At 38.1% G+C, this 72,089-nt stretch overlaps 2 protein-coding genes and 1 pseudogene across 2 annotated transcripts; 1 reads left to right on the top strand and 2 right to left on the bottom strand.

The window, feature by feature from the left end:
• The first annotated feature begins 35,256 nt into the window (after positions 1-35,256).
• LOC134750579 (uncharacterized) lies at positions 35,257-43,495 on the top strand. Its single transcript, XM_063685788.1, has 7 exons — positions 35,257-35,397; positions 36,001-36,241; positions 37,125-37,249; positions 38,263-38,360; positions 39,012-39,244; positions 41,352-41,568; positions 43,125-43,495. The coding sequence occupies exons 1-7, from the start codon at positions 35,262-35,264 to the stop codon at positions 43,317-43,319; spliced, it is 1,245 nt and encodes a 414-aa protein (XP_063541858.1). The 5' UTR covers positions 35,257-35,261; the 3' UTR covers positions 43,320-43,495.
• Positions 43,496-49,664: 6,169 nt separating this feature from the next.
• On the bottom strand, positions 49,665-61,678 carry LOC134750543 (tetraspanin-33-like). Its single transcript, XM_063685742.1, has 7 exons — positions 61,448-61,678; positions 59,933-60,007; positions 59,185-59,313; positions 58,789-58,962; positions 54,056-54,235; positions 52,579-52,754; positions 49,665-51,655 (listed from the first exon to the last, which is right to left on the bottom strand). Exons 1-7 carry the CDS (start codon positions 61,544-61,546, stop codon positions 51,643-51,645), a joined length of 846 nt encoding a protein of 281 aa, XP_063541812.1. The 5' UTR covers positions 61,547-61,678; the 3' UTR covers positions 49,665-51,642.
• Positions 61,679-64,021: 2,343 nt separating this feature from the next.
• LOC134750576 (myrosinase 1-like) lies at positions 64,022-71,325 on the bottom strand (annotated as a pseudogene).
• Between the last annotated feature and the right edge of the window lie 764 nt (positions 71,326-72,089).

Here is a 72,089-nt window from a genome sequence, read left to right as displayed (position 1 = left end):
ACGCAACTGTCACTGTCACACTCATATAGAAGAGTGATAGAGAGACACAAAGTGATTCGATAGCGAAAAGCAAGCGATTGTCACCTTGGCTAGGCCGCCTGTCTATCAATGTGTGGCGAAAATTAAGCAAAATTAAGCCTTTGTATTGGGGAATCAATCTTCCTTTGTGAACAAGAAAACCCTCTTACGTTCGTCCACCTGTTTGTCTCTCTGGTTGTACGTACAATCTACTATTTTATTATTTATTTTCTTCATATTTTAGGTAGGTATATTTTACCCCATCTCCGAAGGTACTAATCCGACCTTAAGCATAAGAGCCCTGCGCGGCTCGGCTTATAAGCTCAATGTAAAAAAAAAGATTGAAATAAATATTAAATAGTTCATTGTAACAGTGAAACTACCAGAGTTCGGAAGCTCGAAATAAATTGACTTAGCGCGCGAAGCCCCGCAAGTGCCGGCGTTCATTACTATTGAGCCATTGCCATTGCGTCACCACCTACCTGATTTATAGGTATTTCAGGTATTTGTATCCAAATCGTCGATATAACGATCCACGACTAAGGGGACCTACCGCGAACCCCAAAATTAATATTGTCTATAGGTATTGGGTATAGGTATAGGTAAGTATAGGTAGGTAGGTATAGGTAGGTAGGTATAGGTAGGTAGGTATAGGTAGGTAGGTATAGGTAGGTAGGTATAGGTAGGTAGGTATAGGTAGGTAGGTTGGTTATATCCAATTGTCTTTGTTTATGTTACTGTACTTACCAGGAGACCGTTACCAGGAGACTGAAAATTTACTTCTAAAAGTCTATTTAAATTTGTGTCCATTAGGAAAATAGTTTCTGTAAAACTGTACTGTAATAACATTTCACTAACAAAACTATGTACTTTTAGTTCATAATTTTCTCCCCTATCATTCCGACTGTCCCACATGACGTAGAAATGCAAACCTGGTGGTCTCCCGCGGTACAGGCCTAGCCTAGTGCGGGGACCCCTGGAAATTCTGTACTATGTAACCCATGCTATGCACCCACCCGATGTCACACCAATTTCTGTATTGTATAACTGTCCTGTTTTATGTGCAATAAACTTATTTTTATCAAATATATTGATAACGGGTCACTCACGTGTTTTAAGTCGAAAACGCTCGACATGTTTCACTCCGTACCGAGGAGCGCCGTCACCAAGCTCCTGATGACGCTCCTCGGTACGGAGTGAAACATGTCGAGCGTTTTCGACTTAAAACACGTGAGTGACCCGTTATTAATATATTTAATATGTCTGTGTCTCACGGAAGTTTTCTTATTTTTATCTTTTATCTTTTTCTGTACATTTATTGTAAACTATGTGAGGTGTGCAAAGAGTATTGAATTGTATTGTATTGTATTGTACCTAATATCATCCATTACCACAATCAGGTAAAACTCGGCAGCATTAACATTTCTAATATAAAAATATCAGGTGATTATTGTCCACGCACGGAAACGCACGAAGTTGCACGACGGCTTCCGACGGAGCCGATAATGTCCGGCAAAATGCGCGAATAGTCGCAAAACTGTGGCGGCAAAGTTGTGAACGCGGAAATACTAGAAGGGACTGCGAAAATTTTCCTATTTACACACATTTTTGAGGCTACAGGATAGGAATCTATTATTACACATTTTCGATACTCACCTGATAAAGCCGAAAATGGCTGACAAAATGCGCGAATAGTCGCGAAACTGTGGCAGGAAAGTTGTGGACACGGAAAACTAGGAGACCGCGAAAATTTTGCTATTTACACACATTTTTGAGACTACAGGCTATTAGGAACTCGCAATTTTCACCCTTTCACGAGTCACCTGATAAAGCCGAAAAAGGCTGACAAAATGCGCGAATAGTCGCGAAACTGTGTCAGTAAAGTTGTGGACACGGAAAAACTAGGAGACCGCGAAAATTTTGCTATTTACACACATTTTTGAGACTACAGGCTATTAGGAACTCGCAATTTTCACCCTTTCACGAGTCACCTGATAAAGCCGAAAATGGCTGACAAAATGCGCGAATAGTCGCGAAACTGTGGCAGGAATGTTGTGGACACGGAAAAACTAGAAGAGACTGCGAAAATTTAGCTACAGGATAGGAATTCGCAATTTTCACCCTTTCACGAGTCACCTGATAAAGCCGAAAATGGCCGAAAATTACTTTTGTAAATATTGACATTTAATGATAAGATAGAATTTAAATATGTTACAGGGTGCTTCCAGTAGTTCTATGCCGTGTCGCATCGGACTACGTTACATATAAACGAGTATCGAGACCACTGCATCATATCGCCAGTCTGTTTAGTTAACTAGCTGGTTTAGTAAACATAACGAAACGATGTGGTACCGGTAAACTGAGGTTACCTACTTTAATTCGTGGGGAAACTAACATTGATCTTCGATTTTTAAACCATAAGGATGAATACACAATATACCACATCACAAAATTCTTCAGCTCGCGTTCATAAATCAACATATATTCCTCATAAATTTGGTCCATGATATAATTATATTTATAACCTTTCATATACCGTAAAGCGGATCCACGTTAATAGGTTAAGCTTTAAATAAAAATTAATTTGAATTCACGAATCCACACTCGGCATACGAGAGGTTAATAGACATACAGGGTGTATGTTGAGCAGTAATAGCTAAGTGACGGCGTCTTGCGAATAGTTTTGTGTCCACAGTAGTTTATTATTATTATTGGGTGCCTTTTTATGAGATGTATGTGTTGGGCAGTAATAACAGCAGGTACGGACATACGGACTAACCTCACCTGCGTTATTGGGTGCCTTTCCAACCCGAGAATATGAGATATACAGGGTGTATGTTGGCACTGATAGCACACATGCCACAGCTAACCTCACCTGTAGTTTATTATTATGGTCTGCGTTTTTAACCCGAGATTATGAGATATACAGGGTGTATGTGTGGGGCAGTGATAGCTAAGTGACGGCGTCTTGCGAATGGGTTTTATGCCCCGTAAATAGTGAGTGCTCGTAACACGCCGCATTAGCTCTCACACCTATGAGTTCTCGATACAATAAACTAAATAAATAAATAGGTATTATAGGAGAATCTTACACAAATCGACCTAGCCCCATAGTAAGCTCAATAAAGGACATAGCACACCGGCTGCACGTGCGTCGATGTGCACGTGCGCGTGCGTCAAAATGTCTGAGTAGTTTTCGAGTATATCGCGAACACACAAACAGACAGACGCGGCGGGGGACTATGTTATGTTTTGTGTGTATGATTTTTTAGGATTCCGTACCCAAAGGGTAAAAACGGGACCCTTTACTAAGACTCCGCTGTCCGTCTGTATGTCTGTCACCAGGCTGTATCTCATGAACCGTGATAGCTAGACAGTTGAAATTTTCACAGATGATGTATTTCTGTTGCCGCTATAACAACAAATATTAAAAAGTACGGAACCCTCGGTGGGTTAGTCCGACTCGCACTTGTCCGGTTTTCCATTATATGAAGTAAGTACCTACCTAAGCTAAGCTGTCACTTGGAACTTGGCCGGTTTTTTTATCTTAAAAAAGCAAAGAGATAGGTGCGGGCTGAAGAACAGCGCTGTGCAGTCGCCAGACTCGTGGCACAAGCAGAGTCCCGAGCCTATTGTCGCTCTTAGCATTTATAATTCTAAATGTCATATATATACAGTTAGTTCCTACTTGTATATGTACTTGTATAATACTGCTGTAGGTTAAGCTTATTGTACCTTTTACTGTTTTTTTTACTGCTACAATAAATGGCAAGAGAAATAATGACGGGCAAAGTTGAAGGCACGAGACCTCAGGGCCCTCCTCCCACTAGATGGTGTGCTCAAACTACGGTACCTATGCAATTAAAACTGCACAAGGTCATGCGCTTGGCGAGGAACAGAACTCTATGGAGGAACCTGGTCTTCAACAGAAGGACATGATGTCACGATCCTCAGTATTGAGGGACCGACTGAAGAAGAAGTTAGAAATGACTTTTTATTTATTTATTTTATAAGGTATATTAGTGATTGGTGTTTTCGAGTTCGAGAGCTTGTAGTAGCGCCGCTAGTCGGAAAACGGGGTGGCGGATGACCAGCGTTAAAATTTGATGCGCCTTTTAAAAGGCCACGCGAAATTCAATTTACTGTTTGGGCGTTGTAGTGTCCTGTTAGATATAAAATATCTGGTTGTTTAAAAGGAGAAGGACCTAAAGCCAGGAAGAAAAGCGACTGCCAGCTGGCCTTCCAACGCAGAGGGTAAACTAGACCTTATTGGGATTAGTCCGGTTTCTTCACGATGTTTTCCTTCACCAAAAAGCGACTGGTAAATATAAAATGATATTTCGTACATACTGTCCGCGCGCCAATTCCGTGCATTCGGAGGTCGAGGAAGTGGGGGGGGGGGGGGGGGGGGGTGCACCGCGGCCGTACGGTACAAAATGACACCACTCGGTCATGACGCCCAACATTCCTAACATTCCTCAGCCGTGCACGGAATTCGCGCGAGGACAGTATTTAATTAGTTCCGAAAAACTAATTGGTACGAGCCGGGGTTTGAACCTGCGACCTCCGGATTAAATATTTACCGGGCTCCCATACAAGAAAGCGTAATGGTAAGGAACCCTTCGCGCGCGAGTTCGACTCGCACTTGGCCGGTTTTTACCCTCTGGGTACGGAACCCTAAAAAGCGACAAAATTTATGATAAACACACAAATAACTGCCCTGAAATATAAAATAGTTTAGTGTGATAGCAATATAATGCTTTCGCCAGCCATTTGAGATCCGTTAATACCTGATAAGTAATATCCTAGTATCTAGACTACCTAGGACCTAGATTATGTTTATGACTGCGCTTTCATCAGCTAAGTGATTCAGTCTGTCTGTATTATTGGGGTATTACGAGTAGGAACAACGTAGGATATACACGGTGGCTAAAAAATAAGTGCATTCCCGTTGCTATAGGGAGGTTTTGAGATTATACTGATAATTTTTTACTATGGGACCAACCCCGAAATCGTGAAAGTTTAAATGAGAGTTATGACGGTCTTCCCTGCAATCAAACATCAAATTTTTTTTAGCAAATAGTCCACAGGGGCACTTTTACATGTCAATTTTTACAAGCGATAAAATTAACCAAAAATTACAAAAAACAATCACACATATGGAATCAATAAAATATTAGATACTTTGTCAGTGATGTATCCAGTCTAAATGTCGAATTACACAAAAAAAACTAATAAAAAAATATACAAACAGCAGACAAGTACTAAAATTGTTTAGAGATGTAAAAGTCAATGAATTTAATATCCCGGTCTTCGCCACATCGACCTTAATATGCCTAATAATACAGTCCCTTCATACGTTGTTCCTAATAGCCCATTAACGCAAGCTGCCGCTACATCTGAAATAAATCACTTAGCTGATGAAAGCCGTGAGTCATAAACATAATCTTGGAGCGTCCATTGCTCAGGTCAGGTATTAACGGAATTAGGATTAGTGTCTCTATAAAAACGTTCACAGTTTGCCAAAATTGTATTATAGTTTGTCAAAGGACTGTCTCATTTCAAACATAGACAGAGAGAATCATACTATCTCTGTCTTACACTAGTACTAGCACCCAAAAGAAAGGGATGAGTACAATTTTCCTGGTTGTTACTGACTGACAAATTAGTTTGACCAACTATATGTACGTTAAAGCCCGCGCGGTGGACGCGGCGCGGCGGTTAAAAAAACTAAGGGATTTTTTAAGATTAAGATTAAAAAATAAAATAAATAAAATTCTTCTCTTAAATTATTTGAATTTGAATTTAAATTTAATTTAATTTGGCCGATTTTTAAATTTCTACCGCTTGATTTCGTGTATTAATTTCGTTCAATAATATTACCACTAAGTACTAGTAAACATTTAAATTCTACTTATTTGAAAACGAGTATTCAAAACCACTAGATTTCCAATTTCTATCGCTCCTATTTTAAAAATTAGGTAGCATTTCGCCGTGACGAAATCGAGCGATCGAAATTCAAAAATCGCCCCCCAGGGCATTCGAATTTCGTAACTCATGAAATTTATATTAAATCACATTTACAATCGGGTCTAACGCGAATTTATTTTAACAAGACATTTAGACACAGGTTTCACTGGTCATAAAATTTAACCAGTGACTGCCGTATCAATGCAGCGCCATCTACGTAAAGTTTATTTTCTCAAAAATGGACGGCAAAGTCGACGTTGCCGGTTAAAAAGTAGGTGGCGAAGTGCGTAGTTTATGGTCAGTCAAAAATTAAAAAGTTAAAAACATTGCAGTCTCGATTTCAGGACTGCAATGTTGCATACAAATTCCATTATTTGTTGAGTTCCAAACTTTTTAAAAGTTGAAGTGGCCATATCAAATGAAGGCATAGGTCCATTAAACAGCCAAACAGATGATCAGTACTTATTATTATAATGTTGGTACCGCGACTATTTAGGTGTCTCAAATAGGTTGGCGTACTTTCAGCAGAAAAATACACTTCTATTTTTAATTAAAAAAATAAAACGGCGGCAAAGCAAATCTTTTTACTTTTTTCTGTGAAAATATATACATAAGAACGTTGCTTCTGTAAAATATTTCTATTATATTTGTATTTATTGCGCCATTTTTGAGAAAAGCACTATATATGACTCGGCTGGAAGGCTACTTGCTGGCTTCGGATTCAATTAAACGGACTCCCAAGGTCGTCCGTTTAAAACGAATCCTTAGCCAGCAAGTAGCTACTTCCGAGCCTCGACAATAATGTACTATTATTAACCCTCATTGCTTAAAATCGTGCATAAAACCCGTGTTCCATTTCCACATTTAAAGAAAAAAAAAACACAAAGCTCTCAATCAACCGTCCGGTAAAGCGCGCTTTTAATTCGCGTCCGTATGTAGGTTGAATGACCGACGATTCATCAAACGGCAATAATGCGTAAACGCGAGATGGGGGAGGCGGCGGATGGCAGCGGACAGCGCTGAATAGGCAAGGGTTCGTTTTTAGGGTTCCGTACCTCAAAAGGAATAAATAAAATCTTGGGGCGACCGCTAGCTGGCGCGGGCTCACGCAAGCGGGTGTCATCATTGTAGGAAAAATTCGCCGCAACACGCGTCAGCGCCTGCTAGCGTTACTCAACTTGCTCATACTCTTCTTCCTCCTCCTACTACACCCTTATCCCACGTGTGGGGTCGGCACAACATATTTTTCTCTTCCATTCTCCTCTATCTTCCGTCACGGCACACTCGTTTCTTTCTCATAATATATCCTCTTTCACACAATCCATCCATCGTTTTTTGGGTCTATCATCCGCTCTTCGTCTATCAACATTCACCCATAACATTCTTTGCTAGCGTTGCTCATACTATTTTTCATTAACCCGCTCTGTGCACCTGCGGCAGCTAGCGGACGCCCTCATAGTTTCGTCATGTCCGTCTGTCTGTTAGTCCGTCCGTCGGGAAAAGAGAACGTTAGAACTGAACTCTATGTTGAATGACCGACGATTCATCAAACGGCAATAATGCGTAAACGCGAGATGGGGGAGGCGGCGGATGGCAGCGGACAGCGCTGAATAGGCAAGGGTTCGTTTTTAGGGTTCCGTACCTCAAAAGGAATAAATACAATCTTGGGGCGACCGCTAGCTGGCGCGGGCGCAACCACGCGGGTGTCATCATTGTAGAAAAAATTTGCCGCACGCGTCAGCGCCTGCTTGCGTTGCTCATACTCCTTCTTCCTGACCCTGGCATTTGGGGTCTGTACATGTTTTCTTTTCCATTCTTCTCTATCTTTCGTCACAGCACACTCGTTTCTTTCTCATATCCTCTTTCACACAATCCATCCATCGTTTTTTGGGTCTATCATCCGCTCTCCGTCCATCAACATTCACCCATAACATTCTTTGCTAGCGTTGCTCATACTATTTTACGTCAAACCGCTCCGTGCATCCGCGCCAGCTAGCAAACCCCTGTTAGTTTCGTCATGTCCGTCTGTCTGTTTGTCCGTCCGTCGGCAAAAACATTAGCCGCGCGCGGGGAGGCAGCCGAGCATTTGCTACAGTCGGGACCAAACCACTGGATGGAGCTCTATAATCCCAAAGTCCTCTCAACGGAACGTCTTTACTACAGCAGGAAAGTACGTGAAGCAATTGAAATCAGAAAACATCGAAATTTCAATCAAAATGAGGGACAGGGGATTTCGTCTTCGTGGAATCCAGTAATTAGCAAATGTAAGGGGGAAAAAACATCCCGCCACATACCATCGGATGTCGTGAGTGTTGTGTGTAGGCAAAGTTAATAATCAAGATCAAGTTTAGTGCGGGTAGTCCGCAAAACCCGCGCGGCAAGAAGATGTTGATACAATTCCTCGCCAGTCTGCCTGTGAACATGAAGGTAACGTCACGTTCGGAACGTCAGACCATAAATAAACGTAAGTTTGGATTGGACTCGATTGTCCCGTGTTAGTTTTAAAATTATGAGTGAAAAAAATCGTGTTAGTTTAAATCAGTATATATTATTGTAGGTACTGTTGGAAACACCAATCCCACCAAAAATATTTTCATGTAAAATGTAGCCAAGACGAAACCATAAGGCTCGCACTGTCAAAAAGTTATCAGATCTCTTGTAGAGCCAAGCTAACTCTACAAGCCTTAACTTGACAAACTCTACACCTTATAATCAAAATATTTGTCTTGGCCGTTTCGCTACCTTCACATGAGCGTAAGGTGGACAATTTATTCACTATTCATTTTTTATTATTATGCAATAGTTCTTGTAGTAAATGTTCCGTACATAAGTTTCGAAAAACTCATTAGTATGAGCCAATATGAACCCGATTTGAGATCAATAAATTAACATTTAGTTTGGTATTAAAAAAAAAACAGTACATTTTTCTTCTATAATCCAGCGCTTTATTTATCTATTAAGCGCTTCCCGCTAAAAGATACGCCGCATCCCCTATCTATTGCGCCAGCGAGCGCGTCCATTGGCTGACTAGACCCAAACACCCTTTGTACACATGGCTTTAAAAAAACAATATACCCGCCATTTTTGTTTCGCTAATCTAGGGTCCCGGGGTAATGACCGGGAAATAAATTGGCATTTTTTGCCCCTTTATGCTTAGATTGTTGACTTGGATGTAAATAGACAAGTTTTGAAGTTGGCATAGGGACGACGGTAGAAAATAGGTAGTGGAGAATAGATTTTTGATGATTTCTAAACAAAAATTTCGGAAATAAATTGGCATTTTTGCCCGTTTATAGTTAGATTGTTTTCTTGTACCTAATTAAAAGTAGATATTTGAATTTGGTATGGGATCGCCCTATGCTCGTGGATGCTATAATTTTTTCTTTTTTGTATATAAGGGCGAATCAACTTTTTTTGTTTTGTTATGCTGTCCCGTTGTCCAAGGGACAATACTGGCACGGTAATTGTTCAAAGAGATGTTGTATGACGATTTACTAACATGCTCAGTGGATGGCCTGTTATAGAAATGGCATAAAACTACCACAAAAATGCATGTTTGATATATTAAAATGCCATAAATCAGGATTTCAAGAGTGGTTGTCTAAGGGACAAAAAAACCGTAACCATGGCGGCAGCGAGTGACACTAAAAAGTTGATCAACCCATAAAAACTACGTCGGTGGAAAACAAGCATACGGTCCGCCTGATGTTAAGCAGTCTCCGTAGCCTATGTACTTACGCCTGCAACTCCAGAGGAGCTACATACGCGTTGCCGACCCTAACACCCCACACCCTCGTGGAGCTCTGGCAACCTTACTCACCGGCAGGAGCACAACACTATGAGTAGGGTCTAGTGTTATTTGGCTGCGGTTTTCTGTAAGGTGGAGGTACTTCCCCAGTTGGGCTCTGCTCTAGATCTGGAATAACATCCGCTGTGCTGTGCCCTATCACACAAAGCGAGGTGAGATTAACAGTGCTCTGTACCTCTCTTTTGGACGTAGTTTAAGGACATACCCGGGTGCCAATGATTATTTGTTGTTTGCTAAATTTCTAAACATTATTTAGAGGGTCTTAAGAGGCCATTTACCTTTAATGCGCCCTTTAAAGTAAAATACCTACTTGTATTATTTATATGCGATAAACGCTAGTCTAACAATTATTTTTTGTGGTTACGGACGCTCTGACACATGACCATGATCACTCCCGATGGATATCAAAATCCTGGTCGAAATTTATTCCTTTAGTGTGAATCAGGTCTAATAAGTTTTTGCAAAGAGGATATAATAAGATAGAGCGGTACTGTCATAGTAGATTTTGTAACCACAGGAAATTCACTGCCATCTATCGACACACTTTAAAACTAAAAATGAAGATTTATAAAAATACGATAAAATGTATTTAAATATGGATAAATGATTTCTTTTATTTGCATTTATTATTTTTATGATTTTGACCCATGTTATTTCACTGATATGCGTTAAAATTGTTAAATAACAAACGAAACCGTCAACGCCATCTAGCCACATAGCGCCCTCTGATCGAGAATCAAATTTTCTTGATTTTCGAGGCACGTTTTTTCCTTAGACTGTATCCATCTATTACGGAGTTATATTTATCTTTGGTTTTTGGGAAAAATTTCATTTTTGGTACAACCTTTTATCGCTGACTGTACTTTTCTTTTCACAGACAACTAATACTCATCGAGACAATTCTAAAACCCCAAACACAGTTAGGTTGCGTTGTTTTATCACAGAGTTCCTATGACCACCTTCTGTCTCCGTCATCAGATCAGCTCGATGGTACCATAATATTGCATTGTCCCGACTTACATATGTACCTATGCAAATTTTTAGCTTCATCGAAAACCGGGAAGTGGGTCAAACATAATTTGCAAGGTTTTAAATAGTTACATAGGTTATTACATACACACATACCACATACTTACATAGGTACATTGCAAAAATACGGAAACTCCTCGTGCTAACACTGATAGCCGATAGGTACCTGAGCTAGCAAAAAAATCCAAAATTGAACCATCAGCGTAGCGAGTGCTGGTTCGAAAAGTGGTAGAAGATCCGGTAATAATGCCAACCTGCACCGATTTGCCTACCGGATGAAACTTAATTTTACCTATAAAATAAAATATATTTCTGAAGATATTTAAATAGGGTTGCCTTAAAAAAATATGGTTAGGGTTATTTTTAATTGATTTTTTAAATAAATTATTTTTCTTCAAATTTAGAATAGAATAGAATCATCATCTTCCTCGCGTTGTCCCGGCATTTTTGCCACGGCTCATGGGAGCCTGGGGTCCGCTTGGCAACTAATCCCAAGAATTGGCGTAGGCACTAGTTTTTACGAAAGCGACTGCCATCTGACCTTCCAACCCAGAGGGGAAACTAGGCCTTGTTGGGATTAGTCCGGTTTCCTCACGATGTTTTCCTTCACCGAAAAGCGACTGGTAAATATCAGATGATATTTCGAACATAAAGGGGCCCACTGACTATCAGTCCGCCGGACGATATCGGCCTGTCAGTTAGAACAATAATTTGACAGTTCCGAACAAGTGACAGGCCCATATCGTCCGGCGGACTGATAGTCAGTGGGCCCCTTAAGTTCCGAAAAACTCATTGGTACGAGCCGGGGTTTGAACCCGCGACCTCCGGATTGCAAGTCGCACACGCTTACTGCTAGGCCACCAGCGCTAGAATAGAATAGAATATCATTTATTTCAGTATACAATACAAACAGAGAAAGAAAAAGAAAAAAAAAGACATAACTAACTTGTACACTGTATATAATACTGAAAAAGGTGAACACTCAGCATAATAATGCCAGGTCCTACAGAAGTAGTACGCTGAAGCTGGTCTTCCGTGGACACCTGTATTTAACTTAACCAACTTAAAATTTAACCAACTTGCCTACCGAACGACCTGTTCGTACCATTTTTGCCGATATATTTATATCTAGAACTGGTATCAGTATATCTCGGGTGGACGACCGCCGCCGACAGCATCCCGTCACCTGCCGCGACCGGTCCCGCGACGTTTTTGCCGATTGTATAACAATCATTTATGGATTATATGCTTTTTAATGACTGGAAACTAAGGTCTCAATAGGGTAGCGGACCCTACAATTTAATAAGGTACTTATGTTCGATTTAGTTTTTATGTAAATTCTAATAATAGGTATGCTAAACAAGCCTTCGCCCGCGACTAAATTTTTCAACCCAATTTTCATCCTCTTAATTTTAAAGGAAAAATTGTTGACTGTCAGTAAATATAAATTGGAAATGTTGGTTGGTATGTCAGTTGTTCGATTATTCAAAAACAGCTAAACATACTTCACTGAAAATAGGCACACGGGTATGATACTTAGTGTGGGAATGTGTTCGATTCGACATCAATGCGGACGAAATCGCGGATAGAGATTATGCTGCAGGGACCGGCCCGCTATCCCTTATCGGGGTTTTATAAGGGTATTGCATAAGGCTTAACTCACCATACCCTTTGCCAGACGAAAACCCTTTGTTTTGCTTTTAAAAACCCTTATATAAAGCTACCACATTTGAGTAATCGGTAGCCCAAATACCCTTACAAAAACCCTTATCATCCGCTAACCAACACCTTGCATATTGCTTATAAGGGTTAACCTTATAAAGGGCTTCCCTTTTAGCATATAAGCGTGCTAATTTAAGTCATCTACCTTGTTCATAAAGCACACATTACTATGTACTACCGTAGATATATACTAATCCTGTCTCTTTCACGCAAAGGGAAACCTTTATAAAAAGCGCTTAAAGATAAGGGTAACCCATATTAAGAGCTAGCCTTATTTTTGGTTAGCTTTTCGGTAAGGGTTAGTCAAAGGTAAGGGTATGAATGGGCTTGCAGTTCAAAAGGGAAAGTCTTTCAATGTGTTAGCCGTGTTTAAGTGTCGCCCATTGAAAGGATTTTATCGCGGAAAGGGTTGTCCGGTCCCTGTTATGCTGAGAGAGAGACTAGTGGCTTTCATTTACTTATTTTGGATTATTTTGGATAAGTAGCAAAAGCCATAACAATAGGATAGCAATAGCCTCAAAATTATTTGAGATAAATATGCATTTGACTAACATAAACATAAAGCTACTGCCTTCAGAAGAGGGAGTGGCCTAATTCGTATTAAAAACGTTTAGATTTATTTCTTCCAATAACAATGGACCATAGTGTGATATTTTTTGCTCCTAACCTGAACCCGAACCGACCAATGACTCCAAAGACCAATTCAAAACAACCAATAATGAAAACGACAAAAAACCGCCGCAAACCGGTCCCGAATTAGAATACCGAAACCGAAGCACGTACGCACACACACACACGCAACATCCGCGACCTACCACAACTTAATTTGAACAAAAAACAAAATGACTTACATAAAAATAAAGTTCCACAGGATGTTTAAAACACGATTGTGTTTACATGTGTGCGTGAACCATACTTGGAATTTGAGACTGATAAAAATTCATCGAATAATTTTTCAAAAACCGATTCGCATTCAACCAGCATCGAACAGATAATTTTTGTGACACACACAGACATCTCACGCACACTTTGGTAAAATTAAAGAGGGAATGAGATAATCAGTATTCATCATGCACACGAAAATGAATGGGGCTGCGGCGAGTGCGAAAGGGACGGGTGTCACGGCTCTGTTTCTTTCGGCCAAAATGCAGCCGATATAAGAATGACGCTCCTAAGGCCATCGACCTTCGGTGGTCTCAGTTTGGATGCACTTTTTTTACTTCTATTTAGATTCTGGTCCGCTCTTGCATCGGTCACTCAACCTGGTTTTGCATGAAAATATTAATTTTATACTTATGTACCTTTTAGAAAAAATAATGATCTGGACGTAGATAAACTTAGCAGTTTTGATAGAGTAAGCAAAACAGAGATGGTTTCTTTCAAAGTGTTTTTCTTATTTTGAATTGTGTATGAGTAATAAGAGTTTTTGTGTTAATTTTTGCTCGCAAATGGTGCGCCTGCGTCGATGACCGGCGTCAAGGCCGCGTCGAATTCAGGCGCGCCGCCCGTCACGTCAGGCCGCGCGGCAAAGGGCTGTAACTTGTCAACTTAAAAAAAGTCTCATTAGGCATTATTACATTTCAAAACGGCCTATAAAGTATTTTTTTATTTTAACAATAATGGACGATTTTAGTTAATCAGGTATATTCATTGAATCCAATAAAATAAATAACAAGACTTTTAACCTTTAGCAGCCCAGAGGCCAATAGAAAGGTTTGTATTCCATTTTTTTTTAAATTCTGGGCAAGTTTCAAATTGTGGGCGGCTAGAGCACAAATTTGCCAACAAAAAAAATTGTCTAATTCACCGCTGCTCAGTTCAGTTCGTTGTACAGTTCTTTTCACATCTGTTATTTGGGATCATCCATTAATTACGTCACACGTTTAGGGGGAGGGTGGGGCTCAAGAAAATGTGACATGTTGTGACAAGGGGGAGGGGGAGTCACAAACTTTGTGACGTCACTAACTATATCTGTAACCGAAAATGGTTTTGATTTTTTTATTTGCAGTTAACAATTGAATAACCAGTTCTTGCAATGATAATTATTTTTATGGGTGTATTTTTATTCCTAATCGGCTTCGTGTTATAAATTTCTAAAATTCCTTTTGTCGAAAAAAAAATTGTTAAAATAAATGTAAAAACTAATTGAAATTGTTGATTTCGTTGAAAACATAAATTGCCAAATATGTAACGTCACACCAGGGGAGGGGTTAGCCAAATGTGATCAGGTGTGACAAGGAGGTAAGGAGGGGTCAAAAAATCTTCAAATTCGTGTGATATAATTAATGGATGACCCCTTTGAGTTAATCAACTTTTTCTTGTCACTCGTTGCCATGGTTACGTACTCCTGGGTCACTCTTTAAAATCTGATTTTTAGGCATTTCAACTCACCAAAGACGCTTTTTTGTGTACTACATAGTTATAAACCATTTCCATAAAATGGTGATCTACCAAGCGTGCCAGAAGAAGGCGGTGTAGCATTTCTTCTAACAAATTGTGCTATTGCGGTGTACAATTTCTTCTAACAAATTGTGCTATTGTGTGTCTCTTGGCTGATGAAACAGAACAACAACAAGATATAGTTGGTGAAACAATCTAATATTTTTACAAAAATTACTAAAATCTAAAAAATATTCTTACATGGTTTTAGCTTTTAACGCAGCAAGCGCCAGCGCACGCAATTCGTTCTGCATTTCGTGGTGACTTGACGCGCGCTAACTTTACTGCCATTTTGTTTGCGATGACGGCCGCGCTTTACGAGTTTTCTTGCTTACCTCACTTTTGCACATGGTGGTTCGATATGCTATAGTTTAGAAAAGTTTCCGACCTAATCCGACGGACTTATGTAGGTACCTAGTTTCTTTTCGGAGCCTAAGACACATAAAGTGAGACCTTTATTGTATTTAACTTATTTGTATAAATTTAGAATAATTTTGGTAACACAAATGGAATTGATTCAAATTTAGATTCATTACATTTCTAAAGTAAGACCATGGAAAATATTTTATGGAACGATCGAATTTAAAAATCAAAACCATTATAAAACAATTATTTTTAAGGCAACAAAGGCGCATAAATACGTACTTTACATACATTATACTCGTACATTTCATAAACTTAAAACTAAACAATATTTGTGGTATTTTCTATAAAAAGGGACCTTATTGTCGATGGCGCTTACGCCCATTATTAACGATGCTCCGATATAAATACAATGCCGCGCGGCGCTGCGCGGCGTAAGCGCCATCGACAAATCGATTTTCATAGAAAATGCCCCATTTTGGCAGATTTATTTATTTATTTATTTTAGAACGTGGCTTCCGTTGAATCGTCTGCTCTTGTGACAAAAGATGCACTTTAAACGGTAGGTATGCATATTTATCAGTCAGATTATGCTATTTTGGTATTAAGAAAAGGTAATAGGGTGTATAGATAACTATTTGCTGAGAGGGTCGAATGGATTTACCCGAGTTTGAAGTTAAGTTAAAGGGGCCCACTGACTATCAGTCCGCCGGACGATATCGGCCTGTCGGTTGTTCGGAACTGTCAAATTTTTGTTCTAACTGACAGGCCAATATCGTCCGGCGGATTGATAGTCAGTGGGACCCTTAAGCGCCACAAATGATACCTATAGCCACCTATAGCTAATTGAGGCTAGTAGCGCGTTTAACATCTCTGGACAAATATTAAAAATATGACGTTTAGAATTGCATTTAAGTACACAATTTTTATTCGAGTCGAGCCAAGGCAATGTCGAGGTTGGAAAACATAGCTAATATCTTAGCTTCTCTTAAAATAATAAGCCTTTTAAAAAGCGAGGCACGACGCGGAAGCCATAACTGCATTTATTGCATTCGGCGGCCTTGACTTGACCGAAAAACGTGCAGACAAAGAACTCAGTGCGTTTATAAACTTTTTTTTGTTGTTGCCCAATGCTTAAAAAGCAAAAAGAAACAGGTCTCAGTTTAATAATGCATTTTGTGTAAAAAAAAACACATTTTCTTACTCAAAAGTTATGATAATAACAGCTATCAAAATCGACTTTTAAGCAGCGGACACAATTTATAGTACCTAGGTATTCAGTGATGAATTTGATCTCGTTTAATTTTTTTCGGATTTTAACTATACACGTAGGCATGTAGGTAGTAGGTAGGTACTATAGAAACTAAATTTAGATTTTTTTTAAACAAAGATGGGTCCTTTTCTATAACTTATTTCATTAGATAACTCTCATTGGTTTCTGAATCACTGTTATTATCTTCTTAAAAAGTTTGAGGCTCTAAACAATGAAAATTAATTGAAAAAGCAGGCGCGACGCGATATTGACGTAACTGCATTTATTGCAATCTGACGACCTTGACTGGCTGCCCGAAAAAGCGGACAATGACCCAAGGCACTGCACTTTTACTGTCGATGTCGTTTCAATTACGTTTTCGTACACATACTGCATACATGAATTAAAGTTTAAACTCGCAAAAAAGGAGAAACGGAATCATTATTTAGGCTCAATTTATTTACTACCTCCTATATATTGGGCTTCGCTAACTTAAGTTCATTGGTTTATTAAATCTAATTTGATTTGATTTCAATAGGTTTGGTAGATGTTTCAACAACGCTATTTAATTCGTTCAAGGTGCACGATAGCAAATAGCGATAGCTAGCTTTTGCCCGCGACTTCGTCTGCGTGGACTTAGTAACCGCAGCTATAGTAAGAATAGCGCCTGAAAAAATTCTCATAGCAATCTAAATTTGAGCATATTATGCACACAAATTAGCAGGCACTTCGTTAATTATCTCAATTCCACCCCGCTTTTTACTTTCTTAAGGGATGATTTTCGGGATAAAAACTATCCTATGTCCTTCTCAGGGACTCAACCTATCTCTATGCCAAATTTCATCTAAATCGGTTCAGCGGTTTAAGCGTGAAGAGGGAACACACAGACAAAAAGACAGACAGACAGACTTTCGCATTTATAATATTAGTATGGAGTATGGATATGGATTACAAGTACACCCAGCCACTAAATAGCATGGCCACTTCATAAATGAAAACTAAATCTTGAAGTATACAAATAATAGAGCAAATGATAGTTAAAATTAATACCTACCTACTTTTACTCCACCAACAAAGTTAGGTATATTCAATCAATCATAATTATACTTATTATTTATTCTTCGCGAAATAAAACAACAAGAAAAACTATAAACAGCAGTAGACAACAGGCGATCATATCACTAGGATGAACTCTTCTCCTAACATTACATAGCAATGTAAGTAGTGTTAAAGTAATCATCATCAAATAAAGGATTTAATACAATAAAACAGACATAACTTGGGAAACTCTACCAGGCGACGCCATTACGGCGATGCTCATCTGTCAAGTCCTTGCCGCGCTATAGTGATGTATCCATTTCGAATACCCATTGTATAGCTGCATTCGCGAAAGCCTCATATCGGTTATTAGTAGCTCATTACCTATGAGTAGGTAATGAGCTACTTACATACTTCCAATACACAGAATATTTAACAAACTGCAAGAGTAATGAAAGCATCTAATCTAACGACATCTCTGCATTTGACAGCTTTCGTGATGAATTACATCACAAATTCAGTCTGACGTGAACAAGATATACATTGCCGATATCTAACACAACGAGTTTCATGTAGACGTTTCGTAGGGCTAATCTAAGTATGAATTATACTAGATAGTTCATTTTTCAAGTAGGCATATTACAATGCTTATGAACGTCAAATAAAGCTATTCCATAATCTATGGCATAATCAATTATTGCGTACAAGACATTTGAGTAGTTTAACATAAGGTATAAAGAATAGTTTGCCATAATTTATGATTTTAGTCAAATTTCAAACAATATTTTTGTAATTTATCAATACTTATTTAATTATATGTTATGCTATGCACCGTTTTCTTGCACACTTAAAACCCTACCTCAACAAACAACATGAAAAACTCAATCGTCATTCTCATACGCATAAATGCATTTTTAAATTAACGAAACCGCGCTATTTATACCCTTCCATTTAATCTTACCTCAAAAAGAAACCTTGATCCTTGACAATAAAATTCACTTCCACAAAACACCTCCAAAATACATACGACATTAAGAAAGTAAATGGTCGAAAAACGACAATCAAAAGCGCGGCGCAGGCGACGGTCCCGTTGCGTTTCTATTCCCATTTCAAAACGACTTATATCACTTTAAGTTCGTTGCCAAATAACCTCTTTTATCACTATGACTTCGTTGAGCTTGTGTGCGTTACCAAAGGTCGTAACTGACAAAGGATTTTAAGTGATGTACGACTGTATGAAAGTGAATGAGTTGGGTTCGTTGACACCGTTTTTTCGCATTACGATTCGGAAAGGTCATGGTCTGCCGCTGCACTCGGATTTCGAGTTTTGTTCATTTGCGAGTTGTGTAGTTTTGCTGCGGAGACGATGAGTTTTTGTGTCAAATAACTGCATGTTTTTGGGCAGAATGGTTATCCCATTCCTATGTCCTGCAATAAGGGTATCCACTGAAAAATTATGTGTGTTATTGTTATTTTATTTTACTTGAAATAAGTATATTTTTAAAAAACCACTTATTAAGTTCCTTAGGTACAGAGTTAATTTTAAAGAGATTATTATCAATTTTTTTTACTTGCTGGTGTTTCTAGGAAAACTGTAGAGATACTTTAGAGTATGTTTATAAAGATTACTGACGTACCGCCGCTAAGTTTCTAAACTTGTAAAATTACCACTTGGAAAAATTTCGGAATCTTCTAAGTAAGTTTTCTTCTTTTGTAAAATTTTCCTGAAAATTCCGAGGATTTTTCCAACATTTTGATTAAACCTATAAGACAATTCTGTAAGGATTTATTAAAGTTCAAAAATGTAATTTTAGCTCCTTTAAACCTGGCTCTATCTTGGCACTCTTCCCCCACTTTTTGTGATGGCACGGGAGAGTTAGAAGGCCGTATTCGGAGACGCACCTGCCCCAGGTGAGGCAGGTGTCTTAGGAATAGAATTAGTACCGAACATCAAGGCAGGCTAGACGCAGGTGTTTGGTGCGTGGACATGACTTTAGGACGTATTCTAATGTTTAGGACATTGACTCTATTAGTGTCAATGTAGTGACATGATAAAACAGTAGGCTATAAACATAGGTAGACGATGTTTAATGAAGAATTTAATATTGTGTATTAATTATATGTATAATTGTGTATTTATATCGTTAAAGTAAACGTCAATAATAAATGCCAAAATTTTGAAAAATAATTGTTGTAACGTACCAGAGGCTCCAGTGCCCGACACAGCTCAATAATCATAATTCATAATGCCATAGCAATAAAGACGACAGCAAGGTGTCCATTATTGGGTCTTAACATGTCGATTATTGGGTTGTTTACGCTATATTTTTTCACATTATCTTTATACAAAATATTTTCCAGGTTTTATGACTTGGGTAATAAATATAAATAAATTCTCAAGAACTGGTGCGAAATGTGTATAAATTTGTATTTACATACAAATCAAATCATGCATCTTTACTTTATAAAAAACTGCCAGAATATGGGCTGTATGTTTAAACATACGAAACATGTTTGTATGCCACTGACGTGATAAAAAATAATCTGCTTAATGATTATGGTACTATTTATGGTTCTAACTTAACCTTAGAGTTTTGAATGATTCACGGTTAGTTTCACTAGACTTATATTGACCGGGATATAGACCAATAATACAAAAGGATAATACAAATGGTAATCACGGTCTATATCCCGGTCAATATAAGTCTAACACCTTCCCCACACACACATGCCTCATCAAGAATTCGATAGAACATACGCATAATACTAATACTTTCGATCATTCCACGTAATTGTACAAACGCATATTTTCTGAAGATTTTTAAAATATATTTTTTTTGTCATAAATTGCTAAAAATGGCAAGAAAAATAAACATCAACTGATAACCGATAGCAAAAATCTAACACGAAATAAATGCGTGTTTGCGCGAGACAGCCCGTGAAACCCTTTCCCCAAACCCAACGCAGGTCTCTAACCTAATACCTCAACACGCTGCATCTACTCCGATAAACGCATATCCCCCTTTAATTAGCCCCCCATTGGGCAACCACCCGCTGATCATAGGCCTGCTCATTGCTCACTCGTGCTCAGCCGATGCTCTGCTCAAATGCTCATCCGCCAAATTGAGCTCGCAGGCAATGTGTGTAAAAATTACCGATTGAGTTATAAAGGGATAAAGGGTCAAACTGAAAAAGGAAACGTTTCCTGTTACCGAATGCGTTTATTTTGGTGTGATTATGTACCTATGCTAGGTAGGACCTTACAAAAGAGTTTTTTGAGCTATATTAGCTATATATTAGGCATAGGCTTTGCCTCAAAATATGGCACAAAACATATGCCTTTCATCGCAGAAGCATGGAAGTTTCTTCATGATATTTTGCTTCAGCAACTGGCTAATACCAAACGATGTTCCGTAGGTACATAAGTTCCTAGAAAGTCTTTGGTAAGTAAGTAGGTACGAACGAAAATTTTAACCGCGAGTTCAGGGTTACAAGCTGCACGTCTTACCTCTCGGACACCTTTACTTTTGTAACCATCAAATTAATAACAAATTAATAAAAAAACCGGCCAAGTGCGAGTCAGACTCGCCCACCGAGGGTTCCGTACTTTTTAGTATTTGTTGTTATAGAGGCAACAGAAATACATCATCTGTAAAAATTTCAACTGTCTAGCTATCACGGTTCATGAGATACAGCTTGGTGACAGACAGACAGACGGGCAGCGGAGTCTTAGTAATAGGGTAACGTTTTTACCCTTTGGGTACGGAACCCTAACAATCCCAATAAACACCAGCGAACAGCAATTAAAAACCCGTAGTCGAACAAGAAATTAATATATTTAATCGCATAACATCTTGGTCTTTAAAAATATAAAAAAACGTGCCTCAAGTACTAACCTACAGCAACATGGTACCCGCTTGTCCGATGTGTGTTTGTGTGTGTGCGTGTGTATGTGTGTGTTGCATTTCGTGAGTTCATTCACCTTACTAGTTGGGGAAGTTGGAACAAGGAAATATGTGGAGATTGATTATTTTTTTCAAAGTTATGTTTTTTGTGGCAATATAAAAGGAAAATCGACGAGTGAGATTGCGTCGACGAGTGAAAATATCAGATAGCCACTAAACATGTAGGTGACCTTGAAAAAAACCTATTAATTTAGCCATAAAACTTCATAAAACTTTACAAGCCTCAATTAGTTATCCCTTTCTTACAACTAAGTATATAAATCAAAATGACAGATTAAGGCAAATGGTAAATAGCTAAACTGATGAGGCTTGTATAGCGATTATGAATAATGAAATTATACTTTATAACATTAAGAGGCATAAAAGCATAAATGGCTGTAAAGTCTCGAGTTGCGAAGACTCGAGTCTTTGGTGTCCTCATCTTAAAGACTCGACTCAATTTTGTGGTCATTATGTGGAAACATGAGTTCTTTTAAGCTTGGTAGGGACTTTTCCGTAGAGTACCTATCTAGAAATTGATATTCACAAATTAATTTACGAAATCTTGTCCTGTCATAAGCCATGGGCTGTGTCAACAATACATTAGTTTAGCCATACCTAAAGGTGGATCCGCTCTTGTGTCCTCTGTAGAGGCTGAAGGCATTTTCTAATAGCTAAACCTAACCTAACGTAATCATTGACAGGCGTGTCTCACTCCGCGATTTCGTCGCGTCGCTACAAAATACCTGCGGCCGCGCACCGCTACGGAACGGACGCCTGCGCGTGCAAGCGCGTGCCATCGCCGCCTTGCGCGTAGTAGACGCGTTTTGTTAGAGAGTGAATCTTCTAGCTGTACCTAGTACTATTATATACTCTGTGTCATTGGGCTAAAAAGACACACTCATACCCTCGTTATTCTATTCTAAAATTCTATTCAAAAAAATTCTGCTGGTGCTGTTACGAATCAAGACTCGAATGAAGAACCAACTTTTCTCTCATGCTGCAGAAATATTTATTTTTATTGCGCCTTGAGAGTTTATTCATAGAACAACAACCTACCAGGGTTGTTGCGAATATTCGCATCCGCATCCGCAACCGCGGAACTTCCGCATTATTTTCAACATCCGCATCCGCATAAAATCGATGCGGAGCTTAATGCGGATGCGAATGTGTAACAATCAGGTACAGGAACGTCTTAGCGGCAACGTAAGTGCTAGGTAATTTCGTCATTAGTCAATAGGAACCTCGTTTCGTTTTTGTGATTCGTCGATCGAGCACTTTAGCCTATGACGGACAGCGACAAGAAGTGAAAAGTTTGTTTTATTTGGACTTTAGTATAGTAATGCGATAGTGGGGCACCTATATTCTTGTTCAAACTTGTGCACCTATATTCTTGTTCTTGTGTTTTTTAAATAAAAATTACTAAAGTGTAATATTTGACGTTTTTTATGTGCCTAATCTCGACATCCGCATCCGCGGATGTGAGCCTTTAAAAATCCGCATCCGCATCCGCGTCCGCGGATGTCAAAAATTCGGCATCCGCAACATCCCTGTAACCTACGATGAAAATCTATGTAAGGCTCCAAACAGCAATACCATAAAGACGACTCCACAGCCTCTATCCACCCGATATTTAACCGAGTCGCGGAGTAGCATTTTTCCCGCACGCATTATTACGCATGTGTGACACACACACTGCCACATGTGTACGTGTGTGGGTGAATGTAAAAATCTGATTCGTGCGTATTTTGACGAAGCTTCCTTCGGACGCAACTAATGTGACGTGAGACTTCAGTCGTGACAGAATCATCAACACCTTGAGGGAGCCATAACACGCAAAATTGAATTGAATAGGGTGTATTACTGCAATCGTATGCGCGTACAGTTAAAACAATCTTGATCAGTTAAGCCGTTTTTGAGTTATAGCTAAAAGTCTTTCCTTCTTATTTTCTTTAAAAGCCTGGCAACCCTAATTTGTGACCGGATTTTTGCAGGCAACCCTATACCATTGTATTCGCAATAAAATTACCATTATTTTGATATATAATTCAAGCGTCAGACAGATGGGTGCAATTATCGATTTTAACTCACCCGTTTAAACACGACAACCTCATAATAGTGACCGGAAAAACATAGGCAACCTAATTTATTCATGTTGTACAAGTTGTATACTTTCCATTGGAACTTATTTCGTTCCTCAGACAAATCGGTGAAATTTAAAGAAAAAAAATTTTTTTCAAAAAATTATTAAAAATAGCCTTGACCACTGACCATATTTCTTTAGGCAACCCTATTTATTTATGTTCAGAAACATATTATCTTTCATAAAATATAAGTTTCATCCGTCAGACGTATGGGTGAAGGTCGACCATATAAAACGTATCTCCTACTACGACTGGTCTGGCCTAGTGGGTAGTGAGCCTGCCTGTGAAGCCTATGGTCCTGGGTTCGAATCCCGGTAAGGGCATTTATTTTGTGTGATGAGCACAGATATTTGTTCCTGAGTCATGGGTGTTTTCTATGTATTTATGTATTTGTATATTATATATATCGTTGTCTGAGTACCCATAACACAAGCTTTCTTGAGCTTACTGTAGGACTTAGTCAATCTGTGTAAGAATGTCCTATAATAGTTATTTATTTTTTTATCACCATCAGATCTATCTGGCAGAATATTAAACGAAATATCTATGTAACGGTGCCTATATCTTCGCATAATAATTGATTGTCCTAATTTAATGTTACGCATAAAACTTATTTCGCATAGTTGTTATTGTGCTGAAACAGAAGGTATTTTCTAAAGTATGTGACGTTTTCAACCAAAAGGTACCACATTGTCGCTTGTCGATAAGGTTGATTTCTAATTGAAGCTATATGGAAATAGCGCCTTACTGACAAGCGACAATAAGTACCCTTTTGGTTGAAAATGGCACATATTTTGCATAGGTTGTGTAGAATAGGGTAGGTTAGGTTAGGTTTGTTTTATAATTTTTCAGAAATGTTAGTAGTTCCAGCACAATAAAAATTATGCGAAATTTGTATTATGCTTAACATTACATAAGGACAATCAACTATTATGTGACCCAATATAACACCCGTTATGTGAATGTCAGGTATGTGCAGAGGGCCTAAATCCTGCCATACATTGTCTGATTTGACCGCTAAACACATCCGACGGACATATCCCGACTAATATCATAAATGCGCTGTTACCTCTTCACGCTTAAACCGCTAAACCGATTTAGATGAAATTTGGTAAGGAGACATTGGAGACAGTTTGAGGCCCGGAAAAGTTAATAGAAGAAAGAAGGATAATAGAACACTCTGAGGGTGTTCCAGCTTCGATCGCGCCACTACGTGCACTTTTGTGGTGCGCGTGCCGCGACCGCTGCAGGGGACCATCGAGTGCGCCGACTTCTTCTGGCCGAAGGGTGTCGTGTTTCGGAGGTTGCGGGGCAAACTGCCGAATCCGACACAAGACCAGAAGATTCAACGGAGCCACGCCGTTTTGTCGTCTAAATAGTGTTTAGTTTTTAAGTTTATAAAATTGTAATATGGGCCTTGTCTGATTAATTTTTTTAAATAAAATGAATACCGAAATCCTTCCCATATTCGCGTAAAAATGTTAAACGTTTTTGCTTTGTTTTTAGCCCAAGAACGGAGTCCCAGACGTTTATGTCAATTCGACAGATACATCCGTCCAAACGTCCGTTGCCTGCATTGTGGCTGGAAGTTCCATTTGCGTAACTTTTCGGTGTAACGGTAACACAATGGACAGTTTTCTGGTTTGGAATTTTGCGACGCGTCGCGTCGCTTTAGTTTGGCATTGACACTGATTGAGCAACGGGTAGTTTTAGCTTGAATATAAATAGCGTAAACAAAGCAATTTAGCAGTATTACCAGGCCTCCTTCACTCGCTCAAAGCCACGCGCTATATGCCTACCGCTTGGCGTATCGTCGACGATATAATCGACAGAGGGCCGCCGAACGCCCGCCTGAGCGCTAGCACCGCACGTTTCCCGCGCTTACGCTTCGAAATGCCGAAACCACGTAATTATTGTGCAGTAGATGGGTGTAAAAGTCAAAAAACAAAAGAAAATTTGTCGTTTTTTTAGGGTTCCTTACCCAAAGGGTAAAAACGGCACCCTATTACCAAAGATAGATATAACTCCGTAATAGATGGATACAGTCTAAGGAAAAAACGTGCCTCGAAAATCAAGAAAATTTGATTCTCGTTCAGAGGGCGCTACTAGTTTTGGTCTACAGTCGTATACATGGCGTTGACGGTTTCGTTTGTTGTTATTTAACAATTTTAACGCATATCAGTGAAAGAACATGGGTCAAAATAATAAAAATAATTAATGCAAATAAAAAAGATCATTTATATATCTATATTTAAATACATTCTATCGTATTTTTATAAATCTTCATTTTTAGTTTTAAAGTGTGTCGACAGATGGCAGTGAATTTACTGGGGTTACAAAATTTACTATGACAGTACCGCTCTAGTATCACACAAATCGGATCCCTTTGACGCCGTTAACCAAGTTAACTACTTCTTTACTAATATTGGGAAAAAGTTAGCTTCAGAAATCCTCACCAATGATAATGTTGCACGTATACTCACTGACGCTAGTGCTAGATGTAACAACAGCTCCAATTCGTTTGTTTTAATGGAAACGGATCCCTTGGAAGTTGAAAATACGTTAATGACCTTAAAATCTGATAGCGCACCTGGCATTGATGGGATACCCACAAAATTCCTAAAGACATGCAAATCCTTAATATCCCCTGTGGTTAGTCATCTAGTAAATTTATGCTTCGCCCAAGGTGTCTTCCCCAAACTATTAAAAAAATCACTTGTTACACCGGTTTACAAGAGTGGGGAGAAAACAGAGCCAAATAACTACAGGCCAATATCGGTGCTTACGGCATTGTCAAAAATTGTAGAAAAAATATTAAATAAAAGACTCATTGACTACTTTAATAAATATAACCTACTTTCAAAATTTCAATTCGGTTTCCGTCAAGGAAAATCAACTGAAGATGCCATTTTAAACCTAACATCTACAGTCTGTAAAGCAACAGAAAATGGAAACAAATGTCTTGCTGTTTTCTTAGATTTAAAAAAGGCATTTGATACGGTGTCTCTTCCCACTCTTGTAAACAAGCTTGAACGCTATGGCATCAGGGGCAAGCCGCTGGATGTTCTGGGTGACTACCTCCGGGACCGTACCCAAAGTGTCAGAATAGGAAACTACACTAGCACGGACGCAGAAGTGACGTTTGGTGTCCCTCAGGGCAGTGTCCTGGGCCCGACCCTGTTTCTTGTCTACATAAACGACTTGGCAGACAAGCTAGTCCAAGACGGACATATAATTTTGTATGCGGACGATACTGTAGTTTTGTTCGTTGGTCAGAACTGGGAAACGGCCTTTGACGCTGCTGAGAGGGGCCTTTACAGGATCAGTTTGTGGCTGAAAGATAATCTACTTACGCTAAACAAAGAAAAATGTAACTACATATGCTTCTCAAAAAATTCTAGAACACAACCTCAAAAAAATCTTAACCTAAAAATTCACGGATGTAACTATTCAAATAACACTACTTGCCACTGCACACCTCTAAATAAAGTAGCATCTACGAAATACCTAGGGATCATCATCGATCAACGACTATCTTGGCACGAACATATAGAATACATAACTGCCCGCATAAGAAAACTAGTATGGTTATTTAAAATCTTAAGACATGTAGCCGATACAACTCTTTTACAACAAATATATACAACGCTAGCGCAATCTATAATGTCGTACTGCATACCAGTTTGGGGAGCCGCAGACAAAACTAAATACCTGGAAGTAGAGAGAGGGCAGAGGTACTTACTAAAAACTATGTACTTCAAGCCTCGAAGATACCCCACTACAGAACTGTACGCACACTGTAAGGCACTTAGTATGCGTAAATTGTACATAACCTCTGCGACCTTAAAACTCCACAGCTCTACACCGCTTAATCTCAATTTACTAACCCAAAGAAGGAATCACAGAGTTGTACCTGAGACCAGATGTAAATCAGCCTTTGCAAGGAGGCAATACGAGGTTCAATCTGCAGTCATATATAACATGATAAATAAGGAACTTAATATACACTCGCTAAATAACTATGAATGTAAAAAAGCAATAATTAAATGGTTAAGTGCTCTTGACTATAAAGCTACTGAAGATATAATTCGTAAATAAAAGCTTAAAATAAAACGACACACACACACACACACACACACACACACACACACACACACACACACACACACACACACACACACACACACACACACACACGCGCGCGCGCGCGCGCATGCACTCACACGATGATTAAAATAGATATGTAAGAATAATTTTAGCTATGTAAATATGTAAAATTAATAAATGTAAATGTAGTCGTTAATTTGGCAAACTAGTTAATTCATTATAAATTTATAATGTTAATGTTAACTTTATTTACTTCTCTTAGTATAGATTTAAAAAAAAATGTAATTCTGGAAGAGCGCGGTCTCCTGATACAGGTACTTCATACCTAATAGGAGGACTCGACCACTATGTATTTACCAACTAAGATTGAAATGAAATAAATTATTATCTTATCTAATTATTATCTATCTTATCTAGTATAAGTTACTCTATGCTATTACTAAGACTCCGCTGCCGCTGTCCGTCTGTCACCAGGCTGTATCTCATGAACCGTGATAGCTAGACAGTTGAAATTTTCACAGATGATGTATTTCTGTTGCCGCTATAACAACAAATACTAAAAAGTACGGAACCCTCGGTGGGCGAGTACGACTCGCACTTGGCCGGTTTTTTCATTTCCGAGAGACGAAGAAAGGTGAGTAGTATTTTAAATCTATCTTTATGAATTTTGTCACTATTTATTTCTTTGAACATAAGTAGATAAATCGTAAATTAAGGAGTTTTTTGAGTCAGGTATTATAAGTGTTGTTTTTAAATATTTGATTGACTAATATAAAATATGGTTGATTCGCAACATTCGTTTTATTACAATAATAACATAAGTAACAGTACAACCCTATCGCATTCTTACGATGACGCGCGTTGGCACGTGGCTCGCACGGCGAGCAAGGCAGTCTCGACTCTTTGTGCGCATACTTATGGTACATTTCTTCTCGTCCTGAGCAGCAGGTATTATTATTAAGATTTTGTAGGCTATTATAGAGTTGGTATTTTCGCTTTTGTATGGGAATGATGTATCTGTTACGTAGTAACTATTTATTAATCTGTGGTATTACTCCATAAAATTGTACTGTTTCAAGAAAAACCGGCCAAGTGCGAGTCGGACTCGCGCACGAAGGGTTCCGTACCATTACGCGAAAAAATCACGTTTGTTGTATGGGAGCCCCACTTAAATATTTATTCTATTCTGTTTTTTGTACTTGTTATTGTTATAGCGGCAACAAAAACACATCATCTGTGAAAATTTCAACTGTCTAATAGCTATCACGGTTCACGAGATACAACCTGGTGACAGACAGACGGAAAGATGGACAGCGGAGTCTTAGTAATAGGGTCCCGTTTGTACCCTTTGGGTATGGAACCCTAAAACAAATATATTATTAATAAGTTCTACGAACTTTACTAGTCTCAGTATAATTGATTTAATTCACGCACGCACGCACGTGCATGCACGGACGTCATTCAACTTTGGTTGTCAAACTGTACTCAAACTAACCCAGGTTGACAGCAGTGATCAGTGTTCGTCAATCTGAAACTAATCAATTTAAGTAGGCATGCTGCCGTCTGATTTTACCCCGTGTCCCGGTTTAGGACTAATCTCCCCTATCTACAAGAAAAAAAACGGACAAGTGCGAGTCCCGCCCACCAAGGGTTCCGTACTTTTTAGTATTTGTTGTTATAGCGGCAACAGAAATACATTATCTGTGAAAATTTCAACCGTCTAGCTATCACGGTTCATGAGATACAGCCTGGTGACAGACGGACAGACGGAGTCTTATTAATAGGGCCCCGTTTTTACCTATTTAATTTATCTCATTTCATTTATTCCTTGCTTAGTGTGTGTACAAAAGATCGTATGCATAAATCATTACATGTCTTAACACAACCCTGTGAGGGTATTGCTATACATTTAAGACCCTTTGTGTAAGTACCCTTTGGGTACGGAACCCTAAAAAGAGCTGATAGATACCTTCTATAAGATCAAATGTTTGATCAAATTTTAAATAACACCCTCTATTTTACATCCCTTTATTTATCTTATAATTTCCATATAATAAAAATATACATACGATTTGCAACATATCTCCATAGGAATCCGCTACGATTTCCATATGAAACGCCATAACCTACACGTCATTAAAGCGGCTTCGCCATTACAGTCTAATTGGAGTACCAAAATACAAGGGTGGAGACCCGAAATAAGGGTTGTGTTTGATGCTGGTGCAAGTTAAAGGGGAGTGCAATAATTTATACTCATCGACGGAGCACAATGAGGTCTTACGCAGCGTCTTTCGTGAGCGAACAACTCGCGAACACGAAGCGAAGCGGCGCGGCGGGTCCACGGCGTTCGCGTTCGCAACTAGATCGACACGACACTTCTCGATCGATCGGACACTTCACTTCTATTATAGGTATTATATCAAAGGATTGATTCACTCTGCGCCGCATCGCTTCGCGTTCGCGTGTTGTTCGCCTACGTAGTACGCGTTAGGCTCAAGAACGGATGCACTTTCATGTTTCTAGTGACATTATACGGATAGCAGCTGCAGCAGAGTAGTTCATTACAACGTTACAACTACAGAAATGCCAATGAAAATCTTCCGTCACTAAATTCATCAAGGAAATTGACAATAACATTGCACTGTACTTTGTTTATTTTGAATTTTCGAATGATCCACGGAACATGGCGGATCGTGCTCCATTTTTATTTATTTTTAGGGTTCCGTAGCTACAAACGGGAAAAACGGGACCCTATTACTAAGACTCCGCTGTCTGTCAGTCTGTCTGTCACCAGGCTCAATCTCATCAACCGTGATAGCTAGACAGTTGAAATTTTCACACATGATGTATTTCTAAATACTAAAAACAGGATAAAATTAATATTTAAGTGGGGCTCCCATACAACAAACGTGATTTTTTTGCCGTTTTTTGCGTAATGGTACGGCACCCTTCGTGCGCGAGTCCGACTCGCACTTGGTCGGTTTTTATGCATTCTGCTGTTTAATGTATAATCTTGATAGGACATTATGCAGTGAATGGCAAGCGCAATGGGTGCAGTTAATGAAGAATTCTTCTGGAAATGCGAATAACTAATTCTTTTGGACATCATTCGGCGGTTCGAGGTCTCGGCCGCCATTATGCTTTGTGCTGCTGCTTCAGCTATCCTCCAGTCCATCGTGAAGGCCTCGACAGATGACTGAATATCGACGACTTACTGTTATATATCTAATTCACTTGACGTTGGCAAAATGCCCTGGAGCAGAGAAGCCATTATAGTACGAATAAATAAATAAAAAACATCGTATTCGTAAATTACGAACACTAATATTGAGATGCATGCTGAGATGGGGCCATTTCGTGACACTTTATTTTCACTATGTTTTATTATTACAAGCTTTTATTTAACTTGCAATGTACCTATGTATGTAAGTATATATGTAAAATGTTTGTAAGGGTCAAATCTTGCAAGTTAAATTTGACCCACTTCCCGGTTTCCGATGAAGCTGAAAATTTGCACACATATGTAAGTCGTGTGACAATGCAATATTATGGTACCATCGAGCTAATCTGATGATGGAGACAGGTGGCCATAGGAACTCTGTGATAAAACAACGCAACCTAATTGTGTTTGGGGTTTTTAGAATTGTCTATGATGAGTATTAGTTGCCTGTGGAAAAAAAGTACAGTCAGCGATAAAAGCTTGTACCAAAAAAGAAATTTTTGGCAAAAACTTATTATGTATGTGTATTTGTCTGTGTGTTTACGAATACAAACTATTCTGTTCTATTCTAATACCTATTCGTATTCGTTAAATAATTGCCTCATACCTAACATAACCTCCTGGAATGACGTAAATACACTTACATGGGGTATGACTTTAGTTCCGAATAATAACCACATTAGCACTTAACATAGCTACAGTTTAATTCATGCTTAGCACTTTCACTTTTAGTTAAGCAACTTAATAAACTAAATCACTTATTTGAAAGATAGTTAGTAGCTTTTTAATTAACAAAGAAATAATTTGTAAAGCTCCAGCAAAATCAAAGTTGACATTTATCCAACTGAAAGGTCACTTGTCATATAGTTGACAGTTGTTAACAGCAATCCTTTTCAAAAAAGTTTAACTAGGTGCTTACTCGTACTTTTATAGACCTTATCTTTTGACGATAAATGGAGTAGTGTCTCGCAGAACTGATGGCCGGTGGGGCCGGAAGGTTCTGGAGTGGCGTCCGCGTACCGTAAAACGAACTGCCGGTAGGCCTCCAACGAGATGGAGCGACGACCTGGTGAAGGTCGCGGGAATTCTGTGGATGCGAGCGGCACAGGATCGGTCGGAGTGGCGGGCCTTGGGGGAGGCTTATGTCCAGCAGTATGGACGTCTATCGGCTGACATGATGATGATGATGAGAGTAGTTTCAGTCCAATAACCATTAATAGTAACTACTAATCGCTTTATTAGTAAGACCAAGCTAAAGAAATAAAACTATGAAAACGGATTATATCGCGTATGTATTATAAATTCAATATACGCGATATAATCCGTTTTCATAGTTTTATTTCATGAGTAACTATCGCGGTAACCGAAGACAATATTAAGACCAAGCTAAGTCAGACCAAGCAGTTAGACCAACCACACGTAGTGCAAGTGTTATTTTAATTTAAACGTCAAACTTCTCTGAAATTAAGACGTATAAATAACACTTGTATTGCGTGTGCTATTAAAATCGGTGTAGACTTTTCTTGGTCTAACCTAACTCTATGAATCGTTTGTCTGTATCTGTTATTTAGACTTATGCATTTGTAAGAAAGGGATAAAACATAATTTAACAAAATCAGGCCCGTAAAGTTTTATGAATAAGGCCCTAAGGAATTACAGAATTACCTAGATACATATCAGAGTCGGTGCGTAAAAAAACACGAGCTAATTTGGCTTTCCTTTTTCTTTATACGCAGGGCTAGCACGGGAGTGGCGCGACAATATCTCGCCCGAGAGATAGACTACCCGTCCCTCTTTAATTAATACAGTTAGAAAAAGGCGGGTAGTCTATCTCGCGGGCGAGATACTGTCGCGTCGCGCCCCTCCTGTGCTTGGGCTACTGATAGTGCTCAAATGTATTAAAATTAGGCAAGTCTGGAAATCGAGTTCTATGTACCCTCCGCCACTGCTTTCTAATACAATCTTAAAAACCGGCCAAGTGCGAGTCGGACTCGCGCACCGAGGGTTCCGTACTTTTTAGTACTTGTTGTTATAGCGGCAACATAAATATATCTGTGAAAATTTCAACTGTCTAGCTATCACAGTTCATGAGATACAGCCTGGTGACAGACAGACAGACGGACACACGGACACACGGACAGACGGACAGCGGAGTCTTAGTAATAGGGTCCCGTTTTTACCTCTTGGGTACGGAACCCTAAAAACCGCCACTCGCTCGCCACTTGGGTTGGGCGTCAGCGCAAACCTATAGGTGTATTTATAGGGCCTCCACTTAGCACGTCCTAATTACGCCACCGAAATTTACACCGATTACGCTCACTGTTGATGTTGTCGCTGTAAGTGGCTGTCGGGGGCCGTTCCGTGTCTCGAAGAGGTCTCAAATGAGGTGTCGCCATTGAAATTAGATCAATTCTCCACCGAGACATTACACCTACTCTTTTTGACATTTCTTTTGACTGTTGATGTTGTCGCTGTAAGTGGCTGTCGGGGGCCGTTCCGTGTCTCGAAGAGGTCTCAAATTTAATGAGGTGTCGCCATTGAAATCAGATCAATTCTCCACCGAGACATTACAACCCTTGTTGACATTTCTTTTGAAGATCTTTTATTCAAACTGAACGTTGGTTGGAAGCACACGAAGTACAAAGTGTTATTTTAAACGTCAAACTTCTGTGACAAATAACACTTGTATTACGTATGCTATCAAAATCGTTGCAGACTTTTCTTTGTCTAAGTAACTATCGTTCTACTCCTTGTGAGAGTTGTGAGTATTATATGGGGCATTTTCTATGAAAAGGGACCTTATTGTCGATGGCGCTTACGCCGCACAGCGTCGCGCGGCATTGTATTTATATCGAAGCATCGTTTATAATGGCGTAAGCGCCATCGAAAATAAAGTCCCTTTTCATAGAAAATACCACATATTATTTAAGCGCCGTACAACTTACAAGCGTACGCTTGAATATAAAAGATTACGACGAATTGGAAATCTCTTTCTCTCTTTAAAGTCGGTTAAAAATCGCTGATTTTAAAGGTCGGACTAGGGCGACGGAAAAATTAAAACTCCGTGATCTGTACTTTAATTTATGGCTTTACTATTCATTGTTACAGTTTTTATGTCATTTTGATGCTGTCAAATGTCAGCCAGATAAAAGGCTACGGCACCCTTTTACAAATACTTAAAAGTTTCTTGAATTAAGGATACTTAAGTGTACACTCTACTTAGAAATTTATATAAAATACGAAGTATGTTACCCATTTCAGTAAAAAATCTTTTACATTAAAATAATAAGCTTAATAGGTATCACTTAATAACCTGTCATGTTTGTCTTTATCTAGTTATGTTTATTTTTAATAATTCGGTTAGAGTCGGTATAGTCCGAAAAGGAAGCCGCTCTTGGGACAGAAAAAAATTCAGTATAATTTTTTTGCCCACATAACACCAACTTTTTATTATATTGTCGTGTAAGAAATGTCAAATTAAGTAAATTTTGTCATGTAACATTTTTCTGTGGGATCAATAATTATGGAGATAAGCGAGGTTGTACCCGACAATTTTATAGTACAATAACATATGTAAGTCGGTTCTGTTTGATCGCAGTCAACCTAACTCCTCCTCGCTTCGCTCGTCGTCGCACCTATCTTGCCTCAAACTCTTCTAACTTAGTTACGCATATCGTTCGTTACCAAAACCAGAAGGTTTAAACCTTTCATATGTGTGTGGTATATGGTGAGGCCGGTTGTGTTAGGTAATAATTAGTTTAGTTTAGTTTAGTTTTGAATAGTAAAATTTAATATAGATTAGAATGTATAAATAAGATTAATAATTATTATTATCTTAATGTAATGGGTTGATACCTAAATAAATAGCATTTTTATTTTTATTTATTTATTTTATTTTGATATAAATGAGAAAAAAAACAATCTCGAAAAAAATGCAAAAGATGACTACCTAATTACAAATACGATCAGCATCCCTAACATACAAGATGTAGTGCATAATTGTTTTCCATCGTATTTTCTAGGAAACGTTCGTATTTGTCATGCTACTTCAGTCAACCTCAGTACTTTTTATACTCGTATCCCCGAGACTGACTGAAATAGCGAGACACGTTCGTACGTTTCCGTGAAAATACGATGGAAAATACATATGCACAACATCTGTACACTAAGCTAAGCTTTCCTCTTTATTTTTTTACAAGTTCTTAAGATGTCATCCAAGCGCGTAGAGGACAGGCATAAGAAATCGCTGGACAAGATCCTCTCACACAGCGGTCTGGTCTGCACAAGGTCGCCACCGCCGTCTGCCGAGGCTTCGGCAGAGACTCTAGTGACGGAAGAAGCTGGTAGGATTTAGATAGATTCTAGCATAATTATATCCTCTCCATCTACTCATAAGAAATCTTCTCACACAGCAGTCTGGTCTGCATAAGGTCGCGACCGCCATCTTCGGCTTCCATCCCAGGCTTCGGCTGACTCTTGTCAAGGAAGAAGGAAGTAGGATTTACTAGCTAGAGTAGCTAGTAGATAGATCGATATTGTTTATCTATGCATCTCTATCATCTTTGGTAGATTCGCCATCATATATATCGGACCGGCCAAGGTGTTCACAATATCTGAACGCGCACTCTAACGGCTTGACAATATTATTGAGGCGTGTTCAAATATTTGTGAGCACTTTGGCCGCTCCGATGTATCTGATGGCGACTGAACCTTAAAAACCCCCCAACTATACCATAGTCCATTACTACAACTTTGGGCCACAAGTTCAACACGTAATTAATCAATACCTATTTTCTTTTTAGTTTTGTATGAGTTTTTACTTTCTTTTTTGAAAATATTATTCCTGAGAACTGCGACATTCAAGTAACATTAATGAAAACCATAAAAATATAGCATACCATTTTTTGAAGTCGGTTATTCTTTGAACAAATTAACTCTCCATTCAGCTTACACTGAAGAAGAAGAAGAAAGCAGCATAGAAGTCACATCACCCGAAGAATCACCAAAATATGTCCTCGAAGAATCTTACGAAGAGGAGAGCACTATCTTCCCCTCTCCTTCTCTCCGCCGACTGCTGCCTGATAAACTACGAAAGATCGAGGAACATAACAGAATTCACGTATTGCCGAAAGAGTTTAAGACTAATATAGACCCGACGTTGATACCTAAGATTGTCCCACAAGTGAGGTAAAATTGTTTTAATCTATTTTTTTGCCGTCTATCGTTCCTTGGTCACACTATTGTCATTTTTAGGGTTCCGTACCCAAAGAGTAAAGACGGGACCCTATTACTAAGACTCCGCTGTCCGTCTATCTGTCACCAGGCTGTATCTCATCAGTGGCATAACTAGGGGGGGGGGGGGCAGAGGGGGCAAGTGCCCCGGGCGCCATCCAAGGGAGGGCGCCAAAATGGGCAAAAGGCAGCAGCAGGGAAACTTGTCAGTCGTCAGGGGGCGCAAATTTGGTGACTGCCCCGGGCGCCATATCCTCTAGCTACGCCCCTGTATCTCATGAACCGTGATATTAGCTAGACAGTTGAAATTTTCACAGATGACAAATACTAAAAAGTACGGAACCCTCGGTGCGCGAGTCCGACTCGCACTTGGCCGGTTTTTTTTACATTTGAGAGTAGGTATAGTAATATTGTCTTCGGTTACCGCGATAGTTACTCATGAAATAAAACTATGAAAACGGATTATATCGCGTATATTGAATTTATAATACATCCCGACGTTTCGAACCGTTGACCACGAACGCTGTAAAGAGTTCGAAACGTCGGGATGTATTATAAATTCAATATACGCGATATAATCCGTTTTCATAGTTTTATTTCATGAGTAGGTATAGTATTTATCACTCTGGAAAACCCACCTTGTCGGTAGAAAAAGGCGTGTAATTAAAATGTTCTATTCGAAAACTAACCTTCGCGCCTAATTTTTTAAAATTTGTTCTACTGGCGGAAATGACTTTAAATATGTGCTTGTAATTTGTGTCTACATTGTCTCTAGGTATGTTAGTTTGTTTTCTATAGGTGTGTATGTGAGTAGCAATTAATTAATATTCTATTCCAGGTATATAGATATAATAGCAAGTTTGGTGGGCTGCACGCAGTATAAGACCAGTTTGGCCGAGTTCTGGTTTTTGGACACGTTGGCCAACTTGCTGAGGAGGGCGCAGGAGGATCTGCTTCCTAGAAGTTAGTTTCATTCATTAATTTGTAAAGTACCCATACATAATATTACGTATTTTATCATCAAAACACAAGCTAACTTCAGCAAACTACTTCCAGCAGGCTCAGCACGGTCGCACTTTTATCGCCTGTCACGTTCTAACAAGTATGTAAGTGCGAAAGTGACAAGCATAGTGACAGGTGATAAAAATGCAACCATGCTGACACCGCATGCCAGTTCGAAGGTACACAGCTGACATCAGAATGATATTTGAATCATGTTATTTAGTTATCATGCATCTTGCCCGCGTACCTATTCCTATCTGCAAGCGAAATGCACGATATCAGTGATATCCTGATATCAGTGTACGTTCGAATTGGCCTGTTTCATTCTTCCGAGATTTCCGAGACTTAGCGGAAAGCTTATTTATTCTACAAGAGCACTGGCTGCGTAGCCAACATGCCAAAATGAAACGCAACTGTCATTGTCGCACTAATATGGATGAGTGATAGCAGTGGTGCAACTAGGGGAGAGGGGGGGCAGAGGGGGCAAGTGCCCCGGGCGCCATCCAAGGGGGGGGCGCCAAAATGGGCAAAATGCAGCAGCAGGGAAACTTTTGTCAGTCGTCAAGGGGCGCAAATTTGGTGACTGCCCCTGGCGCCATATTCTCTAGCTACGCCCCTGAGTGATAGAGAGACGTACACAAAGCGTTTCGTTGTTCGTAGCGATATCAATTGTCCCCTTGGCTAGGCCGCCTGATCCCTAAAACGCCGGCTAACTGTCCTTGTTACTATTAAATCGGTCCGTATTGGGATTAGGCCGTTTTCGCGTGATTTTTTCCTTTACCGAAACATTTGTCACATGTCACCTTACTTTCTCCTCTCCCTTAAAGGGATGCTCACCTTTGTACTTAGTGGAAGTTTGTATGGGGAATCGTTAAAAAGCAGATTGGATAAAAAATAAGCTACCCAAATTACTACACGCAGACGATGAAGCGGGCAAAAGCTAGTATGAAATAAGTATTTCGTGTCTACTGCAGCTACTCAAGCGGTCGTGATGCTGTGGTTCTGCGAGTGGATGAAGGAGATTCAGAACTTCGACGCTGCGAACCGGAAACGTATGCTGAGACGATTCAAGGTACGCTGTGGTTGATAGAGTTATACCAAGAAAAGTCTGCAGAGTTCCAGTTTTATTTTATATATCTTATCTTATAGTTTCGGGGGCCCTTGCGGATACACTTCGAACCATAGGGGTCTTTTGTGCAGTTACCCCCTAGGAACGATCCGTCCGCTACTCAAGAGCTTTGCCCACCATCTCCATATGCCGGATGATGGACCTTATAGCGTTTTGAATTCCTTTGGTTCCAGATAGCCTGTTCCAAAGTCCTTCATTCTTTGTCTGGCGAGTGAGTGACATTCACACATAAGGTGTTATATTGTCTCTTCCTCTTCGCCACACATACGACAATCGGTGTTGTCAGCGTGCCCCATTTTGGCCAGGATTCCCTTGACCCCGTAATGGCCAGTAAACACCCCCGTTATTATTTGGAATTGCCGTTTGCTAAGTTTCCAAAGCTTTTAGCTCCAACCAGAGTCTACCCCTTGGAAAATAACACCTTCACTGCGTGTGCTGTCAAAATATTTGCAGACTTTTTCTTGGTTTGACTCTATACAACTATTTGTGTATTTTTTTTTCAATAATGTTAATATCCAGAGAGTAAAATGAGGACTACGTTGGTATGAAAAGGCGATTTCGCGTGGGTCCTCCACTTTTGTCTTAATTTCTCAGGACAACATGCTCTCAGCAGCCCGTTTTATCTCTGAAGTCCCCCGCCTTCCCACGCCCGCGGAGGCCGGGGTCCACTACAAAGCGCTAGAGGAAGACGCAGAGGCACACTCTAAGGATGCACGCTCGAAGAAACATCAAGTTGTTGAGGATATACATCTGGTGACGTTTGAGGGATGCGCGTATGAGTGCGCCATGAGGGATCTGGTTATAATCATGCATTATATCTTTGATTTGTAAGTCATTGTGCTGCTCTTATACAGGGTGGCAAAAAATAGGTGCATTCCCGTTGCCAGGGAGTAAGTAAGTATATACTGAGCAACTTTTACTATGGGACCAACCACGAAATCGCGAAAAACAAAATTACCCTCCCATAGAAAATGGACCAGCGAAAATGTATGAAACAGCCAAATTTTTTTTCGGGATTTCGGAGTTGGTCCCATAGTGAAAGTTGCTCAGTATAATCCCATAACCTCCCTGGCAACGGGAATGCACTTATTCAAACAAGGGTAGGGTAGAAACCAGTGTTTATTATATAGTAATATAATAAACACTGGTTTCTACCCTACCCTTTTGCTCGCAACTTCATCTGCGTGGACTTGTAACCGCAGCTAGAGTAAGAATAGCGCCTGGATAAAGTCTAATAGCATTCATTCAATTTGAGCATATGCTTATGTTTACACAAATTATCAGGCATTCTATTTTTCACCTTTGACCCTCTTAAGGGATGATTTTCGGGAATATATGTCCTTCTCCGGGACTCAAACTATCTCTATGCCAAATTTTAACTGAATCGGTTCAGTGGTTTAAGCGTGAAGAGGTAACACACAGACAGACAGACTTTCACATTTATAATATTAGTATGGATTAGTATCACAACAGAATACAGTGTTAAGTCATTTAAGTTAACACGATTATTCGGCCAAAAATAAACCTACTTACTCTATACAATACCGTAGACAAGACTAATCATAACAGTTTTGAATGATTCACGGCTAGTTTCACTAGACTTATATCGACCGTGATTACCTTTTGTATTGTCTTCGAGCTCCCGATATTTCGACGCAGTTACATGCGTCTTGTTCACGGGTATACGGGGTCTTGTAATCCAATCATGTTTTTTTGACTGTGGCAGGTTTAATACAATGGGGTTGGCCGGTCCAAGTATTTCGCACAGCAGATGGCACCAGCATAGCTTGCCCTGTCAATACCTAGAATTGTCAAATTTTTGTTTTTTTAATGGAATTTAACGCCCCAGATGCCAGCCTTTTAAGCCAAATCTCATAGAAAAAGGGGCAAGCTATGATTATGACATTAGCTTAAAAACCTTATTTTGTTTGTTTGCACCAATTTTTCTAAGCGGCCATACTTCAAAATAATTGTAATCAAATCACCTGCCTACTTGTAGCCCTCTTATATTGCTGTGCCCTTGCAGGGTGTCACATGTATACCTTTATTTTCTATTCCATCCATGTTTGTAATGTGTTTTTTTTTTATTCATGTATTTATTTAGGGACTTTTAATCTTAAGATTACGCCAGTCCCATCGTACCTTAATCTAAATTACACTCATCTACGGCCTGTCAGTATACTGACTAATATAATTATACACAAATAAATATATCTCCTTTGCCTCTTCTAAGATTGGTGCCGCCAAGATGCTTTGAAAAGCGCCTACATCTAACCTATTAATATTTAGTGACTTCATCAACAATTGTCTTTTACCTTCGTTCCGTACACATTCCACCAGTATATGTTGAACATCCTCTACAATATTGCAAGCTTCGCAGTTCGGGGATGGCTCTTTTTTCACCATAAAAGCGAACTTCTTTAGAGGAATGTGTCCTGAACGAAGTCTTTCTTAACCCTATTTTAATTAAATTCCTACTTAACCTAGCACTCATAAACTAAGGAATATGAGGAGGTTCACATTGCATAGTCCTGTACCATATACCTTTTTCTTTGCAACGCTCATCAAAGTGTGTGATATGCAATAAAACAATTCTATTCTATTCTTTCTTATCGAACCGTAGCAAAACTCGAGAAAAGGGTGGATGGTGATATATTGATGGGGGTCCCTTTGTTTGACATAATTATTGAAAGTCATAATGTAATGATTGTCATATTATCATTAGTCATAATTCTGAAACCGTTATTTTATCAGGATTTTCCTCGGGTTATCCTATAGATAGGTTAGGTTAGGTTTGTTTTATGGCAATCCTGAAAAGTTACGCGTTTCTGAGAAAAACCAAATTATGACTAATGATAATATGACAATGATTACATTATGACTTTCAATAATTATGTCAAACAATAGAGACTCATATTGATGATATAATTTCAGATTCAGTACCGACTACCAATTCGACCTAGTCCGTTCCATTTTCACCTTCACCCCCGAATACAATCTCATCGACCTGCCCCACACTCTGCAGAACCCGAAGCGGCTGTTCCTACCCCTCAAGCCCAAGAAGGAGAAACCTAAGAAGGAGAAAGAGGCTAAAAAGGATAAAGGGAAAAAGAAGGACGTGGACACGGAGGAGTATTTGGCGTTGATGGAGGTTAGTTTGTAACTTGATTGGCCAGATTCTAAGTACCTACAAAACCAACTCATCGACCTGCCCCAAATCACAGTGTAAAAAACCGGACAAGTGCGAGTCGGACTCGCCCACCGAGGGTTTCGTACTTTTTAGTATTTGTTGTTATAGCGGCAACAGAAATACATTATCTGGGAAAATTTCAACTGTCTAATTATCACGATTGATGAGATACAGCCTGGTGACGGAACCCTGAAAAGTAACAGTGGACCGATCCCTCTGTGATGTTTGCGTAAATACCGACACCGCACAAGAACACATAGTTGTCACGGACTTTTACACAACTGCCCAAGACTTACACTTTACTTACTATGACACGCTAGCCCTGTAAGTAGTACCGAGCTACTAACAATGGCGATGTATGCAGCTCGGGTGCGCGAGACCCACCCCTCGCCCCTCGCACCCCGCACGATTGCCATGTCTAGACGGCTACTTTGAATGAGTGTGAGTTTTATAGACTAAAACAGGAAAATTCGAAGCGAATGTTCGTGCTCCAGAAGGAGAATCCTAAGAAGGAGAAAAAGAAAGAAAATTAAATTGTTTTGCACACAGTATTTTTTTATGTGGAAATATGTAGGTTGCATAGGTTATTTCTGCTGAGAATTACAATTTCTTTCGATCGTAATAAGAAAATAAAGTTTCCCAAGATTTGTCCTCCATCCCATTACCATTTTTCATAATTTTTTTAAGACGATAACGAAAGGAAAGAAAAAAAACCGGCCAAGTGCGAGTCGGAGTCGCGTTCCAAGGGTTCCGTACATTACACAATTTAAACAATGTATTTTATATGTGAAACGTGAGTGAAATGTCTTTAAAAAACCCGTAGGGGTAGGACAAAAACTAAGTAATTAAGTCCGACTCACGCTTGACTGCACTTTCTAATAGGTTTTTCTGTAATCTATAGGTAAAGATCTATTTTGTGTATTTTTTTCAAAATTTTAGACCCAGTAGTTTCGGAGATAAAGGGGGGAATGATCATTTTTTGCCTATTTTCTTGAATAACTTCTAAATTGTTTATCCTAAAATTATAAAGAAAATATATTTGAGTTTCTCACAATGATCTCTTTCATTCGATATGTAACACGATATAGTTTGAAAAACTTTATTTTTTAATTTTCTCATTTACCCCCCAAAAGTGGCCCCCATGTTTAAAATTCATTTGTTTACGTTACATGTCCGTCTTTGGGTCACAGACTTACATATGTATACCAAATTTCAACTTAATTGGTCCAGTTGTTTCGGAGAAAATAGGCTGTGACAGACGGACAGACAGACAGACGCACGAGTGATCCTATAAAGGTTTCGGTTTTTCATTTTGAGGTACGGAACCCTAAAAAAATCTCATCAGGGTCGAAAGAACTCATGATTCTGAATAGAAATGCCTAACATAAAAAAAAACCTAATTAAAGTCGTATGTACAACTTTATATAAATCAAACATCTGACAGTGGGTAGGTGCAGTTAAGGGCAATAACAGAGGTCCCCAAACTTTTTTCATAGCACGCATTTTCTTATTTTCAGTTAAAAGCTCGATCCGAGCGCGAGTTGGAAGAGCAAGAAGCCAAAGACGCAGAAGCCTGGAACATGAGGAACAGCATCCTTCCCCTCACCTTCGCGGGGACTGACGAGCTGTTCGACAAGTACTGGCCACCGCCGACCCCCGAGCCCGAGCCGGAGCCCGAGCCCAAACCAGAAAAGGGGAAGAAGAAGAAATAAAAATAGATATTGCTTTCCCTCTTTTTTCTCTGTGCTTACTCCCTCTTTTCCTTCAACTGTTCATACAGTTCCCATCAGATAGGTATATTGGAGCGGTCAATATGTTCGAAAATATCCAGCTGTTCAACAAGTTACTGGTGCCAATGCCCCCGGAGCCCGAGTCCTAGCCAGAAAAGGACAAGAAGAAATAGGGCTTCATGCCAAGGAATAGGGCTTCATATTCATGCTTTACTAATAATATATCACTCTTACTGTCCCCTGTTGTTTGTTTCTCACTTTTCCCGTCGACTTTACAATCCCATCTATTTGTTTGACAGGTAACGAAAGTTTCACAGCAAAAAAAAGATTTTTTTGGATTACAGACATTTTATTCTCTATTAATATATAATATCAAGTTGCACTGTACAAGAATAACGACTTTTTAAAATACATAGTATTTTATAAGTTGTGCCGAATAATACATAATATGTTTCTACGATAGAACCATCATTATTCTATATCAAGACGATTTTTTACACTTCAAATATCCCTTGGTCTTGGACCATTTATTTGAGTTCATATAAAGTAAAAAAAATAGGAAAGTTACAAAATAACTTCTGACATCTGGGGCCCCGTTTATCAAAAGCTTGTAACTTGTAATACAAGCGGATGTCACTTTTTGGAAAAGAGACTCGTTTATCAAAGCTTGTAGCTAGTAATACAAGTGGAAGTCCAAGTGGAAGTTGTGACAGCTTTTGTTAGAAAGGGACTTCCACTTGTATTACAAGTTACAAGCTTTTGAGAAACGGGCCCCAGAACCCCTAGTGTAAATTTCATTCGATAGTGACGAGCGTTCGCGTTTGCGTTTCTATTTTTGTATGGGATTTTGAACAGCGCACCAAGCGGGACGTTTTGGAAACTCAAATCCCATACAAAACGCGTACGACACGTCGCGCTATCGTATGAAATTTCATGGGTCCTGGGCTTTTAAGTTAGCCAGGCAAAAAAAGTCAGATTTGGCAGTTGAACCTTTACAAAAACACTTATAGTATATCAAGTCGCTAACATTTAAATTTAATACATTATTAATAAATGAATAGAAACAAAATGTGAAGAAGAAAAAGTTATATTCATAATTTTATAACTGGCCTATTTTATTCAATAAATCTTAATATTTAAAAGTCTTACGTGTATAATGGCGACTATACAATATTAATAATATATTTACAATACATTTAAAATAATTAGCTTAGTTGAGATATCACTTAAGTGCGTTATAGATACATACCACAATGATTCTAAGTAGTAAGATTTTCGCAAAATAACGTTTAAACCTAAAGGGCCCTCCACACTCATGCGCGAATCGCGGCGCGAAGCCGCGAACGCGAGTGTGGAGTCTAGTTCGCTAATCAGCAAAATCAACTCCACACTCGCGTTCGCGGCTTCGCGCCGTGTAGTCTGGAGCGGGCTTAAGAGACACCAGCAGCAAGATTAGAAATGTGGTATCTTAATTTGATATTAATTAATTATGACTGGCTGTGCATCTTGCTTCCATCAATATGGAAACTCAGGCAAGAGTAATATCAGATCAATATCAAGTAAACATTATGATATTCGAATTATTCGATTTAAATGTTATTTTACATATGTATTTTTCATTTAGTTAAAAAAAACGCATTTGGTCAAATGAAAAATTGGTCAAACATATTTCGATTTTTTTATCATTTACAGAGGTTTCTAAACGTTAAAAATATCCTTGACAGTACATATGGTGCTACTTTCTAGCACTAGTGCGTAAAATAGCACTTTTCGTGCATATGTCGAAAGTTTAAAGGGCCATATGTACTGCAAAACGTTGTACGATACACGTGCGAATAGGTAATTCGCAACACGTGTCGATTTCCACTCGTTGCTAATTTCCTCTTTTCCGCACTTGTATCGTAAATAACTATTTTCTGGAAGAATAAAATACGCAAATCTTACTACTTAGGCAATTTTTAATAGAACGCACTCTAAATTTGGTTAATGAATAAAAGTCGAAACAATTTGGTTCGAAACGACATGAGCAGCGAAGTTTTGAGCGTTAGTACGGTTCTTGCTAATTTACATTTACCTTTTTAACGCCTAGGGTAGACCGAGGCCAATCGGATCACAGGGCGAATAGGATCAGACTAAAAAATTAGATGATGATATTTAGAATATCAACGGATTTTTCACCTTAATGCCATTCGCACCGTGATCCGATTCGCCTCGGTCTTCCCTAACAGTGAAAAAAAAGACCTTTATTCGTGTTCTAATTAAATAATTTCATTATGTAACGAATTTTACTTTAATCAGCAGTATGTCTTTATGAAAAACAGACAGACAGACGCACGAGTGATCCTATAAGGGTTCCGTTTTTTCCTTTTGAGGTACGGAACCCTAAAAGAGTAGACGAATTAACTATATTTTTATCCCCCTCACTTTTCCAATCCAAAACCATTGATAATTCTAAATTTACACAATTCTCAGTCATCACCACTTCAGCGATTTAGTGATTTTTAGGGTAAAAACGGGGCCCTATTACTAAGACTCCGCTGTCCGTCTTTCTGTCTGTCACCAGGCTGTATCTCGTGAACCGTGATAGCTAGACAGTTGAAATTTTCACAGATTATGTATTTCTGTTGCCGCTATAACAACAAATACTAAAAAGTACCCCCTCGGTGCGCGGGTCCGACTCGCACTTGGCCGGTTTTTTTTTAAATAATTATGTTAAAAAGGCAAATCTTAAATTCCCTTTGTGGTCAAGTGAGCCCACAGACCACTTAACCCACGGGCTGATTAGGTAACAAAGTAAAGTTTAGTGAGCACGAAAAAGGCAATAACAAGTAAATACAACATTTTTTTCCCTCAAAAGAAGAAGTTAAAAGACAATAGTAAATTTTGACTAGTGTAAAAAATAATTGACACTAAAGTAACCGACGATTTATTTTTAATAAAGTTGTTGTTAAATGTGAAACAGGCCCTAATAGTTACAATCAATGAGACGACCGAGATCAATTACTGTGATGTAGTTGAAAAAGCAAGAAAAAACAAAAATGAAATCAAATCTAACGAACGCGTGACGTCACGTGACGTTTCGCGCGTTTCGCTCACTAGCTTTTCGCGGGCAAATTTTTGCACTTTTTATTTATTATTTTAAGCAATTAAATGTTAATTTAATAACGGAAATCCATTTGTAAAATATAGTCTTTCAAATATAAACTTAATGCATGAGGCAAAATTTCTTAAGAGGGTTTTACTGTATTTAAAAAAGCTGTATTATAAACTGAGTCTTAACTACTGGTTACTGATTAAGATTTCAAAGGGTCAATATTTGTGACAGGAAGACAATAGAATATATGTGATTGACTTAAAAATACTAACTTATACTAGGTACAGCAGTTAGATTAATTAAATATTGAGTCGAAAATGTTAAAACTGGGTAGTTAGTTAGTTAGTTTTGCTGGGCATTTTCCGCAAATCGACATCCAATGTGCCTATTTTGCGTGAAACGAGGTAGCGCTACTCTAACCACCCCAGCTCCTCCACGAAGCCTAGCAAAGTCTTCAGGTTGCTAGTTGCCTCCTTTAGTGTGCATGGATTCCCTAGGTATTTGCTCCTATATACTTCTACCTGTTTACAGTCTACGAGAATATGTTTTGTTGTTTCTTCTTCTTCCATGCACGCTCTGCACATGGCTGTCAGTTTTACCCATATAAAACTGGGTAAATTAAAAACATAATTAAAGTCTACATTGAGCCTACATTTTTTGGCTATTTAATAATTTTCCATTGCGTAACGAATGTAAACTAATTAAAGTCCTTAATTATGTTTTTTTTATATTTCGTCCAGTTTCTAAATTGCAGCTGAATTGAAATCTTCTAAATAAGTCTATGATATTGATATTTGGCGACCTCGAGTCGACAATGCTTAATAATAACAAAAAATATACCTAAGAAAAAAACTGAATTTCAGATTAAGGCAGTGATACATTTATACTATAATATGTTTTTCCCCTCACTAGCTCGGAAAGTTGTCTTTTATCCTTCAATACAAGCGGGGAAAAACGCGTTTTATCCACTAGTGGGGAAAGTAATTTGACCTTGGATGGAGCGTGTTTAAGTAGCTTGACAGATAACAAAACGTAAAACGCTCATGATAATGGTTCGTTCGATATTAATTATCATTAAATAAATGGTTTGAGAATCTAATAAAAACTTCCAAATTTAGCTTTGTTTAATAATTTTAAGTCATAAATCTTAAAATTCCATAAGAAACGTTAGATTTTTTGTAATGATGTTAAATATAATTCGGAACGCACAAGTTGAGTCGATGCAATTCCAAAACGCATCGTTGACATTTCATACGTCAGAACAGAAATGTCAACATTGTCAACATAATTTTTACTGTTCTTCTCACCGACTCACGTAAAAATCAGAATTTCTAGTGTTTTCTGTTATAATATCGTTAAAAAAATTGTGATTCCAGTGATGAAGATGATCTAACGCCTGTGGATGTTGCACTTTCCTCGCTATAGTGAGGGGAAAAGTTTTGTGTTACACACGGGTGCAAATGTATTTTACTTCTCGTGTGTTGAAACACTCGCTACGCTCAGGATTCTATTTTAGAACCACTCGCTTCGCTCGTGGTTCAACTATAGAATCCTTTCGCTTGCTCATGTTTCAATTCCACACTCGCGAGTAAAATACAACTTTGCACCCTTGTATAACAAATAACTATTTTTTTAACAAATGAAAATCAAGAGAATTAAAAACAGCTCACATTGCATCCCCGTAAAAGTGAACTATTTTTATTTATTTTAACAATGTTCGTAACTTTTTTTTTATGTTTGTCTCTTTTTTCTCTATCCTTTTACCAATACATTTTATGGTAATCCTTGTTGACTACAAGATGCTTTGTACCCATCAAAAATACAGCTTTTTAAGAATTAGCTCCATGCATGAATTAATTTTTATTTTGGTAATCATAATTTATATCGTTCGAACATCGGAAATGATAAAAATACTTTTGTAAACCTGTACCATTATTTTATTAAAAAATATTTAAAATGTTGAAAAATTTTGTGCGGTTGAAACGCTCATAATTTTTGGCGCGAATTCGACAGAGCGTGATGACGTCACACGTTGGACGGTCCAACTGACGTTTGCTACTAATGACACTTATGTTAACTAATCTGTCGAACGCGTGACGTCACGTGGCGTTTCGCGCGTTTCGCTCACTAGCTTTTCGCGGGCAAATTTTTGTACTTTTTATTTATAATTTTAAGTAATTAAATGATAATTTAATAACGGAAATGCATTTTTAACATGATATAACGGTAACAAACATCCGAATAAAAAATATTTCGTTCAAATATAAACTTCATGCATGAGGCTAATTACAAATGACATCATATTTAAAGATAAATTAAATACGTCTAATAAATTCATCATCATTTTAGCCTTCATAATTCATTACAAAATTATACGTTAGATATATATAATTATTTTGAGCGAACATTCTAAGGTGAGTTCATTTAATAATCACAATTATATACACATAATATAATAACACAGTGAAATCCAAGATAATTTTACGATTTATCTACAGAGGTAAATGGGCATTTCTATTTAAACTTGCATTTTAGATTTTGGAATTTTTATATTATTTTCACTCAGAATCACGAGCTCCTTCGATCCTATTACGATAAAAAAAAGTTTTGTCAGTTTTGTTACGGTTAGAAGGTTGTATTGAAATTTTTTTTCCTCGGTAAAAATGGAAAAAAACTAGTTATTCTGGGTACTAAAAATAATATAAAAAATTCCAATTCTAACACAGTTTTTTTGGTACAACTTTAAACAGAAATGCCCAAATCGTGTATCGTCCCATCGAATTGTATTGTTAATTAGTATGTAGTGGCCAATAACTATAGCACTATGCAGGTATTTTAGCAGCACTGGTAATAAATGCAATAAATACTTTGAGATTCCATTAATAAATGCATATATTATGTCCAATCTTAATACTTTGAAGCTAATTATAATGTAATGGCACATAATAAAATGTATGATAAATTGATAATACATAATATGGCGTTAATGACACTTTCAACCACATTTTTATTGTAAATGTGTTTTTATAGCATTATTTCCTGTTCTGTTTAATATTGCACACTAATATCGCTTTATTCTCATAGACCCCAAGTCAGAAAAAAAATTGTCATTCTCTAGCAGACGATAATTCGTGGTTAAGGGTGATGTATCATGAAGTTTTGTAAACGTCAGCTGCGGCTCCGTTGAATAGAAGAACGGTAGCTACACTAACAAGTAAAAATGGTAATAATAATTCTGGCGTTCACGTTGCTTCATCATACATCTCCCTAAATCACATAAGAGTCATAAGAACCCGCCAATTAGCTGCATTTATATTCATACTAATATTATAAATACGAAAGTGTGTCTGTCTGTTACCTCTTCACGCTTAAACCGCTGAACCGATTTAGTTGAAATTTGGTATAGAAATAGTTTGAGTCCCGGGGAAGGACATAGGGTAGTTCTTTTTCCCAGAAGTCATTCTTTAAGGAGTTGAAAAGTGGGGTGAAAGTTTGTATGGGGAATCGATTAAAAACAGATTGGATAAAAAATAAGCTACCCAAATGCGCGGCGAAGTCGCGGGCAAAAGCTAGTTTACATATAAAGCTTCTACTCCCTCTATTTTATTTGTATTGCAATTACTAGCAACGATTAGACATACACTTGAATGTTCATGTCAAATTTCATGTCATTTCTTAATTTCGTTTTAAAATGAGAGCGTAATTTCGATTGTATCGCGGCGGCTTGGTTCGTGTGACTCTTAACGAGTTATGGCCTGAGAAAAACTTAGTAATATATCTTTTGCTGACTCGTGTTCGATTAATATGGAATATTAAAGTTTTCCGAAAGAAAATGCTTATATTTTCTTTTCGAATAGCCTTCATTTTATATTTAATAAATCACTAATATATTTAATATTCTTATAACATACATTCTTATAATACTAATATAGGTACATTATATTTAAAATCCACAAAACAATCGTCTTCTTACTATCTCAACGTCATATGTCACCTAAATATTGCTAGCGCAATGTAGGCATTATTCCTTAGAGATCAAAGTTTAATTTGCAATGAGATAGAAAAAAGGCGACGACTATAATTAAACTGCTTTTTTTGGCTAACGTCATAAAACAAACCTAGTTTGTTTGAGACAGTATAAATCCGTTCAAGTCCACTGTGTTACCTTCACAAAACTTCAATTCACCTAAAGAGTCAATTGTGTTACACTGGGTAACTCGTCCTTAAATACAAAGCGGGCTACCTTTCCACTGTGTTACGTCTGCCTCACGCCTACGAATTTTGTGACACTTAGTAGACATGGTAAATACTTAAATGAGAATTTTGATAAGCGAGTTAAATAATAATTGTGACTTATACATGTATGATTTTCAATAATTCAACTGTGTATAACAACTAAGATAAATCAAAATTTTAAAGTTTTGGATTATTGTATAATCCATTGTGTAACGAAAATTGCCTATACAAAATGTACGTCATATTTTTGTGATATAAATGTATCAATTAATTCTAGAATATATAACACAAATATGAAATTTACCCGTGACTTTTTAACTTTTAAGCGCTCCTAAATATAAATACAGAACTGACGAGAGGGACGCAGCTATGCGTTGACACTTCTACGTATTGTTTCGTCCTTGTCGTCAGTAACTGGTTTTTTTTTACAATTATGGCCTGGATGCGAGTCAGTTACTAGTCAAAAACCTCTAACTTGGTGTTTTATTTTTATTTTTCATATATTTGTTATGGTGTAAAATTGCGTTATTGCGACGGCGAGAGTTACGGGCCTATATTTGCATATAAAATATGAAGTTCACTCGTTTATGAATATCTTTGACGCCTTTGACTATATATGCAAATCTAAGTGCCCTCTCGAGATTCAAAACTATAACAACAGCATATCATTCGCATTTAAGTATTTTCCATGATTATATTCCCCTACATGTTCCGCCAAAATAAACACACTCCACATTTGATTACTTACGTCCCTAGTACTACTCTTCCCCCTGTGTTCTCTTCTAGTAAGAGAGACGGAGCTTGCGCAGGAGCGGGTTCCGTCTGAGCCGGTTAGAGATGTAGAGCATGAGCGGGAGCGGGGGCGGAGGCGGAGGAGGCGGAGGTGGCGGAGGCGGAGGAGGCGGAGGCGGAGGCCGGGGGCTACAGCAGCGCGCGGCGGCAGTCGTCGCGGTAGGCGCCCGCCGTGCCCCTGTTTCATGTCTGCCATCTGTACACAACGTTACATAACATTAATTTGTGTAACGAAATATTTGTGTAACTTTGAATTTTACGGATATAAGATCACACGTTTGTATAATCCTATGGATATAAGATTACATGTAATCTGGGACATATCTTCTTTACTGCCCTAGGTATGTAGTATGCTAGAACGTTACACAAATTATGTTTTCTTTAACAGCCCGCCACGCGGGCGCTCAGTCCGTAGTCGCTTTTCGCTACATACAGGTTTGTAATGTTATCGGCTACTCTCGAAGCGCGTCGCACTAGCTAGCACTGAAGGTGTTCAGCTAAAACTCTTACCAGATTTTAAGTACTTTTGTTTTAAGAAAAAAAATTGGCCAAGCCCGCAGTCACAACTGCGGCAGCAAAGTGTTCCGTGAGTAGGTAGTCTATCTACTATCGTACAGTCACCTGCAATAATATGTTACTCTTCGAAGGCCGCAAAAATATCTGACACGATCTTATTTGTAGAGCCTGGGCGTGTCTCATTTTTGCGGCCTTTGAAGAGTAACATATTATTGCAGGTGACTGTACGCATCGTTGTGACGGATAAAATTTTAGGCATATCTCAAACACTATGAAAAGCAGGGCCTTATTAGATAAAGCTTTTATCATTGCTAAATGGTATTTCGATCACGTTTAAGACGATAGTGGACGACTGCTTCGAAATCGAATAAATCAAACGAAGGGGCAGCGCTGTGATGCCTGTGATGTTGTTAACATACAGTCGAAAGTTTTAATTAATGACCCATTTTGTACCTTGTCACAGTGACAATATGAGCTTACATTAAGAGGATAGGCGACAATCAATTTTCCACACAAACATAGTCCTCACTTTCCTCCCTAGATATTGACATTATGGAAAATATTTTTACACAATTTGATATATCCACACATGTATACATTTACCTGGATTTCTGCAGCTCGATCTGTCCCTCTAAAGTCTTGGCCAGGTATATGACGAACAGCTGTGACAGGGCTACCCCCAGGGCCACAGACGCTATAGTGTAGAGGTTGCGTTCCATCCAGGAGCGAACTATTTCTATGCACCCGCTTGTCCAGACGCGCTTGCTCGCTTCAGCCACCTGGAATGATGAGGTTTTGAATTAGTCTTTGTAGTTTTTCTAGTTTGCTCGAGTCAGTGATCAGTGCACCCTCGATAAACTGTTTTAAAAACAAACTCGATGAACACTTTCGAAGACTACAAAACACAAGTGGACATTGATGTGCACGTATCAGCTTTAAGCTGCCTGTGCATTCACACATAATAATAATATTTGCTTGCAATGATAGACTGTCTTCTGGAAGTTTTGTGGTCTCAATTCCATTCTATAGTTGTTGCGGATTTCCGTATTTTATTTCCACGGATATTTCTTGTATTATTATTCAGACACCTGGATTGATGACGGCCAGTCTATCTGTCTGTCGGTTACCTTTTCACTGAACCAATTTATATGAAATTTGGCATGGAGATGGTTTCGAGTTCTGAGGAGAGTTTTCATCACAGAAATCATTATTCCAAACAGACAAAGTTGCATGCAAAGAAGTTTGGGCAAAATTATAGTTCGGCAAGAGTCGCTTGTCAAATTAGCATATGCAGTTATTATTCTTAAAGAGAGAATACACTGTATTTTCCTTATGCTAGTATAAGTATCCCCCCCGAAAATGAAGGATGAGGATTTTTTATACTACTGTCATAGGCCAGGAAATGAATGCTCAAAGAAAGTTATAGAGGGAAATGCTTTTTTTTATCTGGTTTTTATGGAGGCTTTGGACACTAGGTGAACATGTCAGCCTCATGGGATGCTTGGAATACAATTTTTGACTTCGTAGCTTAGTTAAGAGGGGGGTTTAAAGGTACCATTTTTCGGTTTTTCACTTATATCTTGGAAACTTTGCGTCTTAGCGACATGACTACTTGAACAAAACGAAAGTTGAATAAATTTGCAACAAGTTTAATTCAGTTAAATTTTTCGATATCTTAAATAGTTTTCGAGATATTCTCTATTGAAAGTTTAATTGGGGCTCTCAATTTTATGTTGATATCTACATCAATGAAGCTACTAGGCCATGTTTGGTATCGTTTTCGTATAAATCAGGAGTGCCAAATTCATTTATGGTATCACATTGACACCATTCTGAAGTAAAAACATATAAACTTTAAACAAGTACCTTTTTTTCAACTCCTCTTAACGCTTAAACCGCTGAACTGATTTAGTTGAAATTTTGTATAGAGATGTTTTAAGTCTGGAAAGTTTTAAGTGGTGGAAATATTTGCTGTCTCGGGTGTATTCTCGGTAGCTCAGATGGCAGAGCATGGGCTAGTGATCCAGTTTCGAGAGTTCAAGTTTAGCCCGAGATAGTGAATTTTTAATTTATTTCTTACCGGATAGTTCTGGGCCCCATATCCGCACATGATGTTGACAAGCCCCGAGGCGATGTCGGTGGCGTTGATGCAGCACGAGAACGGAACCCCGCAGCGCTCCACGGAGGGCGACGAGCAGTTGAAGTACTCATTCTTCGACCAGTCCATGTAGCCGTCGGAGGTGAGGCCGCAGCAGTGGAACTGAAAACAAAAACGTAATCACGGTCCATACCCCGGTCGAATTTTAATGATGAAATTGATAAGTCAATCAATGAATACCTATCCCTAATCCGTATTTTTTGACATTTAGATTTTTATTCTAGAAAGTTTCTAGATTAGTATTTTTCATACAATTTTGGTGTTTGACGATCCTTTTGTGAAATTCTTTTTATTAAGTTTGACAATAATAATTCAATGTTTTAAGAACAATAATAACTGCATCAATAAATAGCTCTGATATTTAGATTAAGGTAATATTTGTAAAACTTGACAAATTAAAAGTGCTTGTTGCTAGGTCTATAAAGAATATTTTGACTTTTGACTTTGATGTCTAGTGAAAAAAAAAAAGTTTGAAGAACTTTAAACGCGCTCTTTTTTTACACTGCTTGGTATTACTTTCAGTGCCAAGCGCACCATTTCCAATACAAAATGAACACACCTAACGTAATCTTGATAGTGAATGTGTTAAAATAATAGCTTTTCCTGTAGTCGAGTCAAAAACAAGTATTAAGATTGTGCACGTTCAAGAATATCCAGATCACCTAAATACTTTCGCATTTTCAATCGTAATTTTAGAAAGTTTTTGTTCAGCTTTATGGTTGATTCGTTCTCCGTGTCTCAAAGCATTAAGTTCGCCGTTTATACGTATTTTATTGTGCAATAAAGTATGTAAATACTTAATTGGGTCAGACACTAATCAATTCGTTCCAACGTTTCGAAACGGATGAAACGTTATGGATAATTTCGCGCATTCGTTGTGCCCTGGCGCGTCGATATACTTATTATTTATACTAAACATTTTTCTTTTAGTATGAATGAAACACGTTCAGATCATGTGATGCCCTAAGAAAGGGAAGACGGGATAATCCCGGTACCGTCTATGCCCGGAACCGGGAAATCAAACTCTTGGTACCGGGACCAGTTCTACATTCCCTACTTTAGAGGACACCAGCAATGTATGTTAATATCTGAAGGGTTACCATGATACAGGCCAGAGATGGGCATTAATCGATTAATCTTTTAGTTAACTAATCAATCGATTAAAAATATCAATCGTCATTTTTTAATCGCGATTAATTTAGTTGCGATTAAATTAGTTGTGAGAATGTTCGACTAACAACTAAATTAGTTTTAGTTTCAATCGACTAAATTTCACGATAAAATCTATATTAAAACTACGTAGTCGCCCGTTTTTGCATTTTTTATCTTGCAATATGTAACTACAAGTACGTATGTATGTAACATACGGAGGTACTCGTATGTTGTAACTATGTTAGTTTGGGTAGAATTTTGCGACTTATTTTGAAGCAGATATCTTCATCCGATTGAGCTAAAATTATAGTTTAACGTGAGTTTAACTAAATACATATCATGGTTGCTTTTATATTTAATATACAAAGTTTGATTTATATAATTGTGTTTTTTTAAGTGTTATTTTACTAATACACAAAGTACCCAGTTCTTATTTACCCTTAGATAAGAGAAATTTAATCCAATTTCAGAGAGATGCACTACTTTAGTAGCAAAATAATAGTGAGAACAGATTTCACTCCTTAGAAACGGTCAAAATATCGTAAGTAATACATGACTATTTTATTTTTAAACATCCGTTAAGATGTCCTAATCAGTCTGTCAACAAAGCCATACCGAGGTATTCTATTCAATTTGCTTCTAACATTAGTCGCGAGAAAATAGTCTAACTAATTAGTCGATTACAAAATTTAGTTGTCCGAAATCAATCGGCAACTAATTTAGTTGCAACTAAATTAGTTGCACTCTATACAACTAAGATTGATCAATCGTCGTTTTCAATCGTCAGTCGCAATTAATTCTTGTAATCTTAATCGTTAATCGTTAGTCGATTACATTTTGCCCATCTCTGATACAGGCCTACTCAGGCTCTCTCCTATCTTCTCTCTTTTAATAAACGATTTTTTTTAATTCCATACAGTGAAATGAAGCGATTGAGGAAACTAAGAGCTCGCATGAAGTAATCATCTATAAACTCCGTGAAGTGAAGCCGATTTTATTGTCAGTGAAGCTTATTTTAGTAAGTAAAAATTAATTATTGCACCCAAGTTACAAAGGAATTTAATCAGAACATCTAGAATTTGGTAGCAACAGGTAAGGCGATCTCATCACTAAGAAGCGATTTCTTCGAGACAAGCTCTAATCTGATGGTAGACTCGCACATTTTGGTGCCGTGACCAGGATTTAAACGCTATCGTGGGCACAAACGTGTACACTCTTAGTTTTAAAACAATACAACACAACACAAGCCTTCTTGAGCTTACTGTAGGGCTTAGTCAATTTGTGTCACGAATTAATAAACTAGTGGATGTGAAATGACTCCTATTTAGTATGAAAACCAGTGTCGCTAAACTCACACATTCATAGCCACGTTAAAATACGTCACACACTTACAAAATTGCTCTGATTCGTAGCAACTTTCCACACCAAAAAGTTATTACCGGTGGACATTTCTCGAACGAATATCAACTGTAGGCTACATGAGTGACGGTTTAAATTATAATGTCAAAGCTATATGACATACGACTCTTTCATTATCTCATTCATCTCACAAAAGCTCGCTCAACGTTCACCTAATACAACTACTCAACACCAGATGGCGTTATTTTATATAATTTTAAAATCACTTACTTATTACAGGCGAGAAAAGGGCTAAAAAACCAGTATAAGTAAGGTCTAATTACGCATGGTTTGTTACGGATCTCACGGTCACGTTACACTGGTGTTTTCGAGACCTCTACACGCCTGCGAGTAGCTAACCGTTGGAACTTCTTTCCATTCGACGATATAGGGAGGGGACAGTGTAATCGGAGTGTTTTATCGATATTTGTGTGTTCAGTTAGGTATTGATATTTCATTACCGTATGTTTTAACACATTTAGATGATACTTTATTTATGATTATAATATAGGTAGTGATAATCGTGATTGTATGAAAAATAATATGTAGTACAGTACAACAAATATCTAACTAGAAATTTGTTTCTTATTAATTGACCAACTAGGTTGTTAATGTGAACATTAAATATATCTTAAAGTCAAACAGATAAAATCATAGTTCTTTAAAGGTCTATTAACTCGGTATTGCTGTTATTTTGTGATCACAAATCTGCAATTACTTACATAGGTAAGTATTCGTCTTTAACAATATATTTACTTGTAGCAGCATTTAAGGCCAATCTAGACGGGACAACCTGATTAAATTGTCAAATTAATTGTATGGTGTGAAAGCATACATGAAACTGGCTCATCGATCCCACTTGATTTGATTGTAAGATTGTGACCTATCAAATCAGGAAGGGGGGCGGCAAAATTCCAATATTTCACGCTAGTTTGCGTGGTACGGAACACTTTTTATTAATTAAGTGAGCCCGAATGTCACTAATAATTACTAAATTAGTAACTAAGTTTTAGGCGTGTGGACGCTAGATGAGATGTATGGCAATTTTATCCCCAGAAATCTTTCTCTAAGAAATGCTCCTAGCAAATGGTGCTATATTTTTGCGGAAACTAATTTTCTTGCCCAGTAGCATTGACCCATTTATTTTTAATATCGGCATCTTGTGGTAACCTACAATAATTAATAATAAAGAAATAGAAAATATAAAACGTTTATTCATGGCACATTGCATGCATTGTACGCATAAGTGCATTAAGTACCTAGTCTAATTATATTAACGATGAAAATATGATGGGTGTAAAAAACAAAAACGTATGTAAAGGAATACGAAGGTTTGAAAGGTTGCCATGAAATGACCCCGACTTAACTTAGTGCTTGATGACCAGAGCTGCCATATTTACTAAGACATTGATTATCCCAAATAATAATTAGAAACGTGTCTAAAATAATAATTTATTACCGAACTACCAAACATCAAACTTGAAATATCGTAACTTTAACTTTATCGATATAAATATCGACATTGCGCAGCATCTGAGTAGCGAAGTTATTTGACATTTAGGATAGCGAATATTCCAGATAAACGTAAAGAATAGTGACAAAGGATTGTGAACTCTAAGTTCTAACTGATAAAATATAGATTTACTTAACTAACATTCGTAAATAATGCAATAGAAACAGATTTTTCGTAGTTATCGGATTATATTTAAATAAATAACCACCGGTGATAGGAAATACCTCCACGTGAAAGATTTTTTAAACCGCTGTGATTTCTGCAGCTTAATACTGCACAATACGGCATTTTAAATTTAATTATCAATTTTTGTTAGACGAGCGTACGTACGACGTGAATGTCATTCGAGCATGAAGTTTACACAACAACTGAGCATAGTCTGTGCATAAAGTGAGTCGGTCGCTACTAACTGTCGGATAGACGGGAACGCCCACTTGCCATCTCCATCCTACTCCGTGATTTGTGTAAGGATGCCCTATAAATCCTATAATATTTATTTATTTAATATCAACATCTATACGCTTGAAGTACTCTCTAGGTGAAGCCGATCTCAAGGAAGCCGTGAAGTGACTCATGAGGCAAAAGTACTCACATCACTCTGAGCAAAATCTATGAAGTTCTGAAGATCAGGATCATCTCTATACGCGTGAAGTACTCTCTCCGTGAAGCCAATCTCAAGGAATCCGTGAAGAGAGCGCGGGAACGCGAAGCCGCAGACGGCGCCGCCCATCTCCACAAGGAACAGGATTAGAAGGCAGAGGGAGTACTGAAAATTTACATATAACAATTTATTTTAGTACTAGTAAGTTAGAAGTTCGTAGTTTTAAAATTGCCCCAAATGACGTTACGATAACTTTTTTTTTTAACTTTTTATGGTCTTGGGAATGCGTGGTTAAAACCATCATCAAAATGTATGTGTTAGTCAATAAATAAATGAAATGAAAATAAATTTAATTCGGCCCATCTCTAGTTTTGTAGAAGTACTCACAAATTTGAGCAGGCATGTGTTTTCCCGCAAGGCACCAACGCAACCCGCGAAGCTGACGACAAACACCACGGCCCCTAGCAGCGCGAGTAACAGGCTGATGTTTAGCATCACGTCATACACTGTGTCCAACTGGAAATGTAAACGTAAATCAGCGATTTTCATGATGTAGGGCCCTGTGGGGTTGCGGCGACCACAAGTTTCAAGTCAAAAAAATATCTAAGGTTACTAAGAACGTACCTATATATGGTAGGAAGTTGCTATTTAGAGTTTTAGTCAAATGCAAATTGCAAATTTATTCATTAGTCAACCAAACAACATCAATACTTTGAACACCAAGAAATGTTGGACAATCAGGTCATACTTGTGATAAGAGAGTAGAAATTAGAAATTAAAATATACGGGCATTTACTTTTTTCGAAAATCCATCAACTTTTAGGTTACTTCTACTCAGAATCACGAGGACTATCGATTTAAAAAGAAAAAAATATGTCCCCAAAAAAACGACAGTTTTGTAACGCAATACACAATGTATTACATATACATTCTATATAGACCGTTACAAATCTGACATGTATAAAAAGTTGGGGACACTTTTTCTTTATCTCATTCAATAGTACTTGTGATTCTGAGTCTAAATAACCCAAAAGTTGATGGTTTTTCTAAAAAAAGTAAATGGTACTATTTTTTTTAAAACCCCCCATACACACGTACAATGTTGCCTATAGTGGTTATATAAAATGAAACATACCTTTATGAGTCCTGTAGCCTGCCATTTATCGAGGAATGCATATAATCCAATGGCTATCAATAGTCCTCCGAGCAACTGTAAAACAATTAAATGTGCAATGTATGATGATCAATAGAATTCCTATCATATTTTCATTGTTTCTTATAATCTGTTAGAAACAGATAAAGTTAAAGACAGGACACTTTGAACAAGAAATTTCGTACATTGACCCGCATGTTCCTATCTCAGACCCACGCATGCAATTATAATGCTGTCCTGCCCATGATGACGGCAGTCGATGACACTGAGCGAGTGGTACAGAAACATTATTATGCTGGTGCAATTCTTCTTCTTCTTCTTTGTGTTAGGGGCTATATAAGGCTCCAAAGCTTATGTATCACTGCGACCATCCCTGATCTATTGTGATCGCCACCTACTACAACTCTCAATCCAAACCTGCAACTTCAAACAGCTGCAGGATCTTTTTGATCTCGAGAGACTTTAACTCCTCCGGGCGCAATATATGTCCGCCCAGGATTAAGTGAAGAGTACGCATTAGGCAAGGGCACTCTGTGAGGATGTGCAGGGGTGTCTCCTCTGCCTCCATACAGAGTCTGCACATGCGGGTGCAATAGAAATAGGAACAGGCGGATCAATGTTCGAAATTTTTCATGCTTTTTTTAATGGAGTTGAGAGATTTCAAACTTCTTCGCAGAAAAACACTACAAAATGACATGAAACTGCAGGGAAAGAAAAATGGAGAGAATGGAGGAGGCCTCCACTCAAAGAGGGGTCCAAATTAAATTAAATTAGTAAATAACATACACAAACTTAACACTAACTACTAGCTATAAGAAAATTACTAACAACACGCAAAAACTTTTAATGTAAAATTGGAAATTTGGAAATAAAGGCTTTTTTATTTTTTATTTTATTTTATTTTAAGGTTTGAAATCTCTCAACGAGCCTAAGGTTGCAAACATCTAGTCTATTTTAAATTGACTTAAGAGGTTAGTTACTAGCTAGTAGGTTATTAGTGGTTTATAATGATATTTAAAATAGAGGATTTAAATAATTCATTCCTGAACATAAATATGTAAAAAAATCTGTATATTCCCAAACAAGTAAAAGTGAGTTTTTTAAGTTTCATTAGGTACTTGTAGTATTAAAAACACACGTATTAATAAGCCAAGCCATGGCCAGTAAAGTTAAATTGAACTCAATAATATATTTTTATACTTTTTTAATTTGGTATAATGTTTATCAACAAGTCAAGGACAGTTTTAAATCAGTGCAACTAACAATTCGCGACCACTACCGCAGCGGAAACAGATAGTCGCGGTTACGTTCGGTTATACATTTCAATTCAATGCTAACACAACACCAATCTGGGAAATAATGATTCACCATGTACACGATACAACAATAGCCCACACAAAACCGAGTAACTATTTTCTAATGAATGTAATGAGATAACTATCATTCTAATTACTTTCTATAGTTAATTATCACAAAGGATTATTAGCAAAAACTTACCCAAAATACAAAATTCAGCACAAAAATCATATACTTCACACATCCACTAACGTAAGTAAAGTTTGGTCCCCTTCGACGCTGCATGTTTTTTTTTGTCATATAACAAATAATAAAAATAAATTGGGGTTTAAAAAATGCTACTGTCGTTTACTATTTACAATAACATAAATATAAATAATCCATTGATGAGAAATTCTGTCTCTCCAACCCCAAGTCCCAACGTCCGCTCGATTATTTTATTGGTTTGACAGAAGAGCATAGACTATAGACTAGACATCACTTTATTTTATTTACTGTATGACCAGTACAAATAAATAAACTCGTAATGTCAATTGTCCATGAATCTATAGTTGGTCAAGCAAATCTTATCAGTAGAAAAAGGTGCGAAATTCAAATTGTTTATGGGACGATATCCCTTCGCGTCTACATTTTTTAAATTTGCCGCCTTTTTCTACTGACACGATTTGCTTGACCAGCTATAGTATAAAAGTGGATTAGGCACGTGTGGTGGGGGGAACTGTCAGAACGGTATGGTCTTAGGTATCTTTCAGCAGGAGTAGCAGAGAAAGCGCTGTTATTGTTTGTCGTTGTCACAGTCTCACATTGTTTTTTATTACCCACCGTAAATTTAGTACGGTTTATGGAGGTTTATGGTAGGCTACATATTTTCTCGACCAATCATATTGTCGCATTGCGTATGTTTTGTCCCTCACGAGCGCACTCATATAGCTGATCTATGTAATGCTAGGTCTATGGTATGCAATTGTCAATGAGGGCTATCGTTTTTTTGCTCACTAGTTGTCGCCTCTGTTGATGGTGGTCCAAAAGACTAAAGAACAGCTGTCAGTCATCGAAGTGACAAGTGACATTTGACATTTCGAACTATGGAAAAGACCACCATCTACACTAGCGCCCCTAGCGGCGAATTCATACGCGTTAGCCCTGATTGCAAGGGCCTGACACTCTTTGATAGAGAAAGATAGTCTTATTGCGATTCCTATAAGAGGAAAGAGAAAATAGTGCCATGCTTTGTCCTTATCACCGACCGGGTTTTTTTCATGGTCGGGTTATGGCAGCATAGGTAGGAGGCGATGGCGAAATACCGAAATTTATAAGAGTGAAAGAGAAAAAGGATTATGCTGCCATACATTTACCTGTCAATACATGAATATGTCTTTCTCTTACCCCTGGTCGCTCGGTTTCATGTCTATAATACTATACTATGTCTATGGTCTATGCCGCCTACAATTTTATTTATACTCTGGCAACCCAGTGTTGTCAGTAGAAAAAGGCGGCAAATTAGAAAAATATAGGCGCGACGAAGGCGCAACTGATCGATTTTCCTTACAAATATTGAATTTTGCGCCCTTTTCTATTGTCAAAAGGTGGCTTCCATAGTATATCCCTGTATATCCCTCAAAATACTGGCCCAGTTCAAAATACTGGACACATCTTTGAAAAAATGTAAGCAAAAAGTTTACTTACAAAAAGGTCACTTATATTAAATCTTATATTAATCTTCGTATAATTACCAATTAGAAAAAAAAAATACTGTGCGCCAGCACACTGACACCTGTCAATTAATCAATTTTGAACCAAAATGGTGAGCAAGAGGGAAACGCTGCATTGTGTCCAGGTATTTATTGTGTTTATTCATATTTTTACGCGAAAATTAATTAGCTTATGCATTATTTTATGTTGTAATATCCTAACAAGTATTTAACAATGAATAACTAAACGTCAAGTTAAGTATTTTTAGCGTAACGAGTACGTACCTACATACATGTGTACAGTATTTTGGCCAAAACATTATGTATGACATAACGAACTAGTACAGTATTTTTGACTATGCTGTGGTAACAATATTTTGGTGTATTTGTTGGGTTGCAATAATAATTTGCTATGATTGATAAATGAGAATGTCATTATTTTTCTACTACTAGCACGTACTAACTTTCAAGTATGGTATTTTTTTCTATTATCTTGATAATGTATTTTTTATATCATTTTGCATTGGCATGGCTTGAACTGCAAGGTTTCTTTTTTTTATTATGGCTTACAGTCTAAATGAATAGCATTAGCGACGTAAAATATGATGGCTTAGATCATTTACCGAACTTCTTGAACACAAGGCCGGTGTTCCTACGGCAAAAACGGTAGAACTAAATTACACTACAATAAATGCAACGTGCGGTTGTGTTTAGTACGAATCGTTAGTCTTTACACCTTTCATAAAATCTAGACGGTTTTGATACACTTTTATTCTGTGTTCCTGGTGGTCTTTTTACAAGGTGTTCGAGGTAGTAGAATGCAGTAATATCAACATTTTCCGCCGGCCTAGCCACGCCCGTAACCCGTAACCAATCAAATCGTTCCTAATTATAAAGACAAGTTCACAGTGACCAGTTGAAAGCTTACTTTCGAATTAGGAACGGTTTGATTGGTTACGATCATACGAGCAGCACTAGTCCGGTCCGGCGGACAATGACGATTTTTCTGCATTCTTAACGCGAACGCACTTTATAGGTTGGTAGGTAATAAAATTAAACAAATTTATCTAATTAATACATTTATTCCTTCAACGTAGTCAAGTTGTCATCAATGCCCTTCATCTATGCTGATAGTGAGGTTTCCTGGCTCGTAGTCGGCGTCGATCAATCTGTTGGCGACGATGTGTTTGTAGACCAGCGCGGATTTGCGAGCAGTTCGCGTCCTCTCGGCCGATTCGAAGTCCACCTCGTACAGACCAAAGCGCACTCTGTTGAAACAATAATAAGTTTTATAGATCGCCAATGTCATAGAACATAGAAATTTTATTGCTTTCATGTTGGTGCACAGGTCTTACAATACAATATAATACAGAAGAACATGATACCCTATAAGGCCCCATTCGCACGAGAGCTTAAAAAGCGTAGCGTTTGCGACGTACCCATAAGATAAATCAATCCTTCTTCAGGACTCTTTCTGTCGAGAATAAGGGCAGAAAAGATAAAAAGTACCTAGATGTCGTGTCCTCTGTTCCCAATAACAGCAAGACAGCACAATGTGTCCAAATTTGTCCGGTGAAAGAATAGATGTAATCCCTTCTCTCTAATTTCTGATGTTTTGAATGAAAGTAGGTATCCAAAAATTCGAAAATTTTCACATTTGGAAAGTTCTCGTAAATTAATTACAACTTCCTGCGAGAAACACAATTTCCTCCTTCCTAAATGAAAACTTGTTTTAAGTATTTCATGCGAAATATTGTCTTATTGTATATGTCAATATACGCGATATAATCCGTTTTCATAGTTTTATTTCATTATTTCATGCGAATTATTTTGGCCGTTTTCGAGTTTTATTACCCAAACTTTCCACAAAATAGCACATGCATATCTGTAGATTACTTACGTGTATCCCTCCATCCACTCAAAATTGTCCATTATACTCCAGGCCATGTATCCTTTTAGCGGGAGTCCGTCATCCAGCACATCCAGCACGTCGGTCAGCGCGGCTCTGTAGTAACGGATGCGATCGTCATCCTCAAGACCGCCGGTTGATGACCATCCATTCTCCGTCACGTATATGTCTGGGCTGCTGTATCTCGTGTGTACGTCGGTTAAGGTGTTGTATAAACTTTGGGGCGCTAGCTGTTGAACAACGTTCTTGATTAGTTTTTTTTTGTAAGGGAGTTACACTTTACACACAGCAAGGTTCCTGTCTCTCCTGTGTGTCCTTAAGTTAAGGGCTTTTAGGGGTATCTACTCTCTTGTTATTTAATATCAGATTTCATTACCTACTGATATGCTGCAGACACACTGTACACTGGGTTACCATGGCAATACACTAATATCTAATATTCGACTAACACCGTTCGAGAAATAGGCCCCTGACCTTCCAACCCAGACGGGAAACTTAGCCGTATTGAAACTAGTCGGGTTTCCTAAAGGTGACGCGCGTTCTGATGAGAACTGCAGCTGCATTACTGTACGATGTTTTCCTTCACCAAAAAGCGATGGGTAGGTAAATATCAAATGATATTTCCTACATAAGTTAGTTTCTAGGAACTCAATGGGGTCTGTCGCAACTGGCATCCTACATTTCCTAGTCAATGCACTCAGACTCTTACCAATAAATGAGGTTACATCTTTACGATTTAGGATTTTGGATCCTGAATTAAGCAAGTAAAAGGTCGTCCGAGTTTGAGCAAATATTAGTGCAAGTGTGTTGGGGAATTAAATCTTCTCGGGTCAGAGTTGTAGGGTTAGAACCGGCGTAGCTTTATCGCGTATATCGTTACTTGAAAATAGTTGTATTGTATAACTAGCCTTATGAACCGATTTTGCATGTACAACCAGCCTTAAAGTTTAGTATATGGTTCATTATTTTTGTATGTGGATATTTTTGCACATTGTTGCTTTTCTTCAGTCACCCGTTGATCACGAACGCTGTAACGGGTTCGAAACGTCGGGATGTATTTATACATTCAATATACGCGATATAATCCGTTTTCATAGTTTTATCTCGTGAATGGTCTGGCTTAGTGGGTAGTGACCCTGCCTGCGAAGCCGATGGTCCTGGGTTCGAATCCTGGTAGGGCATTTATTTGTGTGAGGAGCACAGATATTTGTTCCTGAGTCATGGGTGTTTTCTGTGTATATATTATATATATCGTTGTCTGAGTACCCATAACACAAGCTTTCTTGATGGGGCTGGGCTTACCGTGGGACTTAGTCAATCTATGTAAGAATGTCCTATAATATTTATTATTTATTTATTATTTTATTTATTGATTTATTTATGAGTAAGTAACTATCGCGGTAACTGAAGACAATATTTTGAAATATGATGCTAATTTGAGATCAATATCGGAACCATCCGCTTCGGCATATGTAAAGGCTTAGAACGAGTGCGAACCTATTACGGTTCCGTTTTTGTTTCGGTAAAAAATCCGGTTTCGGTCGAACACTAATAAATATATCCTAATTATGTACGGGGATGATGCGTACTCCGTCGGCGTGCTACGGCGTAGCGCAACTGACATGACAACTGCGCGTCGAAAGTGCAAGCGTTATGAAATGTTATTAGCAACGTAGGTATACTTAAGATTAAATCATAATAGATTTTACGAGTATTAATTATGAGTTAAACTAATGTTTGCAAAAAGTATGTAGGTACCCGAATCTATTTAACGTAATGTGATATACGAGTATTTAGATTCGACTGAAAGCCTGCTGAACACACTACCGACTACGCGGTTTTCAGTTACCTATGAAATATTTAGTGCGGAAATAAAACCACAATTTTTGCTATCCGATTTACAGATAAATACACATATTGAGGCCCGCTGGCTGTAACAACATCTGTTTCATCATCAAAGCGGTTTTTAAAAGCTGCGTAAAATGTAGGTAACGAGCTGCTAATATTTTAGACGGGTTCAGGGTTACGACACATTTCGCGAAAGCTGAATCACGTGTTTCAACTTTCGCACTTTGAAACGTTCTACTCCTAATTGCAAGACCGAAGTGATACCATAAGTGCTCCGTGAACAAATTTTCGTACGAACCACTAAAAATATTGAAAACAAGAGAGAAATATGAAGACTGAAAATAAACGGCAAAGGGAAAGCGAATAAAAGATTCAATAATATGATGTTGTATAACGGAGAAGGTAGCGTAAAAACCTAAAGAGCGATAAATAGCTGTAGGGTTTATCAGTTAATATTAAGACATAAGAGAGGTAACCTACGAGGTATTTTTCAAGGAAATTGACAGATAAAGTGGCGGCAACAACGACGCCGCAACAATAATACAGATGTACATGCACTCTTGTTCACAAGAGAGATAACGTTCGTTTTACCAACTTTGTACTACAATCAAGCCTAAAAACTGGTTCTGTCTCTGAAGCTCTTAGGTGTAGTGTAGTCAAGAGAACAATCCAGTTTTAATCGAAACAAGAACGTACAGTTCTTTACTAGCTACAATCTCTTAGCATTATGTAAAGTAAATAAGGCAAAATAAAGCTAAAGTAGTTAAGGCAAAATTAAAGAGGTTATGGCTATCAAATTAATGCCAATTGGAAGAAACGTAGGTAGGATTGTGCGGTTATATATATTATATATATTTGTATGTAATTATTTATATATATGTAGTTATGTATTTTTAAGTATGTATGTATTAATATTTTTTGGTTTTATGATATGTAGTTATTTTGTATATCTATATATTTATATATACCTTTGCACCTAATCAATCAATTAATCAATCAATAATAATTTATTTCGAACAAATAAGTCCATAATGTGTTAGTAACATACATACTAATACTTAAATCTAGGGTTAGTACAAACATAATATTAAAATAGAATTTCATATAATCAGGCATGTAGCTGCACCCAGTGCTTCAGCCACGGTGAGTCCCACCGGTCGGCCAACGTGCAGAGGATGGTATTCGAGCTGGCGCGCCATCGCCTCAACGCATCGTATTTTATTTAGTTATGTTTCTAGGGTTAGCTATTTCTTTAAAGTCTTGCCTTCATGTACATATTATCTTAGTTTGACTACCATTTCGTTTGTATCTCTCTCAGTTACTTAAAGGTTAGCTGGAAGAGATCCCTTAAAGGCCTCGCTCCGTTAAAGGGTTCGCCTTTGTACATATTTACTGTATTCTCTCTGTGTTATGTACTTGTTTTGTACAATAAAGTGTTTACTACTACTACTAAATTTATATAAAGTACGAGTTATACACTTACTTTTAACCAGGAAGAAGCTGACGTAGCCCATGTATCTGGCGCAGACGTGCCTACATTCGTATCGTCCGCCGAGCTCGGCACGGGATTATCTGCTACATAATCACTAGCGTAAGCGTACGCATAAGCGGCTGTGTAGTGATTAATACCAAAGAAGTCCGAAGATCCTTTCACGAGGGCTATCTCTTCCGCAGTGAACTCTGGGAGACGAGATCTGGGGTAGCCCTGTTCCTTGCTTTTTGCGGCAACGCGCTCAGCGAAGTCCTTGGGCCAGCCACCTTGCTCCGAGAAAATGGGCTCGGAGTATAAGCCCCACTGAAAAGGATAAGGAATAAAACTTTTGTTTCGAACAATTTTCCAGGACCCATTTTTATAGAAGTGGCAGTTGTTCATGGCATTTTACAGGTACAGTCGACTGTAAATTCGGTATTTTTTAACGCGAAAAAAATATTTTTTTCTATGGGGCAGGTCGTCCCAGTCGGCCAACCAAAGTCCATACAGGGCAATAATTTTTCGCGTCAATTTTTTTTTCTCATACTTTTTCTTAACAAGAACACTATACCTTAAGCGGATTCCCACATTTATTTATATTTTTGACCTTATTACAAAGGAGTAACGTGCAAAATTGTACCTAAACATAATATATCTGTGACGTCGACTGTACCTGGGGAAAGCACAAAAAACCGGCCAAGTGCGAGTCGGACTCGCGCACGAAGGGTTCCGTACCATTACGCAAAAAAACGACAAAAAATCACTTTTGTAGTATGGGAGCCCCACTTAAATATTTATTTTATTCTGTTTTTAGTATTTGTTGCTATAGCGGCAATAGAAATACATCATCTGTGAAAATTTCAACTCTCTAGCTGTTCATGAGATACAGCCTGGTGACAGACGGACAGACAGACAGACAACGGAGTCTTAGTAATAGGGTCCCGTTTTTACTCTTTGGGTACGGAACCCTAAAAACCTTACTGAATTATTAGTTTAAATAAGCCACCTGCAGCCTTTTGGTTAAAAGTGACACTACGAAAGAGAGGTAGCTAATGTGCCAGAAAAATGACGCAAATAAATTACTTTTTCAACACACTTGCTCAAAACCATCTCAAAACGACGTTTTTATTCCACCGATTTTTTGCTCATAGTCCTAGATATTAAAGACGCGTGCTTTTTCAGTACCTATATTATAGCACTCGTGTGTAATGAATGATAATCCGACTGAGTTAAGAAGGTAACTAATTCCTAATAACATTTATAGAAACAGGCTCCGTTTCTTAATTGGTTTAAAATTTGATTTATATATTAATCAGTATAGTTTTTTCCTCGCAAGTGTGTTGAAAAACGTCGTATGAAACGCGTGTGCATTGGTCATAACACACACTTCGGCTCTCTTATTGCGCGCTCGCTGACAGCTCGCGCGCACAATATCGCCTCGTATGTAACGGCCAACGTAGCACACTTGTATCATAATTTACTATTATAAGATTCGCCAAAAGTCCATGGATAAGACAAGGGCAACGTTGAATTTATTAATAAAATGAATGTTAAGACATTAATAAATATACTTGTTTTTTCTTAAATTATAGGCAGATTTGAGCTTTCTGACAAACAATTACTAACTTTGCTTATCTGAGACCTCATTTGGACTAAAAACTTACCTGTGCTTGCTTAAAAAGTTCAGAAGCCGCCTTATCCTCCTCAGAATCTGTCAGTGGCGGGTAATAGTTAATGCTGATCGTGATTCCACAAATCCCGCTCTGACTGGACTTGAAGTCGTTGTTGTACACGTGGTACGCCTTCGCGTGAGCCATCACCAAGTTCTTCGCGCACAAATACTCCCCTATACCAGTGGAATTCAGCCTAGGGGCTTTTGTTGTATAACCGTAACCTTCATAGCATATCTCTCTAGGCTCATTCATCGTTATCCAATGTTTAACTCGATCACCAAATAAGGAAAATGCTACTCTAGCGTAATCCTCAAACCATTGACTAATGAGGGGGTTTGTAAATCCTCCCAGCTCTTGGAGTTTCTGAGGCAAATCCCAATGGTACAGCGTTACCATGGGCTTGATGTTGTACTTGAGCATTTCATTGATGTAGTTGTTGTAGAAGTCAACTCCCGCTTGATTTATTTGGTTGGGGAAGCCGGTGGGCAGAATTCTGGACCAGGACAGAGAGAATCTGTACATATCTAGACCTAATTCCCTCATCATCTCTACGTCCCGTTTGTAGTTGTGGTAGGTATCGGCTGCGACGTCTCCGTTGCTCTCGTCTGCGATCACTGTCGGATTGTTGTGGGTCATGTAGTCCCACATGCTTGGTCCTTTGCCTATAAAAGCGCAGTTAAACAAATGAATTTTAAACACGGGAGCCACTTTTGGGGGGTAAATGAGAAAATTAAAAAATAAAGTTTTGCAAACTATATCGTGTTACATATCATATGAAAGAGCTTATTGTGAGAATCTCAAATATATTTTTTTATAATTTTATGATAAATAGTTCAGAAGTTATTCAAGAAAATAGGCAAAAAATTACTATCCCCCCCTTTATCACCGAGACTGCTGTCAACAATTTTGAAAACAAAAAACAAAATAGATCTTCACAGGAAAACCTATTAGAAATACGGGTTTTTTAAAGAAATTTCACATAAAAAATACATTGCTTAAATTGTGTAATGTACCTACCACTGGAACGCGAGTCCGACTCGCGCTTGGCCGGTTTTTTAAGACCACAGATGTATTTATATGGCCAAAGAAATCTTTCAGTTATCTTAGAGATTCTTGTAGCAAATTAGCGATACACATTCCATCTAATTATTAAATAGCTAATAACAAATCCAGCTTTTAATCATGATGCGACTGCTGTATTGAGTCTATACTTCATCATTTCGTCCTTCCTATATCTCAATCTCTTCCTATATATCATCGACATCTACCTAGGGAGGTAGAGTAGCTGTGTCTCTATTGCTCTAGAGGTAGATAACATTTTTTTTATTTTTCATGTTGACGGTATGCCCTCAGAACTTTGTTCTTACCACTTATATTCCAAGCTCCCTCTATCTGGTAGGCCGCGGTGGCAGAACCAAAAAGGAAATCATCAGGAAACTTCCTGTCCTGCTTGACGGATGCGGCATTGCTGCCAAGCACTGCTAAGCTGAAAAACAATTTATTTTTATTGTACACAGAATGTGTAGGGCCCGAGCAGGATTTGAACTCGCAGCTAAAGATCTGCAGTGGCGGAAAATTTCCAAAAAGTTGGATAAGTTCTTCGGAAATTTCCACAGGAAACAAAGGAAACTTTCATTTTGGAAATGGAACATTCGGAAACTTTCCTACAGCGCATTAGTACCCGCAACCTTGCTACACCAGAACTCCTAGTGTAAATTTCATTCAATAGAGTGGCGGACGTAACTACGCGTTTGCGTTGTCTCATTTTGTATGGGATTTTAAACAGCGAGCCTAATGAGACGTTTTGGAAATTCAAAATCCCATACAAAATGAGACTTACAGCAAACGCGTACGACAAGTCACGCTATCGAGTGAAATTTACACTGCTGGAAATTGGTTTTACTTGGTTTTACCTATAACAGGTCACTATCACTATAGGTAGGTAACACAGGTTTTATTACTACGGTATCGATGTCGTGCAACATACTAACATTAAACTAATTTTACGGTTTTTAGTCAGTAGCGCGACATGTTTCAAAGACCGATATCTAGAAAAAATGTATTCGAAGCGTTTAAAGGTCAAAGTGTAGTATAATAAAGAGATATTTTTTATTTCCCCAATATCTCAAAAAGAAATCAAAATTATATATTATTAAAGAGGAGAATATTTCCAATAAAAACATCCTGACTTTCAGAAGTATCTCCATTATTTATACTTTTTATTCAACGCTGAACACAGCCCTCTTCGCCT

Source organism: Cydia strobilella, chromosome 20 (assembly GCF_947568885.1).
Source record: "Cydia strobilella chromosome 20, ilCydStro3.1, whole genome shotgun sequence".
Classification (NCBI taxonomy): Eukaryota; Metazoa; Arthropoda; class Insecta; order Lepidoptera; family Tortricidae; genus Cydia; species Cydia strobilella.
This window is presented reverse-complemented; position numbering and strand designations above follow the sequence as displayed.

Bases quoted from the DNA above. Each gene is read 5' to 3' on its own strand.
- LOC134750579 (XM_063685788.1), top strand. From the start codon at position 35,262: ATGTCATCCAAGCGCGTAGAGGACAGGCATAAGAAATCGCTGGACAAG. The intron at 39,245-41,351 runs GTAAGTCATTGT...ATATAATTTCAG, and splicing joins ATGCATTATATCTTTGATTT to ATTCAGTACCGACTACCAAT. The intron at 41,569-43,124 runs GTTAGTTTGTAA...TCTTATTTTCAG, and splicing joins AGTATTTGGCGTTGATGGAG to TTAAAAGCTCGATCCGAGCG.
- LOC134750543 (XM_063685742.1), bottom strand. From the start codon at position 61,546: ATGACAAAAAAAAACATGCAGCGTCGAAGGGGACCAAACTTTACTTAC. The intron at 60,008-61,447 runs GTAAGTTTTTGC...ATTGTTTTACAG, and splicing joins TGCTGAATTTTGTATTTTGG to TTGCTCGGAGGACTATTGAT. The intron at 58,963-59,184 runs GTGAGTACTTCT...GTAAATTTTCAG, and splicing joins ACACATGCCTGCTCAAATTT to TACTCCCTCTGCCTTCTAAT.